The following is a 72,089-nucleotide window of genomic DNA, read 5'->3' on the forward strand; positions in this document are numbered from 1 at the left end:
ATGTCAACAGTTTCAGATTGCACACCGTAATTCCACCCCATATCGTCCCAAGGCGAATGGAGAAGTTGAAGCAGCCAATAAGAACATCAAGAAGATACTGAGGAAGATGGTAGAAGGATCTAGACAATGGCATGAGAAATTACCCTTTGCCTTGTTAGGTTATCGCACTACAGTCCGGACTTCCGTAGGTGCTACTCCTTATTTATTGGTATACGGAACTGAAGCAGTAATACCAGCAGAGGTCGAAATTTCGTCCCTCTGAATTATCGCTGAAGCCGGGATTGACGACAATGAATGGGTCAAAGCTCGACTGGAGCAATTGAACTTAATAGATGAAAAAAGATTGGCAGCAGTATGTCATGGCCAATTGTATCAAAAGAGGATAGCAAGAGCATACAATAAGAAGGTGCGCCCCAGAATATTCGAAGTAGGGCAGCAAGTATTGAAACGGATCCTCCCACATCAGATCGAAGCAAAAGGCAAGTTCGCCCCAAATTGGCAAGGGCCTTATGTTGTGACCAGAGTGTTATCCAACGCCGCTTTATGTCTAACAGATATCGAAGGAAGATGTGTCGACATGGCTATCAATTTTGATGCAGTCAAAAGATATTATGCGTAATTTCTTTGATTATGATAGTTATTGGTCCGTTTGTTTGTACTTGGCACTTATTGGATAATGAAATGACGGAGGCAATTCTTTCTTCTATCCAAACACTTTTAACCTTTGCTTCCCCCTTTGAGCCTTATTTATTCTTTCATACCCCTCTTTTGGAGTCACTAATGGAAAAAATATATGAAACAAAAAGAAGAAAAGAAAAATGAAAACAAGATAAAGGTCATAAGAAAAACAAAGGAATCGTGGGAACTACGTTTGACCTGATTCCTCAAAGAAGGATACGTAGGCGCCTCACGGCTCGGTCATAGTGTAACAAAAAATAAAAATCCCCCAAGCAAGAAAATTGGGGCAGAAGTTATGTTTTAAAGTTTCAAAAGAGGTTTGATTCCAAGAGTTGTAATGTTTCACCCATCAAAGTTATTTCTGAATTTTTGCTAGCCTTTTCTTTTAACCCTACACAAAAACCTACATGTGATGTCCAAAAAGACCTCCCGATCAGTATCCGAGAGGTGCCAAGTCAGGCAAATGAAAGCCGAGAATAATACACTGATCCCCAGCAAAGAAGAGGATCATAAACTGGAAATGAATTGATAGCCGAAAAGAATCTCCAGAAGAGAGAGTCATATCGGCAACACTCCAATCCCCCGCTGAAAAAATAAAATAAAATGAGAGAGTTTTATCGGTGAAAACCTTCACGGGCACCATAAGGTGACGAAAGATGAGAGAAATAAAACGAGAGAGTCTTATCGGTGAAAACCTTCACAGGCACCATAAGGTGACAGGAGCTGAGAGAAACAAGAGAGTCTTATTAGTGAAAACCCCTCGAAGGGCACTATGAGGCGACAAGCTGAGATCGGCAGAAAGAATCCGCATAAGGCAAAAATTGGGCGTCTGGTCATTCCCGGCAAATGAGGCCATCAGGAAGATTGATTGATACAAATAGACTGGGTCGATTAATCCGTAATGCATAACATGATCGTTGGGACCAGTCATACCGTCCAGATAAGTTCTTTCCTTTTCTTCTCCCCCAGCGTTTGTTCAGAAAGATTTTTCTCTCTTTCTATCTTTTTATTTCTTTGTCTAAAAAGATTTTTCCAGAAATTTGTTTTGAGAAGGATTCTTCAGAGTTTACTACCAATGGCCAAAATGGTACAAAGAAAAATACGAAGGGGACAGGCCAAAGTCAAGGCAATAAGACAAAAGGCGTTTGTTGCAAGACCAAATGACAAACCGGCCTAGAAAGTTAAGGAGAACATGGAGAAAAGCTGGAAAGCAACAGTTGAGGAACTTATGGATCAAGTTCCAAGAGGATCCCCAGCAGAATTTCAATAGATCACTAACCAAGTTCCAGGGTGGTCAGACATCACAGAAGGAGAGAAGGAGAAAGAGAGGACTGATCCGCAACAAGCTAACCCCAACAGTCCTATCCTCAATAATGTTATCCCCAGATGATAACATTTTATGCCCTGCAGTGCTGAGAGAAAATAAACTTTTAAGGGAGTAGTTTTGGAGTTGAAGAAGAATCCCCCAGCATGTTTTGAAACAAAAGAGCAGGGAAGGGATAAATGGAAAACCATCCCCAGCAGAAATATCATCCCCAGCAAGCAATTTTATCCCCAACCAGTTTTGGGAGAACAGAGCAAGGGAAAGGAAAAATCATCCCCCAGCAGGAGTGACACGATCACTCACCATGTTAAAACTAACAAAATTTTCTTTGATTTCTACAGGAAAATAAAGGTTGATGATGGCAGAAAAACACGCCACAAGGAAGGTCACCAAAACCGGGGCAGAAAATTTTCTGCCGTTGTCAAAATTTTCTCGGAGGAACGAGGAAACAAATTCAAATATTTTCATGCCTTAGTTAAATAGGCGCCCACCTGTATAATGAGAAGAATATTTTCATGTTTTTAGATAAATACGCGCCCACCTGTATAATGAGAGGAATATTTTCATGTCTTAGTTAAATAGGCGCCCACATGTATAATGAGAGGAATATTTTCATTTTTTTAGATAAATAGGCGCCCACCTGTACAATGAGAGGAATATTTTCATGTCTTAGTTAAATAGGCTCCCACCTGTATAATGAGAGGAATATTTTCATGTTTTTAGATAAATAGGCGCCCACCTGTACAATGAGAGGAATATTTTCATGTCTTAGTTAAATAGGCGCTCACCTGTATAATGAGAGGAATATTTTCATGTTTTTAGATAAATAGGCGCCCACCTGTATAATGAGAGGAATATTTTCATGTCTTAGTTAAATAGGCGCCCACCTGTATAATGAGAGGAATATTTTCATGTTTTTAGATAAATAGGCGCCCACCTGTATAATGAGAGGAATATTTTCATGTTTTTAGATAAATAGGCGCCCACCTGTACAATGAGAATAATATTTTCATGTCTTAGTTAAATAGGCGCCCACCTGTATAATGAGAGGAATATTTTCATGTTTTTAGTTAAATAGGCGCCCACCTGTATAATGAGAGGAATATTTTCATGTCTTAGTTAAATAGGCGCCCACCTGTATAATGAGAGGAATATTTTCATGTCTTAGTTAAATAGGCGTCCACCTGTATAATGAGAGGAATATTTTCATGTCTTAGTTAAATAGGCGCCCACCTGTATAATGAGAGGAATATTTTCATGTCTTAGTTAAATAGGCGCCCACCTGTATAATGAGAGGAATATTTTCATGTTTTTAGATAAATAGGCGCCCACCTGTATAATGAGAGGAATATTTTCATGTCTTAGGTAAATAGGCGCCCACTTGTATAATGAGAGGAATATTTTCATGTTTTTAGATAAATAGGCGCCCACCTGTACAATGAGAGGAATATTTTCATGTCTTAGTTAAATAGGCACCCACCTGTATAATGAGAAGAATATTTTCATGTCTTAGTTAAATAGGCGCCCACCTGTATAATGAGAGGAATATTTTCATGTCTTAGTTAAATAGGCGCCCACCTGTATAATGAGAGGAATATTTTCATGTCTTAGTTAAATAGGCGCCCACCTGTATAATGAGAGGAATATTTTCATGTCTTAGTTAAATAGGCGCCCACCTGTATAATGAGAGGAATATTTTCATGTCTTAGTTAAATAGGCGCCCACCTGTATAATGAGAGGAATATTTTCATGTCTTAGTTAAATAGGCGCCCACCTGTATAATGAGAGGAATATTTTCATGTCTTAGTTAAATAGGCGCCCACCTGTATAATGAGAGGAATATTTTCATGTCTTAGTTAAATAGGCGCCCACCTGTATAATGAGAGGAATATTTTCATGTTTTTAGATAAATAGGCGCCCACCTGTATAATGAGAGGAATATTTTTATGTCTTAGATGAATAGGCGCCCACCTGTATAACGAGAGGAATATTTTCATGTCTTAGATAAATAGGCGTCCACCTGTATAACAAGAGGAATATTTTTCAGTCTTTGCATTTTCAGTTCTTGAACCCAGCAACTCACCAGAAAACAGAAGGTTGCGACAAGAGATCCCAACGCAAATTCAAGCGCATGAGCCAAAAGGGAGATAAGACAATTCTCGAGAGGAGTGGCTTTTGAACATCAAATTATTCCCAGCATAACAAAAGCTTAATGAAGGAAGCCATATTCCCCAGCGGACAGAACCAGATAGTGAGAATTGGTATTCAGAGAAGAAAAAGGCCGGTATCATCCCCGTCAGTTCTCGAAAGAAAGAAGTGCTGGAATAGACGCAAGCCGACAAGAAAGCAAGGCGTCAAGAACAAATGGAAGATAGATGGGATCTTGTAATCAGTTGTCTAGCCTAGCTTCTTGATTTTTCTTTTAAGCATGGTGTAATAAGGAGATCGGTAAGCAGTAGTAACAGCATGCAGCAGCAGTAACAGCAAATTGTAGTCCCATGGTAGTCCCAGCTACCAAAACTTCCCGAACTACATTAACCTAATTCCCCTTTAGCCGGGGATACGTAGGAAACCTTTGAAGCAAAGGTTCGGTTAAATCTTTTTCTCGAAAAATGCTTCACACGGAGTACTCCAACAGGGCAAAAATCGCTCGTATCCGCTCACTTTATCTTTGCACGAAAGCTCTTTGTGCTTTCGGACAAAGAGGGGCAGCTGTGAGCACGTGATTTTTGCTTCACGGAAACTACTCCAAGAGAAATCGAAAAAGAAGTAAAACAAGTTACCTTCGGGTACAATTTTGAGAATTTGCGTGACATTTTGATAATTGTTCTGTCCGTAAATGCTCGCCTTGCTATAGTTAAAAATACAAAAATACATGTTGCCATGTTGTCTTCACGAGAGGCGCCATCACGGTCGGGTTCCGGTTTGGGTTCGTGACTCAATCAATAAACAACTAGTTATTCTTAAGGAGAGTGCTAACGTGGGATGCAAAATCTTAATTAGTTGACCATCCAATCAATAAACAACCAGTTGGTCTTAATTACTAAAATAGGAAGAATTGAGAACTAACTAAAAAAAATGGAGCTAGCATTAGCAATTTTAATCAATTCAAGAGGGGAAATTAGCCTCAGTGGAATGTCTATAAATTGTAGCTTGTACTGAAGCAAAATGATGCACACACAAAAACTCCTATTTTCCGATATAAAGCTCTAGCAGTTCTCTGATCGATCGATGGCTTTGCTCAAGTTTCTTTTTGTTTTGACTACTCTTCTCATGGCATTCACTGGTGAGTACCAATCTCTCCCTAGCTCTCTTTATATTGTAATATAGCATGTTAATTTGCATAAATCAATATCTATACAAATTGTTCGCATATATATATCTTAAAATTCATAAAATGTTACAGCTCAACTGTCATGGCTCTCAAAGACACAAGTGATTGCCACAAGAGATGTTAATCATGATTCAGAAGTGTTAGAAGGCATGCTAGTCCTACCTTCTGCTAAGCTGATGACTTGCGGGCGCAGTTGTACATACAGTGAGGAATGCAGTGACGGTTGGGCATGCAATCTTTGTATTTTTATAACACAAGAATGGAAAGCTTGCAGCGCATTTTGACAAGCTTATCTGAAGGTCGTTTACTGGTTTCCGAACAACTCTACCATGTGCAAGTTCTTATTATTTGTCTGAGTCTCTCTGTGTGCTTCAGTTCATTCCATGTTTTATCCAGCAATAAAAAAAATATCCATTGAGAAATCATAATGGATGTACAACTTCGTGCAATGCATGTAGTCATTGCTCAATTTACAAGTGTATCACATATGTTGTTTGTATCGAACTTTTCTTCTTTCTTTGTTGATTAACATTCGTCATTTTTAAATTTCACAAAACGAAAATTTCAATTATCTTATATTTTTGGAAGCGCTCCGAAAGAAAAGAACTTTTCTTGTTCTGCGTTAGATAAAGAGCTCCGAAAGAAAAGAACTATCACATTTGATAATGCAAAGATTGCTTCATACTTTTGGAAGTCCGAGTTCTCTCCTGAAGATGACACACGAATCCTCCATATTGTCTAGCAAAATCATATGGAATTTTACTATATAGCCTGTCTGGCATTAAGCATATTACATCTGAAATCTGATTCAACAGTTAATACATTAGGGTACCTGCTGGTTGCTCTAGAATCATTGTATAAGGGAATATATATGTTGGCATTATCTCGACGTAATTCAGATGAATTCCACGATATAATCTGTTATTATAAAGCTGAATGTTGTCAGTTGCTATAATTACTAAGAAATCATATAGAGATGGGACAAAGTTATTTAAGGATAAAATTAGAAGAGTTGTATCATGCGACAAGAGAGAAAACAAAAAAGAATTAATGAATAACTAGGAGAGACAAATTTTGAGTTGACCTGACAAAACTAATGCAGGAGGAGCCTTGGAGAGATTAAACTATAAGTATTTCCAATTATCAAAATAGCAACAATCACATTATACTGTCGTTCTTGACAAATAGATATGAATTTAAGAAAATTTCAAGCAATACAGCTTCGTGGGTTACCGTTTTCAAAAAAAAATAAAATAAAAAGGCTGAATTTCAAGTCGTTGCACGGGTACAATCACTACGACATCAATAACCCATCCGAAGTCCGTTCTCCTTCACCAATTGTACTAGTCCGTTCGCTCCTTATGGGCCTCAACTAAATGCGCGACAATATCTTCCAGTTCAAAGTTATATTGCATCCTTCTTCGTACCAAGAAACTCCTTTCTGTTGCACCTAATTTTCCGCAGTATAATAGCCTAAAATTCAAATTAAGCCCGTAGACTCAATCACCGTCTACCAAAATTCCCAAATCATTCCCAACTCTCCTCCAGGTGTGTAGTCATCCTGCCACTGAACCCATATGCTACTCTGCCACTCTCCCTGTCACGACCCAAAATCCCACCATAAGTGTCGTGATGGCACCTAGTCTCTAAGACTAAGTGAGCAGATTATAATAACAATCCAAGCAATTTCTTTTGTATATAATCGAAACCAACAACGGAAATAAAGATACAACCTCCCAAGATCTCTAGACTGGTAGTACTGAGTCACGAACTCTAACTGAATACATGAAATGATCTGAAGGAAATTAAATATACAATATTGCTCGAATAATAATTAACAGTACGACAAAAGGGAAAGACTCCAAGGGACTGCGACGACCACAGAGCTCTACCTTGAATCCTTGCGATCACACTCTAGCTCTGTCTAAGTCCTATATCTCCAATACCGGGCTTTGTACTTAAAAATGTACAGAAGTGTAGTATGAGTACATCACAACGGTACCCAGTAAGTATCAAGACTAACCTCGATGGAGTAGTGACGAGGTACAGTCAAGACACTCACTAGTCTAATAACATGTTCAATATAGCGTAATAAAATAATAGGAAACAAATTACAATAATGACAACAATAATCAACCAGTGATATAAACAGCAGGGCAACAAGAACATCATATATATTGCTCGGCAATAATGAAGACAAGTACGACCAATTAATCAAATTCTTCAAATATTAATCTTTCGCCTATAAATCTTCCCAATAGTAATCTTAAGGATATAATATTTTCCAATAAATATATTTCGAATATACTTCCTTCAAATAAATATCTTTCTAATATAATTTTTTCGAACAAATATCTTCCCAATATAATTCTTTCAACAAATATCTTCCAAATATAATTCTTCCAAATAAATATCTTTCGAATAAAAATTCTTCCAAATAATATTTTTCGAATATAATTCTTTCAAATAAAAGTCACCATGTGACACCTCATTTCAAATCATAAAATACGAGTCTTATCCCATTTTCATATCTCCACTGCACCTTGTGCCAATATTTCTATCACAACCGCACGGACAACTCACGTGCCAATATCGTCATCATTTACTCACAGCACCTCGTGCTCATATTTCATACCACAACTGCACGAAAAATTCACATGCCAATATCATTTTAATTATATAACCACGGCACCTCGTGCCCGTATTTCATATCACAACTGCACGGAAAATTCACGTGCCATATCATTTTAATTATATAACCACGACACCTCGTGCCCGTATTTCATATCATAACTGCACGGACAATTCATATGCCAATAATAATTTCATCATATTTCCCCGGCACCTCGTGCCTTTATCATAACCCATCTGACAGTATTCACAGGCTCATAATTTTAACATATATCTGACTATTATCAAATTTACTGAATTTATAAAATAAATTGCACAATATGTAAAAGAACTCAAAATAAATTCACAACACAACATAAATATTACCAGCACAATATCCCTTCATCATCACATTACAATTACCAACACAATACCCCATATCATCACATATCATCACATAGACACCCTTATCTCTCCTATAGCCACCCTTATCACTCCTATAATAGCCTCCCTTATCGCTCCGTATAATATCCTCCCTTATTGCTTCGTACAATAGCCTCCTTTATCGCTCCATATAATAGCCACCTTTATCACTCCTCCCAAATAATATCCCAACATACATAACCACAATGAAATGCCACCCTTATACCCACATAATATCAACAATGGAATGCTACCCTTATGTCCTCATAATAATAAATTAAATTACACAATAATTTACACGGAGTATTATCACAATTATTCATATCACAAATTGTCCATAGGGCACAATCAATTCCAAAGATACAACAAAATCAATTAATTTTACAACAAAAATCCCAAGGCACTACGCAACGTATATAAAACCTCAAAACAACAACAATGATGGAAAAATAATTCATCGTAGGACAACACCTTCTTTAATCAAAATTTTCAATAATTATATTAATGCATCTTCTTACCTTATTTAATTAATTATTTGCGGATGGAAAATCCATAATAAAATTATTTCTAGGAAATATTAAATAACCAAACACGTGGAATACACATAAAATCCATGTAGCAATCACACCAAATTACCATATAAATACAAACTCGACAAACAAAGAATGAGGCATGACAATCAAGGATTTTTTAAGTGTCAACTATCAGCATCTACGAGTTTTAACCGATATAATTTTCACATATAAACTAAGTACTGTCACGACCCGGATTTTCCACCCTCGAGAATCGTGATGGCGCCTACTAGTGAAAGCTAGGCAAGCCAACCAATTGAACCATCTACCTTATTTTCATTTTTAATCTGATAACGGTTAAGAGCCAACAATTAGATAACAATAGAATTGAATAAGCGGAAGGGTGCATTGTAAAGATTTAATAATACTGCTAATACCAATCCATAACAAATCTACCCAAGACTGGTGTTACAACTTCACAGAGTGTATAGGACTACTACAAATAAAGGTCTGAAAGAAATAAATACAATATTGTCTCTGGAAATACATGAAAGAAACAGGAATAGTGGATAGAAGGAGACGCCAAGGCCTGTGGATGCCTGCATGACTACCTCAGATCGCTTGGTGAACAAGAAACATCAATCTCACTGCGGTCCGAAGTCTACCGCACTGGGATCTGCACAAAAGAGTGCAGAGTGTAGTATCAACACAACCGACCCCATGTGCTAGTAAGTGCGTAGCCTAACCTCGGTGAAGTAGTGACTAGGCTAGGACCAGACTACCAAATAAATATATATTTCGAATATACTCTCTTAAATAAATAGCTTTCAACAAAAATTCTTTCAAATAATATTTTTGGAATATAATTCCTTCAAATAAATGTCACCATGTGACACCTCAGTTCATAATCATACAATACGGGTCTCGGCCCACTTTCATATTTCCATGGCACCTCGTGCCCATATTTCTTTCATAACTGCACGGACAACTCACATGCCAAAAATATCAATATATATATAAAAATCTGTACGATCAATTTATTTTAGAAATAGTTTGAGTGAAGAAAATGATATTGTACTTAAATAAAAGCATTAGATAAAATACTGATTCAGATGTAAATTAAAATAAAATGGTAATTTCTTTTATCAAAATAACTCAATCATCAAAAATCAGTAAAATAAAAAATATAAATCTTCAAAGTCTCGTACTAAAAAGTCAAGCCAACACAATGCAATAAGGAGCGCAAAACACATAATCATAAAGTCAACTAGTACATCACGGAAGAAGACAAGAATTTACATATTAATGAAATAAAATCAACAAAGACAAGAACATAAAGAAAGAAATATCAACAGGGCACTCCCGAGGTACCGCCTCGTAGTCCCAAATCATAAATAAACTCACAATATCTCATTTCCTTATATCACCGCGGGAGCCTTCACATATAATTTTAAAGAAAATATTTTTCCCCGAAATAGCATCACGCGTTTTAGCCACCCTTATCACACCACATGACTTCTAGTAGTTCCCCTACTAGCCACGCGTTTCAAACCGCCCTTATCTCACCACATGCGTTTCAACACCCTGGCCTTATATCACCGCATGCGTATCAATATCATAATATTTCACAAATAGCACCTCAAGTGCCCAAATATCACAGCATAGTACAACTTGCACCTCAAGTGCCCAATTATCAAAACAGATCACAAATTGCACATCAAGTGCTCAAATATTACAACATATCACAAATTTCACATCCGGTGCTTAAATCTTACAACTTATCACAAATTTCACGTCAAGTGCCCAAATATTACAACTTGCCACATAAATTAACAATACATTATTTTTCCACAATAAGAAGCCCACGACTCGGTCATAGTGCACCCAAAAATTCTAACAAAATATATGGGAGTGAAAACTCAACAAAATAATATTTCACAATTTAACATTTCGCCTCATTATGATTTACAGCATTTATAACTCATATCAATTTCCATAAAAATAGCAACTCAAACAAACACAGAGTTCACATAAAAGTCAAGTAGCAATCGCACCAAATTATCATATAAAAATAATCTAAACAAATAAGGAATGAGACATGACAAATAAGAGATTTAATAAGTCTCCTACAATGTTCAACAATTCTATTCTCAACTTGAGCCAATGCTCTACAATGTTCAACAATTCAATTCTCAACTTGAGCCAATGCTCTATAATGTTCAACAATTCTATTCTCAACTTCAGCCAATGCTCTACAATGTTCAACTAACAATAATACTTCCACAAGTCATATTCCTCAATAGAAATTATCGTATAGAGCATATACAATACGAAACAGAGTCACATTAATCAAAGTATAAGACTCACGGGCATGCTTGACACCAACGTATAGATACTCGTCACCATGCCTATACGTCGTACTCAACAAATAACACATAACAAATAGGACACAACTCCTAATCCCTCAAGCTAAGGTTAGACCAAACACTTACCTCGCTTTGCAACCAATTCAAAATTCCAACAAGCTTTTGCCTCGCGAATTCGTGCCCGAAATTCTCAAATCTAGTCATGAACAATTTGATTCAGTCAATAAAAATTATAGGAATTAATTCCATATGAAATTCTACATTTTCCATTTAAAATTTGAAATTGCACTAAAAATTCGCTCGTGGGGCCCACATCTCGGAACCTGACAAAAATTGCAGAATATAAAACCTCATCCAACCACGAGTCCAACCATACCAATTTTACCAAAATCCGACATCAACTCAAAACTCAAATCTTCAAATTAAACCAAGAGGATTTTCAAGATTTTTCCAACTAAAATCACCACTTAAATGCCAAAACTAGTAATAGATTTGGGTAATCTAACCAAAATTAAGTTAAGAACACTTACCCTATTGTTTTCTCTGAAAATCTCCCGAAAATCGCCTCTCCTCGAGCTCCAATTTGATAAAAATCCCATTTTCAGAACTTAAGAATCTCTCCAGAAAATGTGGGGGGCACTGTTCATGCGTTCGGGTACTGTTCATGCGGTACTGTTCACTACACTATTCACGAAGTACTGTTCATGGGTACTATATATGGGTACTATTCATGGGCAGTGTTCATGATGTTGTAAAAAAAAGCAACAGCTTCCCAAAGAGAATTTCAACAGCTTTTTCTACCCGTTGACCTTTCGAAATCCACCCGAGGCCCTCGGAACTTCAACAAAATACACCAACAAGTCCTAAAACATGATACAGACTTAGTCAAAACCTCAAATCACATCAAATAATGCTAAAACCGTGAATCACATCCCAATTCAAGCATAATGAAACTAAGAATGTCCAACTTCTATATTCGATACAAAAACCTATCAAATCAAGTCCGATTGACTTCAAATTTTGCAGACAAGTCATAAATGACATAACGAAGCTATGAAAATTTTCAGAACTAGATTCTGACCCCGATATCAAAATGTCAACTCTCCAGTCAAACCTAAGAAGTCTTTAGCCTTAGATTTCTAGATTCCGTTAAATGGCGATAATTTGATCTAGGGACCTCCAAATTCGCTTTCGGGCATATGGCCAAGTCCCAATTCACGATACGGAACTACCAGAATGGTCAAAACTTTTATACGGGTTCATTTGCTCAAAATGTTGACCGAAGTCAACTCAATTGAGTTTTAAAGCTCTAGTTCACAATTTAATCCATTTTTCACATAAAAACCTTCCGAAAAATTATATGGACTGCGCACGCAAGTCGAGGAATTATTGATACCGCTTTTCAAGATCTTAAAAGTACCGAGATGATTATTTAATTTAAAGATGACATTTTGGGTCATTACATTCTCCACCTTTAAAACAAACGTTCGTCCTCGAACGTACTAAGAATTATTCTCAAGTTACCAAATTGATGATTTTACTTTTACACAATTATTTGCGGTTGATCCCACATTATCGCATTCGACATAAGTTTGACAATACCATTTCAATTGAGATTATTTTCTTTATCCATATTTGTAACTTTGAAACAAATTTCTTACACTCCAATCATTTCCAGAAAGGTTCGATTTTCACGTCAACACACGATATTAGTCCCGACGGGCTATAGCAACTCGTGCCTATGCACCCATCAAATACGGGGTATTACATTCTCCTCGACTTCAGGTCATTCATCCTCAAATGAGAAGTAGAGTCTGTCCTCCAACACATAATGTAACTTATCTCTTTCTTTGCACATTTCAATATCCCAAATTTTTCTAACTCCCAAATTTTGCAGAAATTTCGGCAGAGTCTCCCCTGTAATTGGGCCTATCCATCTATCAGAGTAACACCAAAACAATTCCTAACAACATGTCCACAACCCAACAACGCACCACAAAGTATATATCAATAACACTAATCTCCGCATTACAAGCGCGCCATTATCACAATGATATCTTGACATAAAACGCATTATATGTATGACCATAACCACATCTATGGTCTTAATGGTTGTTCATAATAGATTACAACATCGCCAATTAACCTTATGTTAACAAAATTTCGTTTCAAACCTCCAGTTTACTAACAACAAGGCATGAAGATCTTATAATTACTTACCCGAAGTAATGAGTCACAATTTAACGTCACTCGGGCTCTCACCTTGTAGGCTAAAACTCAATAGTTACAATACAATTTTGGCAAATTATGCACAGAAATATTCATACAAGGATTTTCAAATAAGCCTAATAGGCATGATTCCCTACAAGTGCTATAACACAAATTTTAATTTCACAAAAGGAGAATTTAAACACATAAATTTTCACCACCAGGACCTCGTCCTTATATAACATGCACCTCAGCTTGAAGCCCAATTTAAATATTTTATATCATATAAAAATGTGAGGATCTCATCCTCAACTCTGAATCACAAGTATTTTGCACATTGTGCCAACTAAAATTTTCCATTTCCTTTCTTCCTTCTTTCAAATAATCTTGGTTAAACAAAATCACAACATACAATGATCCCTCATACCGGTAGGGCATATAATTTACAACTAAAATCAATTATTTAGAAATTACATCAAACTCATCGAATTGATTAACAAAAGTCACTTTTAGCCTCACAACTATTTTTAGTGACCAACACATAATAATAGACATGGCTATCTCCATATAATCTCCCAACAGAAGTATTCACATATGTAGATTTAAGAATTACGAAGCTCACTCATAAGTGGAGCTCAATAGGAGAACTTTCCTCAATACTGAAAACCGAATCAAGTTAAGGAAATTTTGACTTTATAATAATTCGAGACCGTACTTATAACGATACCGTATGGTGTAGCAACCTCAACCATACCATAGAAAATACATCAACGGACTGGGTCTCCACCTCTAGGAGTCTCACCTCCACCCCTAATATCATGACCCCTACCTATGGTTGGTCATGTAAGTGGAGTAGTAACTGCAATGGGGCACGTAGCCTGAGTGCTTTGACGAAATATGTCTCTCCCAAGTCTAGGATAATTTCTCACGATGTTCATAGTATCACCATTTTCATAACAACCCATCCGCAGTTCGACTGCTCATACTAAGTCTGTACCGGATAACTTAAATAACCATTGCAGGAAATTACATACCTCTGGTACATTAAAAGATGAATGCCCCATGCGAGTGTTGTTATTAACTTAAGCACTACGAGTATACTGAATATGTTTTCATGACCCCGCTGATACTGAAATGTAGAATTATTAAAGACGCAGGAATATCTCAAGTCTATTCATCATCCCATTCAAATCTCAGCTCTTGATCATATACAAGTTTTGGAAAACCTTTCAATACCACATAAATACATCACATGCCAAAATTGGTATAACACATGAACCCACAATTTGATCGTTGATAGTGGACTCCCCTCACTTGGAACGAAGCCATAGGTCACAACATACGATTATCCACAATATTTGACCTTCACAACTCAAATAAATAAACCAGACATCATGGTACGTTGAACACCATCATGATTCATTAGGTGATCTCTTGATACGTCTACATCTTCCGTCGGAGCCACAACTGGTCTAGTAAATACATTATCTTTCCACTACCTTTACTTGTCATCTGAAACACAGCAAGATCAACCCCATCGCTTTCGACTATTCTCATGTTCTGCAATACTTCATAGCAGCGGTCAAGATAATCTCGTGGGTCCTCAAAAGATGCACCGCTGAAAGTGGTAGCGAAGAGCTTGGTGAAACCTATCCAACCTCCGCAAAGACTCCGAAGACGTAGTTGATCTATCCGGTTTGTGATGTTGTTCAGCTGAAGAAGCGTTACATGAATTTACCATTCGTGAAAGGACAAGAGTAAAGTTTTCAATTTAGCAATGAGAGAACAAAATTGCACAACAGAGAAGAATGGGAGCAAAACTTTTCCTAACTCTATAGCCTCTAGGGGATAAATACAAATTTCTCTGTACCGATCCCTCAGACTCTACTAAGTTTGTCTGTGAATTGTGAGACCTATGTAACCTAGAGCTCTGATACCAACTTGTCACGACCCGAATTTTCCACTCCCGCGAGTCGTGATGGCGCCTACTAGTGAAAGCTAGGCAAGCCAACCAACTAAACTATCTACCTTATTTCCATTTTTAATCAAATAATGGGTAAGACCCAACAATTAGATAACAATAGAATTGAATAAGCGGAAGGCTGCATTGTAAAGATTAATAATACTGCTAATACCAATCCATAACAAATATACCCAAGACTAGTGTCACAACTTCACAGACTGTCTAGAAGTACTACAAATAAAGGTCTGAAAGAAATAAATATAACATTGTCTCTAGAATTACATGAAAGAAATAGGAATAGTAGATAGAAGGAGACGCCAAGGCCTGCGGACGCCTGCAGGACTACCTCAGATCGCCTGATGAACAAGAAACAACAATCTCACTGCGGTCCGAAGTCTACCGCACTGGGATCTGCACAAAAGAGTGCAGAGTGTAGTATCAGCACAACCGACCCCATATGCTAGTAAATGCCCATTCTAACCTCGGCGAAGTAGTGACGAGGCTAGGACCAGACTACCAAATAAATATATATTTCGAATATACTCTCTTAAATAAATAGCTTTCAACAAAAATTCTTTCAAATAATATTTTTGGAATATAATTCCTTCAAATAAATGTCACCATGTGATACCTCAGTTCATAATCATACAATACGGGTCTCGGCCCACTTTCATATTTTCACGGCATCTCGTGTCCATATTTCATTCATAACTGCACGAACAACTCACGTGCCAAAAATATCAATATATATATAAAAATCTGCACGATCAATTTATTTTTGAAATAGTTTGAGTGAAGAAAATGACATTGTACTTAAATAAAAGCATTAGATAAAATACTGATTCGGATGTAAAAATTATTAAATTAAAATATAATGGTAATTTCTTTTATCAAAACAACTAAATCATCAAAAATCAGTAAAACCAAAAATATAAATCTTCAATGTCTCCTACTAAAAAGTCAAGCCAACACAATGCAATAAGGAGCGCAAAACACATAATCATAAAGTCAACTAGTACATCACGGAAGAAGACAATAATTTTACATATTAATGAAATAAATCACTAAAGACAAGAACATAAGTAAAGAAATATCAACGGGGCACTCTCGAGGTACCGCCTCGTAGTCCCAAATCATAAATAAACTCACAATATCTCATTTCCTTATATCACCGCGGGAGCCTTCACATATAATATTAAAGAAATTTTTTTTCCCTGAAATAGCATCCCGCGTTTTAGCCACCCTTATCACACCACATGACTTCTAGTAGTTCCCCTACTAGCCACGCGTTTCAAGCCACCCTTATCTCACCGCATGCATTTCAACACCCAGGAGTTATATCACCGGATGCGTATCAGTATCACAATATTTCACAAATCGCATCTCAAGTGCCCAAATATCACAACATAATACAACTTGCACCTCAGGTGCCCAATTATCAAAACATATCACAAATTGCACATCAAGTGCTCAAATATTACAACATATCACAAATTTCACATCCAGTGCTTAAATATTACAACTTATCACAAATTTCACGTCAAGTGCCCAAATATTACAACTTGCCACGTAAATCAACAATACATTATTTTTCCACAATAAGAAGCCCACGGCTCTGTCATAATGCACACAAAAATTCTAAAAAAATATCTGGGAGTGAAAACTCAACAAAATAATATTTCACAATTTAACACTTCGCCTCATTATGATTTACATCATTTATAACTCAATATCAATTTCCATAAAAATAGCAACTCAAACAAACACAAAGTTCACAAAAAAGTCAAGTAGCAATCGCACCAAATTATCATATAAAAATAATCTAGACAAATAAGGAATGAGACATGACAAATAAGAGATTTAATAAGTCTCTACAATGTTCAACAATTCAATTCTCAACTTGAGCCAATGCTCTATAATGTTCAACAATTTTATTCTCAACTTGAGCCAATGCTCTGCAATGTTCAACAATTAAATTCTCAACTTGAGCCAATGCTCTATAATGTTCAACAATTCTATTCTCAACTTCATCCAATGCTCTACAATGTTCAACTAACAATAATACTTCCACAAGTCATATTCCTTAATAGAAATTATCATATAAAGCATATACAATACGCAACGAAGTCACATTAATCAAAGTATAAGACTCACGTGCATGCTTGACACCAATGTATAAATACTCGTCACCATGCCTATACGTCGTACTCAACAAATAACATATAACAAATAGGATACAACTCCTAAACCCTCAAGCTAAGGTTAGACCAAACACTTACCTCGCTTTGCAACCAATTCAAAATTCCAACAAGCCTTTGCCTCGCGAATTTGTGCCCGAAATTCTCAAACCTAGTCATGAACAATTAGATTCAGTCATTAAAAATTATAGGAATTAATTCCATATAAAATTCTACATTTTCCATTTATGAAACCAAAACTTCGCCCGTGGGGCCCACATCTCGGAACCCAACAAAAATTGCGGAATATGAAACCTCATTCAACCACGACTCTAACCATACCAATTTTACCAAAATCTGACGTCAACTCGACACTCAAATCTTCAAATTAAACCAAGAGTGTTTTCAAGATTTTCCCAACTAAAGTAACCAATTAAATGCCAAAACTAGTAATAGATTCGGGTAAACTAACCAAAATTAAGTTAAGAACACTTACCCTGTTGTTTTCTCTGAAAATATCCCGAAAGTCGCCTCTCCCCGAGCTCCAATTTGATAAAAATGGTAAATGGGACGAGTCCCACTTTTAGAACTTAAGAATCTGTCCAGAAAATGTCGGGGACACTGTAAAAAAAAAAAGACAGCAGCTTCCCAAAGAGAATTTCAGCAGCTTTTTCTACCCGTTGACCTTCCGAAATCCTCCCGAGGCCCTCGGGACTTCAACAAAATACACCAACAAGTCCTAAAACATGATACAGACTTAGTCGAAACCTCAAATCACATCAAATAATGCTAAAACCGTGAATCACATCCCAATTCAAGCCTAATGAAACTAAGAACGTCCAACTTCTATATTCGATGCAAAAACCTATCAAATAAAGTCTGATTGACTTCAAATTTTGCACACAAGTCATAAATGACATAATGAAGCTATGAAAATTTTCAGAACTAGATTTCGACCCCGATATCAAAATGTCAACTCTCCGGTCAAACCTAAGAAATCTTTAGCCTTAGATTTCTAGATTCTGTTAAATGACGATAATTTGATCTAGGGACCTCCAAATTCGCTTTCAGGCATATGGCCAAGTCCCAATTCACGATACGGAACTACCGGAATGGTCAAAACTTTTATTCGGGTTCATTTGCTCAAAATGTTGACCGAAGTCAACTCAATTGAGTTTTAAAGCTCTAGTTCACAATTTAATCCATTTTTCACATAAAAATCTTCTGGAAAAATTATACAGACTGCACACGCAAGTCGAGGAATTATTGATACCGCTTTTCAAGGTCTTAAAAATACCGAGATGATTATTTAATTTAAAAATGACAGTTTGGGTCATCACATGTACGTACTCGTCACCTCGCGTACATGATTTTCAATCATACAATTTCCACATAAGACTCAATGCCTAAGGGGAAATTCCCCCACCCAAGGTTAGGAGAGATACTTACCTTTTCGAAGTTAGGCCGATATTCCAAAATAGCCTTCTTGCTTGAATTGACCTCCGGACGGCTCAATTTTGAGTTGAAGTCGTGAAGAAAACCTTAAAATCACCCAAGAACTGAGCTCCAAAATTTCCAAAACGAAATGGCAAAATGACTGATTTTTGTGCTTAAATGTTTCTGCCCATCCGACACTAAAAGCCATTTTCGTCACTAAAAGTCCACCAGAAACAGCTTTACCAGCCTTTATTCAATTGGTCATAACTTTCTATACAAATATCCAAATGATGAATGGTTTAACTTTATGGAACTACAATGCAAGGGCTACAACTTTCATGTTTTGCAAATGTTCAGACTCCTTATAGATTTCGAGATATAAACTTCCAAAGTAGGCTCCTCCCATCAAAAAGTTTTAGAAAAATTACAAAACATCTTTACTAGCCTTTATTTAATCGATGATAAATTTCTATAAAAATTTCCAAATGATGAATAGTTTAGCTTTCTGGAAACTAGAATCAAAGAGCTACAACTTTCATGTTTTGTACATTTTCAGATTCCTTATATATTTTAATATATACGCTTCCAAAATAGGCTCCACGATTGCACAGTTGCTGTCCAAAGACAGCTTCTCCAGCAGAAAATTCCAGCAACCTCTTTTGTCTGAAATCCATTCCGTTAATCTTCCGAAATCCACCCGAGGCCCTCGGGACCTTAACCAATTATACCAATATGTCCCAATATACAATACGAACCTAATCGAGGCTTCAAACCACGTCAAAAAATACCGAAATTACGAATCGCACATCGAATTGAATTATGAGTTTTCAAATCTTCTAACTTCTATATTTTTGCGCCGAAACCAAATCAATCCGTAATAATTTTAAATTTTGCACACAAGTCATAAATGACATAATGGATCTGTTCCAATTTTTATAATCGGATTCCGACCCTGATATCAAAAAGTTAACTCTCGGTAAAACTTTCTAAAAATCTTCTATTTTCCAACTTTTCCCAAATGTGCTGAATTGTCCTACGAACTTCCAAATACAAATCCAAACATGCGCCTAAGTCCGAAATCACCATACGAAGCTATTGGCATTATCTAGATTCCATTCCGGGGTCATTTTGTGATGACCCATAAGTTCATCACCTATTTTAGAAATAATACTATGTCCTGAGGCCTTAAAAACCTCTTTGTCTCACCTCGACTTACGTATGTGGTCCGGACCTATATTCGGAAAGTCTTCTATGTGAAAATATGAGAAATAAAACTTTCTAGAGTTAAAATTTGATTTTGGTTGACTTTGGTCAACATTTTAAGCAAACGAACCCGGATCCGTGTTCCGACGATCCCGGGTGGTCCGCGGTAAAATATGGTACTTGGACATATGCCCGAAAATGAATTGCGAGGTCCCAAGCCTTAAAAATCAATTTTTAAAAGAAATTATTTTACTGAATTATCTAAGAAATGTAGAAAAGAATTAATGTTTGAAACCATTGGTGTCAGAACCGTATTTTGGTTTTGGAACCCGGTACAAACTTGTTATAGTATTTAAAAGATAACTATAAAATTTGGTAAAAAAACGGAGTTTATTTGACGTGAGTTGGACTTCCTGTTGGAGAGTTATAAACTTTGAGTGTTCTTGATGAAAATATTGAGTTTTGAGGTTTAATTCATGATTTTACATGTTATTTTGATGAAGTGATCGCACGAGTAGGTCCATATGATGTTTTTGAGCTAGTATGTACGTTTGGTTTGAAATCCCGAGGGCTCGGGTGAGTTTCAGGTAGGTTCCGGGATGTTTTAGGCTTAAAACATAGTTGTTGCAGGTCCAGAGATGTTGCAGATCTCTGAACCCGCCAGTGCTAACCGCATTGATTTTATGCTGACCACGGAGGGGCCTTTGCAGCCGCACTCCTTTTTGTGCGGTCCGCGGTGAGGAAGAATTTCACTAGTCAGACTTTGTAAGCCTATATCTTTTGCTCTACAAGGAATTTTGACATGATTCAAAAACGAAAGTTGTAGCTCCTCGTGTATAGTTTCCAGAAAGGTAAAGAAATCTCAATTTATACATATGTAGAGAAGGGTATGGCCAAACTACTAAAGCATGTCACTGCAGTCAACATTGTGAGCTCCGCGACCGCACTTCTTTTTGTGCGGTGCGCACAGGGGGTCTGAGAGGGGTATATTTAAATGGTATTTTCAGTTATTTTTCATTTTTTAAAAACCCAAAAACATAAGAGGTGATTTTTCAAACAATCTTTCTTCTCCAAAACATTAGTAAGTGATTTCTAACTCATTTTCTTTACTCCTTAACTTCTTTTTACTAGATTTCATCCTAGAATCAGGGGTTTTCATGTTGGAAGTGGGAATTTTGGATAAAACCAAAGAATATTGAAATTTGGGGATTTAGACCTCAAATTGAGGTCGGATTCCAAAACCGATTATATATTCAGGCTCAGGGGTGAATGGGTAATCGGGTTTTGGTCCGAACTTCGGGTTTGCACCAAGCGTGCCCGGGGTCGATTTTTGACTTTTTGGGAAAAACTTTAGAAAACTTATTTCCATGCATTAGAAATGTTTCATTTAGCACTTATTAATATTATTAAGTAACTTGTGGCTAGATACGAGCGAGTTGGTGGTGGAATCAAGAGGTAAATCGATAGTTGAGGCTTGAATTGTGTTCGTGGCATCGAGGTAAGTGTTTGGTCTTATTTGCTATGTGCTAATTGTGGTGTATGACGTATAGGCATGGTGACGTGTATCTATACATTGGTGTCAAGCATGCCTGTGATTCTTGTATTATAATTGTTATGACTCCGTTGTAGTTTATTGTGCTTCATATGAGGATTATCATTATTGTTCCCTTGCCGGGACGTTGTTGTCATATTATTGTTCCCTTGCCGGGATGTTGTTATCATATTATTGTTCCCTTTGCCGGGATGTTGTTGTTATAGTATTGTTCCCTTGCTGGGATGTTGTTGTTAAATTATTGTGCCTTTGCCGGTTTTCTGTTATGATTGGTATTGATAAATGAAAAGGGAGCCGGTTGCACGCCTGCAACGGTAACATATGAAAAGGGAGCGGGATGCACGCCTACAACAGAAATATATGAAATATGAGCGGGTTGCACGCATGCAATGGAATTATATGAAATGGGAGCGAGTTGTATGCTTGCAACGGTAACATATGAAATGGGAGCGGGTTGCACGCCTACAACGATACTATATGAAATGGGAGCGGGTTGCATGCCTGCAACGGTACTATATGAAATGGGATCGGGTTGCACGCCTGCAACAGTATTACATGTGTACTTGTTCTTGTTATTTCCTTATCTTTGCTGGTAATTGATTTATGGCATTCCTTACATTTCTCTACTGTTGTTATGTTGTTATCTGTTACTCCCCGCAGCATGGTTCCCCCACCCAACTTTAGTCGTAATTATCTACTTCTTCAGTTGTATATGATTTAACTACACAGGTTTATTTGGTAGTCCGGTCCTAGCCTCGTCACTACTTCGCCGAGGTTAGGATAGGCACTTACCAACACATTGGGTCGGTTGTGCTAATACTACACTCTGCACTCTTTTGTGCAAATCCCAGTGCTGTAGACTTCGGACCGCAGTGAGATTGTTGTTTCTTGTTCATCAACTGACCTGAGGTAGTCCTACAGGCGTCCGCAGGCCTTGGCGTCTCATTCTATCTACTATTCCTGTTTCTTTCATGTATTTACACAGACAGTGTTGTACTTATTTCTTTCAGCCCTTTATTTGTAGTACTCCTAGATAGTCTCTGAAGTTATGACACCAGTCCTGGGTAGATTAGTTATGGAATGGTATTTGCAGTATTATTAAACTTGAAATTTAATCTTCTGCTTAGTAAATTTTGTTGATTGATAACTATTGGTTCTTAATTTTTAATGGATTTAGAATGGAAACAAGGTAAATAATTCAATTAGTTGGCTTGCCTAACTTTCACTAGTAGGCGCCATCCCGACTCCTGAGGGTGGGAAGTCCAGGTCGTGACACATTTTCTCAAAGCCCTAGGTTACATAGGTCTCACAATTCATAGATAAGCTTAGTAGAGTCTGAGGGATGGGTACAAAGACGTTTGTATTTATCCCTTAGAGGCTACAGAGTTAGGAAAATTTTCACATCTATTCTTTCTTGTCGTGCGATTTTGTTCTCTCAATGCTAAATTGAAACCTCTATTCTTGTCCTTTTGTGAATGGTGAGATCACGTACCACTTCTTCACCCGAACGCAGCACAGACCGGTGATAGATCAGCTACGTCTTCGGAGGCTTTACGGATGTTGGATAGGTTTTACCAAGCTCTTCACTACCACTTTCAGCGGTGCATCTTCTAAGGATCCCCAGGATTATTTAGACAAATGTCATGAGGTTCTCAGGAATATGGGGATAGTGGAGACCAATGGGGTCGACTTTGCTACTTTTCTCTTATCTGGATCCACCAAGACTTGGTGGAGAGATTATTGCTTGGCTAGACCAGCCAGATCGCCACCTTTGACTTAGGAGCAGTTTACTCTGCTATTTCTAGACAAGTTTCTCCCTATCACTCAGTTAGAGATCTATCAAAGGCAGTTCGAGCGTCTCTAGTAGGGTTCTATGACTGTCACTCAGTATGAGACCAGATTTATCAACTTGGCCCATCATGCTCTTATCATACTCCCTACCGAGAGAGAAAGAGGGTGGGGAGGTTTATTGAGGGACTCATCCAGCATATTCGACTTCAGATGGCTAACGAGATAGGGTGTGAGATTTCTTTTCAGGAGACGACCAATGTGGCCAACAGAGTTGAGATGGTTCTATCACAAGGGGTGGTTAGGGCTCTGACAAGATGCCTCGTTATTCAGGCAGATTCAGTGGCGCCTCGTCTGGAGGCAGAGATTCTTTTTGTATAGGCCATCTTCCTAGGCCTTTTCAGTCAGCACTTCAGGCTTCCCACAGTGCCCTGGGTGGTAGTGGTTCACCCATGCAGTGTTCCGATCAATAGTCCTACATTGCATCACCAACTCTTATCAGTGCACCTTCACTTAAGAGTTTTCAGGGTCGTCAGCCCCAGCAGCCGAAGGCTTGTTTAACTTGTGGCGATATGAGGCACATTACTAGATATTGTCCTCGAGCATCGAGCATCTCTTAGCATCCGGGTTCCCGTGTCATGATTCAGGCACCAAGTGTTCCACAGCCCGCTCAGCCAGCCAGAGGTGGAGGTAGAGGAGCTAGAGGTGGAGGTAGAGGTGTTAGAGGGGGAGCTCAGGCTGCTAGAGCCGGAGGCTAGCCAGCAGCAGGCCGTCCCTGAGATATAGTTCAGGGTGGTGGGGCCTAGCCCCGATGTTATGCTCTTCCAGCCAGGCCCGAGGTTGAGGATTCTGATGCAGTTATAAGAGGTACGGTTCTGGTTTGTAGTAGGGATGTTTTAGTGCTATTTGATCTAGGGTCTACATACTCTTATGTGTCATCTTATTTTGCGCCGTATATGGTCAAGCCTAGTGATTCTTTGAGAGCTTTTGTTTATGTGTCTACACCGGTGGGCGATTCTTTGGTGGTGGTTCGTGTCCATCATTCATGCATAGTTGTGATTGGGGGTCTTGAGGCTCATGTAGATTTGTTACTATTGGATATGGTTGATTTTTATGTCATATTGAGGATGGACTGGCTATCACCTTACCACTCTATGTTGGACTGTCATGCCAAGTCTGTGACCTTAGCGTTGTCGGGTTTACCTCGTTTGGAGTGGAGAGGGACTCCTGGTCATTCTACCCGTAGGGATATCTCATATATGAAGGCTCGGTGTATGGTCGAGAAGGGGTGTTTGGCTTATTTAGCATATGTTCGTGACTCTATCGTTGGGGTCCCATCTATTGATTCGGTGTCAGTAGTTCGTGAGTTCCCTGAGGTATTTCCTTCAGACCTGCTGGGTATGCCACCCTACAGGGATATTGACTTTTGCATTGATTTGGCTCTAGGTACTCAGCCTATTTCTATCCCGCCGTATTGTATGGCCCCGCTTGAGTTGAAAGAGTTGAAGGAGTAGTTGCAAGACTTTCTTGAAAAAGGCTTCATTAGACCTAGTGTCTCGCCTTGGGGTGCGCCGGTGTTGCTTGTTAAGAAGAAGGATGTGTCGATGAGAATGTGTATAGATTACCAATAGTTGAACAAGGTTACAACCAATAATAAGTATCCATTGCCGAGGATTGATGATTTTTTTGATCAGCTTCAGGGTGCCAAGGTATTTTCGAAGATTGACTTGAGATCTAGCTATCATCAGTTGAGGATTGGGGCATCCGATGTACCCAAGACAGCTTTTCGCCACTCGGTACGGGCAATATGAGTTCTTGGTGATGTCATCCGGGTTGACAAATGCTCCAGCAGCTTTCATGGATTTGATGAACCGAGTGTTCAGGCCTTTCTTGGATTCGTTCGTGATAGTCTTCATTTATCATATTTTGATCTATTGCCGCAGTTGGGAGGAGCACGAGCAGCATCTTAGATTGGTTTTTCAGACTTTGAGGGATAGTCAATTGTATGTCAAGTTTTTGAAGTGCGAGTTCTGGTTGAGTTCAGTTGCATTCCTAGGTCATGTTGTATCAGCAGAGGGTATTCAGGTTGATCCGAAGAAGATAGAGCTAGTCAAGAACTAGCCTAGACCAGCATCAACTACAGAGATCTGGAGTTTCTTGGGATTGGCAGGCTATTATAATCGGTTTGTGGAGGGGTTTTCATATACTGCAGCCCCGATGACTAGGTTGACTCAGAAGGGTGCCCAGTTCAGGTGGTTGGATAAGTGTGAGGCGAGCTTTCAGAAGCTCAAGATAGCCTTGACTACGGCACCAGTGTTTGTTCTACCCACAGGTTCAAGGCCTTATACAGTTTATTGTAATGCATCTCGTATTGGACTTAGTAAGATGTTGATGCAGGATGGCAAGGTTATTGCATATGCTTCGCGCCAGTTGAAGATTCGTGAGAAGAACTATCCGGTTCATGATTTGGAGCTAGCAGCCATTGTTCACGCGTTGAAGATTTTAAGGCATTATCTATATAGTGTGTCATGTGAGGTGTTCACAGATCACAAGAGTCTTCAGTACTTGTTCAACCAGAAGGAGCTAAATTTGAGGCAGAGAAGGTGGTTAGAGCTATTAAAGGACTATGATATCACCATCTTATATCATTCGGGAAAGGCCAATGTGGTGGCCGATGCTTTGAGTAGGAAGTCAGCCAGTATGGGCAGTATTGCTTATATTCCGGTCAGTGAGAGACCGCTTGCTTTGGATGTTCAGGATTTGGCCAATCAGTTCATGAGGTTGCATGTTTCTAAGCCCAACCGTGTGTTAGCTGGCACAGTCGCTCGTTCTTCATTATTGGAGCGTATCCGAGATCGGCAGTTCGATGATCCTCATTTGTATGTCCTTAGGGACCCAATGCAACATGGAGGTGCCAAGCAGATTACATTAGGAGATGATGGAGTTTTGAGGTTGCAGGGTCGAGTTTGCGTGCCTAATATGGATGGGCTTTGAGAGTTGATTTTAGAGTAGTCCCATAGTTCCCGGTACTCTATTCATCCGGGCGCCGCTAAGATGTATCAGGATATGTGGCAGCATTATTGGTGGAGGACGATGAAGAAGGATATCGTTGCATATATGGGTTGGTGTTTGAATTGTCAGCAGGTTAAGTAAAAGCATTAGAGGCCTGGTGGTTTGTTTTAGAGGATTGAGCTTACCAAGTGGAAATGGGAGTGGATCACTATGGATTTTGTTGTTGGACTCCTACACACCTGGAGGAAGTTCGATGCAGTGTGGGTTATTGTTGATAGGCTGATCAAGTCAGCGCATTTCATTCCTGTGGCAGTCTCCTATTCTTCCGAGAGGTTAGCTGAGATCTATATCCGGGAGATTGTTTGTCTTCATAGTGTGCCCGTGTCTATCATTTCGGACCGAGGTACGCAATTTACCTCACGTTTCTGGAGGGCAGTTCAGCGAGAGTTGGGCACATAGGTTGAGTTGAGCACAACATTTCATCCTCAGACGGACGGGCAATCCAAGTGTACTATTCAAATTTTGGAGGATATGCTCCGACCGTGTGTCATTGACTTTGGAGGCTCGTGGGATCAGTTTTTGCCTTTAGTAGAGTTTGCCTACAACAACAGCTACCAGTCGAGTATGCAGATGGCTCCTTATGAGGTTTGTACGGTAGGCAGTGTCGGTCGCCGGTTGGATGGTTTGAGCCGGAAGAGGCTCGGTTATTGGGTACGGATTAGTACAGGATGCCTTGGACAAGGTTAGGATTATTCAGGATAGGCTTTGTACAGCTCAGTCCAGGCAAAAGAGTTATGCCGACCGTAAGATTCGTGATTTGACTTTCATGGTCGGTGAACAGGTATTGCTTCGATTTCACCTATGAAGGGCGTGATGAGATTTTTGGAGAAGGGCAAGCTTAGCCCAAGGTTCATTATCCCGTTTGAGATTCTTGATCGAGTGGGGGAGGTGGCTTACAGATTTGCATTGCCACCGAGCTTATCAGTCGTGCATCTAGTGTTCCATGTGTCCATGCTTCGGAAGTATCACGACGATCCATCCCACGTGTTAGACTTCAGCACAGTCCACTTGGACAAGGACTTGTTATATGAGGAGGAGCCGATAGCTATTCTATACCGGCAAGTTCGTCAGTTGAGGTCGAAGAGTTTCCCTTTTGTTCGTGTTCAATGGAGAGGTCAGCCTGCTGAGGCATCAACCTGGGAATCCGAGTCCGATATGCGGAGCTGTTATCCCCACTTTTTTCCTGACTCAGATACTTCCTTCTTATGTCCGTTCGAGGACGAACGGTTGTTTTAGAGGTGGAGAATGTGATGACCCAAAAGGTCATCACCTGTTTTAGAAATAAACTCCGTGTCCCGAGGCATTAAAAACCTCTTTCTATCTCACCTCGACTTGCATACATGGTCTGGACCTATATCCGGAAAGCCTTCTATGTGAAAATATGAGAAATAGAAATTTGTAGAGTTAAAATTTGATTATGGTTGACTTTGGTGAACATTTTTAGCGAATGGACCCGGATCCTTGTTATGATAATCCCGAGAGGTCCGCAGTAAAATATGGGACTTGGGCATATGTCCGGAAATGAATTTCGAGGTTTCAAGCCTTAGAAATCAATTTTTGAAAGAAATTGTTTTACAGAATTATCTAAGAAATGAAGAAAAGAATTAATTTTTTAAACCATTGGTATCGGATCCGTATTTTGGTTCTAGAGCCCAGTACAAACTTGTTATAGTATTTAAAAGATAACTGTGAAATTTGGTGGAAAACGAAGTTTATTTGATGTGAGTTGGACTTCCGGATGGAGAGTTATTAACTTTGAGTGTTCTTGATGAAAATATTGAGTTTTGAGGTTTAATTCATGATTTTACATGTTATTTTGATGATGTGATCGCAAGAGTAGGTCCATATGATATTTTTGAGCTAGTATGAACGTTTGGTTTGAAGTCCCGAGGGCTCGGGAGAGTTTCGGGTAGGTTCCGGGATGTTTTAGGCTTAAAACATAGTTGTTGCAGGTCCAAAGAAGTTGCAGATCTCTGAACCCGCCAATGCTGACCGTATTGATTTTGTGCTGACCGCGGAGGGGCCTTTGCGGCCGCACTCCTTTTTTGTGCGGTCCGCAGTGAGGACGAATTTCACTGGTCTTAATTCGAAAGCCTATATCTTTTGATATACAAGGAATTTTGTGATGATTCAAAAACGAAAGTTGTAGCCCTTCGTGTCTAGTTTCCAAAAAGGTATGGCCTAAATACTAAAACATGTCACTGCAGTCAACATTGTGAGCTCCGCGGCCGCACTCCTTTTTGTTCTGTCCGCACAGGGGTTTGAGAGGGGTATATTTAAACGGAATTTTCAGTTATTTTTTATTTTTCAAAACCCCAAAAACATAAGAGGCGATTTTTCAAACCACCATTCTTCTTCAAAACATTAATAAGTGATTTCTAACTCATTTTCTTTACTCCTTAACTTCTTTTTATAAGATTTCATCCTAGAATCAAGGGTTTTCATGGTAGAATTGGGAATTTTGGGTAAAACCTAAGAATATTGAAATTTGGGGATTTAGACCTCAAATTGAGGTCGGATTCCAAAATCAATTATATATCCAGGCTCGGGGGTGAATGGGTAATTGAATTTTGGCCCGAATTTCGGGTTTGGACCAAGTGTGCCAGGGGTCGATTTTTGACTTTTTGGGAAAAACTTTAGAAAAATTATTTCCATGCATTGGAAATGTTTCATTTAGCACTTATTAATATTATTAAGTAACTTGTGGCTTGATACAAGCGAGTTCGTGGTGGAATCAAGAGGTAAAGCGATAGTTGAGGCTTGAATTGTGTTCGTGGAATCGAGGTAAGTGTTTGGTCTAACCTTAGCTTGAGGGATGAGGAGTTGTGTCTTATTTGCTAAGTGCTAATTGTGGAGTACGACATATAAGCATAGTGACAAGTATCTATACGTTGGTGTCAAGCATGGCCGTAAGTCTTGTATTGTAATTGTTGTGACTCCGTTGTAGTTTATTGTGCTTCATATGAGGATTATCATTATTGTTCCCTTGCCGGGATGTTGTTGTCATATTATTGTTCCCTTGTCGGGATGTTGTTGTTATAGTATTGTTCCCTTGCCTGGATGTTGTTGTTAAATTATTGTGCCTTTGCCGGGATTCTATTATGATTGGTATTGATAAATGAAAAGGGAGCGGGTTGCAGGCCTGCAACGGTAACATATGAAAAGGGAGTGGGTCACACACCTGCAACGGAAATATATGAAATAGGAGCGGGTTGCACGCCTGCAACGGAATTATATGAAATGGGAACGGGTTGCACGCCTGCAACGGTAACATATTAAATGGGAGCGGGTTGCACGCCTACAATGAAATTATATGAAATGGGAGCGGGCTGCACGCCTGCAACGGTAACATATGAAATGGGAGCGGGTTGTACACCTGCAACGGTTCTATATGAAATGGGATCGGGTTGCACGCCTGCAACGGTATTGCATGTGTACTTGTTCTTCTTATTTCCTTATCTTTGCTGGTACTTGATTTATGGCATTCCTTATATTTCTCTACTGTTGTTCTGTTGTTATCTATTACTCCCCACAACATGTTTCCCCCACCCAACTTTAGTCGTAATTATCTGTATCTATTTCCGATGTATATGATTTAACTGCACATGTTTATTTGGTAGTCTAGTCCTAGCCTCGTCACTACTTCACCGAGCTTAGGCTAGGCACTTACCAGCACATGGGGTTGGTTGTGCTGATACTATACTTTGCACTCTTTTGTGCAGATCCCAGTGCTATAGACTTCGAATCGCAGTGAGATTGTTGTTTCTTTTTCATCAGGCGACCCGAAGTAGTCCTGCAGGCATCCGCAAGCCTTGACGTCTCCGTCTATCTACTATTCATGTTTCTTTCATGTATTTCCAGAGATAATATTGTACTTATTTTCTTTAGATCTTTATTTGTATTACTCCTAGACTGTCTATGAAGTTGTGATACCAGTCTTGGGTAGATTTATTATGGAATGGTATTTGCAGTATTATTAGACTTGAAATTTAATCTTCCGCTTAGTAAATTTTGTTGATTGATAACTGTTGGTTCTTAATTGTTAATGGATTTAGAATGGAAACAAGGTAAATAATTCAATTTGTTGGCTTGCCTAGCTTTCACTAGTAGGTGTCATCATGACTCCTAAGGATGGGAAGTCCGGGTCATGACACGTTTGCCCAAAAGTCAAATCTCCGGTCAAAATTAAGAAATCTTTAGCCTTAGATTTCTAGATTCAGTTAAATGGTGATAATTTGAGCTAGAGACATCCGAATTTGATTCAGGGCATACGCCCAAGTCCCAAATCACGATACGGACCTAACGAAACTGTCAAAACACTAATCCGAGTCTGTTTGCTCAAAATATTGACTGAAGTCAACTCAGTTGAGTTTTAAAGCTCTAATTCACATTTTAATCTATTTTTCATATAAAAACTTTACAGAAAATTATACGGACTGCGCACACAAAGCACTTGCTCTAACAAAGGATCTGGAGAGACGCGGAATTGGTTTGGGAAGAACCCAAACTCTCTTCTTCATTTTCCGCGCTCGCTTTACATCTGCCGCAGTAGGTTTGAACCCAAATCCAAAGGTCTCTAAATTCTTGGTCAAGGAGAGAGGTTGAACAATCCCCTGAAGCTCAGCCCCCAGGCCTTTTCCTTGCACAAACCCATTACCCAGCATCTCCGAAACCATCTGACGGTTGTGGAAGCTACCCTGGGGTGTGGAATGCTTTCACCCTCGGGAATCTTGTTTGCTGACACTGCATCGAAAATCTGGTAAACCCAGGGACCTTTGTCATCATTGGTTTCTATGAAGGGCACAATGGCGCCTCCCATGGTGCACGCAGTGTCTTCCCCATGCAGCACGACATCTTGTTTGTCCCATTCGAACTTGACCATTTGATCCAAGGTGGATGGCACCGCTTTGCCCGCGTGGATCCGCGATCGTCCTAACAACAGGTTATAAGATACCGCGGCATCCAATACCTGGAACTCCATAGTAAACTTAACTGGGCCGATGGTTAACTCAAGTATAATATCCCCCACGGTGTCCGTTCCACTTCCGTCAAATCCTCGGACGCAAATGTTGTTCTTGTGGATTCTACCATGGTCAATCTTCAACTGGTTCAGGGTGGATAATGGACAAATATTGGCACTTGAGCCGTTATCCACCAACGCCCGAGTAACTGCCGAATCTTCACATTTGACCGTCAAGTAGAGAGCTTTATTATGTTCCTTGCCTTCCACTGACAGATCGTCATTAGAGAACGTTACCCTGTTTACCTCAAAAATTTTGTTGGCAATCGTTTCAAGATGGTTTACTGAAATTTCATTGGGCACATGAGCTTCATTCACTATCTTCATCAGGGACCGGCGATGTTCATCCGAATGGATCAGTAGTGATAACAACGAGATCTAGGCCGGTGTTTTCTTTAATTGTTTGACAACGGAATAATCCTGCACTTTCATCTTTTTCAAGAATTCCTCCGCCTCTTCTTCTGACACGGGTTTCTTTGTTACTGCTGGGTTGGACCTTCTCAACTTCCACTGGAGCAAAACACCGTCCCGATCGAGTCAGTCCCTGCGCCTCACAACTATCCTCCTCCACTTGCTTTCCCTTGTACATTACCACTGCCTTTTCATACTTCCAAGGCACGGCCTTGCTATCAATCACTGGCAATTGGACTACCAGCTTTATGATGGCCGGTTCCCTGCAGACCCCTTTCACAACAACTACGGGTGTGGATGACGTTCCCGATACTACCAATTTGGTTGGCTCTAGTTTCCTTGTTGCGGTGGATGGACTCTTCCCTAATATCACCACTGGCTTGACATTTTCCCCCTTCAACTGTACCCCTGCTTCCCCACCGGTCGGCTTTTCTCTCAGAGTGGCACGGATCATCATCACTGTCTGTGAGGGTTTCTTGGGTTCCCCTCCTTTGTGCACCAGCTCGATCATGTGAGCTTAGTGGTGCACTGGCTATGGGTTCTGGTTGATGTTGGGTGCCTCCGGCGTCTGGACCTCGATCTTGTTGGCATCAATAAGATCTTGTATTGCATGCCTCAACCTCCAACATTTTTCGATATCATGCCCTAGCATTCCTGAGTAGTATTCACAGCTTATCGATCGGTCCAAATTTTGGGGTGGGGGGTTTGGCCCCCTAGGCTCGATAGGACTCACCAAACCTAGCTGCCTCAATTTGTGGAACAAGGCGGTATAGGTGTCTCCCAACTCAGTAAAAGCTCTCTGTCTCTGTAGCCTGTCATTTCTAGAAGCTTGATTTCCTCCAAAGCCTGCCCTTGGAGGGTTCCTGTAGGCCCTCGGTGGAAGATAGGCGTTTTGGGGTGGATGGTATGTGTTCGGTGGAGGTGCATATGCGTTTTGGGGAGTCGGCACGCGCCATTGCGGGCGAACCAGAGGCTGAGTGTATGTTTGGGCTTAGTGCACAGAGAAGTGTGGCTCTTGAGGTGGATAATAGTGTTGTGGCGGGCTGTATAGATAATTTGGACTGTGGAGTCTGGTTGGTTGTAGTGTGGTTTGTCGGACTTGGACCAACTGCCTGCCTCAACCATGGCAACTTCTTCTTTCTTTTTCCTTCCCAGCGCACCTCCTGTGCCACTCTGAATAGCCTGGGTCGTTGCCTTGAGCGCTGAGTAATTTAGGATTTTATCGGACCTCAGTCCCTCCTCTATCTTAACTCCTATCTTTACTACTCCATTGAAGGATTTTCCAACCGTCGTCACCAAGTGATCAAAGTAAGTTGGATCCAGCGTTTGCAGGAAGTAGTCCACCACTTCCCCCTCTCTCATGGGAGGATCAACCCTGGCTGCCTGTTCTCTCCAGCGGAAACCAAACTCACAAAAGCTTTCCCCAGGCTTCTTTCCGGTCCTTAGTAATGTGAGACGGTCAGGGACTATCTCGAGATTGTATTGAAAGTGACCCGCGAAAGCCTGTGCTAGATCATCCCAAGTGTACCATCTGCTGGGATCTTGCCTGGTATACCATTCCAATGCCGATCCACTTAAGCTTTGACCAAAGTAAGCTATCAGTAGCTCATCTTTGTCGCATGCTCCTCTCATTTTGCTACAAAAGCCCCGCAAATGTGCCATAGGATCACCGTGCCCTTCGTATAAGTCAAACTTGGGCATTTTGAACCCTGCCGGGAGTTGGACGTCCGGGAAAGGGCATAGATCCTTGTAGGCCATGCTGACCTGGTTGCCTAATCCATGCATTCTCCTGAAGGATTTCTCCAGGCTTTTGAACTTCCTCATTACCTCATCCTGTTCTGGAACCTTAACCGGCTTTTCAATCTTCGCCGGGACCTCCAAGTGTGGATTATAGGTATGGGGTTCTGGTGCATTGAATGTGGGTTCATGGGGATAGTACTGCACATCGTGAGCCTGAAACAATGGCTCACTAGTTGATCTTTGCAGCGTGGCTGGTGTGGGTCCCATAAAAGTGGGAACATTTGGTGGTGGGAAAGGTTGATGGGGTGGTGGAGCTTGGGAATCATAGGGGCTTCTCCCCTGATAATAGGGGTGATTCGGGAGGCTTGTTGAAGGTCCAGAGTGAGGGTATTCCGGCATATGCCCTAGTGGTTCAGGGTTTTTTTGTACTTTAGCCAAGGCTAACTGCATCGCATTCATCTCCAATCCCATCCTCTCTATCTTCTCCATTGTCTCTTTCAGCAACTGGCTTACTGGCCTTACTTCCTCAGCACTATTTTCTGAAGTAGTCATGATTATTGGTACAGGTCCTTTGGATCTGGTTTGATAAGGATGTGATGCCAGAACGCTTTAACAACTAACTGTCTGGTATTTACGGAAAACAACAAACTTGTTAGCGTTAGAGTTTAACAGATTTGGTAATCGCATGTTGGGGATGCAATGTTCCTAAGCAGTTAACCGTTTCTAACATGTTTTTTGCTTCAACCGCATGCGTCATCCCGGCTTGCTTCATTTGTGCCTTTAAAGTGTTTTGGGAACCCTCCATTTTTCTCTCTATTATTCTTTTCTTCTTTCTTTTCCTCTCTTTTTTCTCTTTTTCTTTCTTCCCTTTTTTTCTTTTCTTTTCTTTCATTTTTTAGTGGTGGTCGAATCTTATGTGGATTGCCTACGTATCACGTCCCCGCGTGAATCAGACCAGGCATAGTTCTGCCACAAAGTAAAGACACAAAATTCTTTTGGAATCATTCAATTCATCACCAAAATTTGCTATTACAAACTACTTATTTTAAACAAAAAACAGCAATAGTACAGATTCCAAAAATTCTTAATCTGATTCGATGAAAAAAAAAGAGAAAAAAAAAAACATATGGGAAGATAACGGACCCATAAAGTCAACAAACAAGACTCGAACTAGGGATACATTAAGGATTTCAATTTAGGTGCTCGCGAGGCATTGTTCGGCCTTTCCGCGGGCTTTGGTGTGAGACCCCTTTGTAAGCTTTTCAACTCATTCATGATCCGATGAACGTAGCCCATGACGGAGGCGAGTAGGGTATTACGAGGAATTTGCTCACATGCCAAGCATCTCATGTAAATGTAGTGCCCAATCTCGTTAATCCTACCTCGGATGTTGTCCCTTTCCTTGAATAAATGCTCTATCTGCCGGTTTTTTAGTCCCAGTGCTTGAGCATTGTTGGAGAGTCGATCCTGGAACCTCCCCATTTGTTTTTCTATTTTGTCCATCACATCATAACAACGCCTTCTGTCAGCTTGGGCATCTCGGACTTGTTTAAAGACCCGCTCTTGAAGAGTGGAGTTTGTTTCTCTCAATAGTCCAATGCTTATTTCATAATCCCTTATGACTTGTTGTAGATGCTTTCTCCGTGCCATTGTACCTTTTGCCCATCTGGCCCGCATTCTCGCTATGCAAGCTTCAGATCTCTCCAAGTCCTCTCGGCTTTTGCTGACCTGACTCCTCAGCTCTGCTATCAACCTTTCGTTGGACCGATTTTTCTGTTGGTCACCGGCATTCTTTCTGTCTTGGCGAATCTTGGCTCTCAGGGCCTTGTTTTCTTGAGTTAACTTGTTTTTTCCCCTGTATCAGCATCAATTTGCAAGCTGCTTTGGTATTTAAGCCCCTCAATTCGCAGTTTTAGTTTGCCAATCTCGACCCGATATTCTTTCTCTTTGGCTAGCCAACCCCATTGTGCTTGCGATGATTCTACAAAGTCTTGGACGTGAGCTCTCTTAGTTGGTCTCTGATGCTTAAGCTCTCTTCTGTACCATGTGAGGTATCTTGGCGACACTTCGCCTTTGGCCCGGTCCTGTACACAAGTATCTACCTTCAAGGTTTGACATTCATTCCAGATTCTCCGAACGACTGCCTCAGGGAACTGCCCACCAGGCCTGATTTCGACCACCTGGCTACTGAGATCCTCTTCCCTTAGGACTATTTGGCATCACCCTAACTGCCTCAATACTCTGTATGGCGCATAGGGCTGGATACTTTGGAGACCCATCAACAACAAATGAGATTCGGCGGCTGACATGTGTATGATCTCATCTATGGGTAGCCACCCAAATGCCCATTCTATCTGGTTTGCTAAGACGGAACGCAGTAGAGTGACCCATTCAGCGATCCCTTCTGGCAGGCTGAACCCGTCGACCCTTGTGGAAAACTCTTCTATACAAGTCTTTTGTGATGACCCATATTTCAGAAACTGAGGGCGATGACATAGGTGTTCTATCATTCACATTTGCAGTAGTATATTGCAACCCACAAAGAAACCTCCTCCGGTTTTGCAAACAGTGAGAGCGCGGAAGATGTCTGCTATTATCATCGGTACCAGAGTGTTGTTGTCTTGTTTGAGCAAAGTGCTTGCGACCCCAGCGATTTGTATGTTAATTTTCCCGTCCTTTCTAGGGAATACCAGAAAACCCAGAAAGGCTACCATAAAAGCAATACACCTATGTCTTTCCCATTTCAGCCGGCTTTCCCCGCTGCAGATCTTACTCTCGGGATTGTTGAACCCTCCAATATGACCATACCTGTCATACAGGAATGCCAAACTACAAAACCCTTCTGATAACTCTGGGTTGTGTACAGTTCTGCGGATCTTCATGGTATCTAGGAACCTGTGTATGGTCACGGTCCTTGGTGCAATAAGATACTGCTCTCATAGGGATTTTAGGACATCCGATGTACCCTGCCAATTCCTCTAGCGTCGGTGTGAGCTCAAAGTTCGAGAAATAAAATACATTGTGTGTTGGGTCCCAAAATGAAATTAAAGCCCTTATAATGTCCCCTCGCGGATCAATGTCCAGTAATCCAACCAAGTTTCCTAAGTATATCTTGATTGTATCTCGCCCTGATTCTTCCAAGTCGTTCCACCACATGCGTAAGCCCAAAGGGATTCTGTTTATAATGGCCCCAGATGAACTCTTACTCGTGCTCATTCTACACATTTATTAAGGTGGTTTCAAAAAAAACAAAATCTTTATTTTCGCTCAAAACTAATTTTCCCATTTTCCTTAATTTTGAGAAAAGAAAGACTGATTTTCCAAACACGACCTTTCAGCTCCTCAGGGATGAAGATTTTAAGGCTGTGGGGATTTAACCGGCCAAAAGGTAAGAAGAATGGCCAAAGGCAGCTGTTTGTGCAAAGACAACCTTCCGGCGTCCCTTTTGGGAACATTCGGCTATTTTCGCAAAATGGCATCGCCTGACTCTTTTATGAAAGTAGCAATATTTTGTCATTTTCCTGATCGTTTTTGCAAAAACGGGAAGTTGGACCCGATAAGGGTTGCCTACGTATCTCACATCCGGTGAGAATCAAACCGACGTAGTTCGGGTAAGAAAAATGAATTAAATCACGAATCCAATTTTCTTTCTTCAAAAATCAAAATTTTGGCAGAGCTCTCACATTATTTGGACATTGGTTTATCTTAAATGAGCAACTCTCAATTTTTCTCAAAGTTCCTGTTTCCAACCACCGGTCAACATGCAAGTTCGAAGCAAATGAAATGTGTCAACAAACAAGATGCAGCAGGATGGTCTTTTTTGTTTCAGGTTGCTTTTCCTAGACGGGTCCAACCCCTGTGTTGAGCCCCCTAAGTCAAATGCAACGTGATGCAAATAAACATTTCCTACTAGGTATCCGGCATGAAGTCATGTTTTACTAAGTTTCAAAACTGGGTTTGTTCTAGACATGGCTTACCCGAGCGGACAACTCGAGTCGAGGAGGGGTCTACGTACCGGGGACCCGCGGGATCGTCCGACTTTGTAACTTATCCGAGCCTCTTTCTACTTGGGTATGACACTAACAGAATAGGGAGTCTCAAACCAGTGAGCAGCATCCCCGAAGGTAAGAAGAGAAGTGTTCGGCACAGTTTATATATACAGTCAAATAATATCAAAGCGGTAACACACCTCATTTGCATATGAAGCACATATCTCATGACAATATCAGATAATAAACAAAGCCAAATAAAAAAATTATTCTAAGCTCGAATTTCTAACCTTGAACCAGTGGTTCAGGAAAATGTTATCCCCAGCAGAGTCGCCAGAGCTGTCACACCTCCTTTTTCCGCCCCGCGAGGGGTGAAGAAGTTCTTCCAATTAAAGGACGATCGAAATGGGATTTGTTTATTTATATCAGAGTCGCCACTTGGGAGATTTAGGGTGTCCCAAGTCACCAATTTAATCCCGAATCGAGGAAAAGAATGACTCTGTTTAACAGTCCACGAACCAGAAATCCGGATAAGGAATTCTGTTAACCTGGGAGAAGGTATTAGGCATTCCTGAGTTCCGTGGTTCTAGCACGGTCGCTCAATTGTCATATTCGGCTTGTTTATTTGATTTTATACAATTATGAGCTCATGTGCAAGTTTTAACTTTTAACCGCTTTTGTCATCATCATTATATCTTTTTTTTTATCAAGAATTGCAACATCATGGAAATACATCTCCAACCACGTCACATCAATGCACCCGTGGTTGTTGGCACATTTCAACTCTGTTGAGATTTGGATTTGGGTCACTAAATGTGCACCCGAGTTTTAAGAAAATTAAATTATTAAAGGCGCGCCTAAAGCGACTAGCTTATCATTTACTTTGGGTAGGGCCGGGAAATTTTGCTAAACGGTCCATCCTGAAGTCTAAGCAATTTCAAAGCAAATATTTAACAAGGGCCCCGCAATTTTATATTTTTATTCGGCGAGGCTCATCTCATTCTTATTTTTTTTTAAAAAAAGGAATTTGCAACGTCATGGACGTGCATCTCGGACCACGTCACAATCAATTTACCCGTGATTAGAGACACATTTCGACTTCGTTGAGATTTGGATTTGGGTCACATAAATGTGCACCCGAGTTTAAGAAGGTAAGATTTATTAAAATGCGCGCCTAAAGCGATTAGAGTATTATTATTTTGGGTAAAGCCGTGGAGTTTGCTAAGCGGCCTATCCCGAGTTCTAAGTAATCAACACATACGTTTTTGTAAGGGCCCCGTAATCTGTGCGTTTTATTTGGCGAGTCTCGTCTCATTTTTATTTAAAAGGTCGTCCTATAGTGGCTATGTTTTCTATTGAGTTTGTCTCTAATAATGAAAGAAGAAGAACGTGCCAACTTTATTTACATGCTTACAAGTTAGTTATAGTCGGGTTCCGAATATGATTTGCAAAATCCGAAACATGAACGCGTATATGGGCAGTCGTTTAGATATTGCGGGCCCAAGCCCAGCGCACACTGTATGGACTGGACCTGGGACATTCTTTTTCCGATAAGGGCCTGTTAGTTCATTCGACTCAGGCCCAACATTTATAAGGCTGAAATGGAAACTGGTGTTATTTTATTCTAACGGTATTGTTGCAAGCTATAGCGAGGCAGCCTACTAAATGGAGTGAGATTAACTAGCAGTGGACAGTTTAACACTTAACATGCGTTAGAAGATATGCTAATCACAAACACAGCTAAAATTCCAGATATTGCTTACTACGCTATCACTTCTTTTCTATCTACCAGCATACATACATAAGGTGATACTAAGTTGCCATACGTGATGTCTAGTTATACATGATGACTACCCTCATTATCCTAATAGAAGATATGAACTATTATACATACAACTTTAATGTTCAATATACAGACTGAAACAGATTCGAAAAAAAACTTCAGCTCCTCATTTTTTGCATTCATGTTTCAAATTTCAGCCTACATTGACCAGTGTATCAGTTGTGTACCTGGTATAGGAAAGCAAAAGAAGAAGAGGAATGGTCAGTGCAGTAGTAGCATACACAGCAACAGCAGCAACAAGAAAAACAGCAATCCGCAGCAACACAACCCAGCAGTCAGATTTTTTAACACCAAGACAAAGAACCCAGTTTGCAGCCCAGCAGCACCCCAAAACAAATACAAGCAAAGCAGAGAAGGAAACAGATGCAGAAAAAGCAGTAGCCTCTGATTGTTATGTTCAAAATCCAGCACACTCTTAACTCTATATCACTCTGAAAACAGACTGTCCTCTAAAGGTTGAAAGACCAGCCTTGTTTTTGCTTTTCTTTTCTCTATCCAAACTTAAAACTGTCCAGCACCCCCCCCCCTAGCCAAAAAATAGCTCTATTTATAACCTAATATCTTCTGACTTATGAAGGTTCAAAAAGAACAATAGCTAAGAGCCCTTTTTTAGAATTCTGAAATCTTAGTGTTCACTCCTCTCAAAATTAGTTCAAAAATCAGTCCCTCAAAGTCCGTCCCTATTGCTCTCAATGAGTCTGCTTTTTATAGCCAAAAGGGCAAGCATCAGCTGCCTTTTCTATTCTGCCCATACCCCTTAAACTAATCAAAATGCCCATCCTCCTGACAGCCCTCTCATGTGTTTTGTACCCAGAAGGTATGGGGAGACTACAATATTCAATTACCCCATGTTATCAAGTTTTGTTCCCCACTATTGTATTAGTTTAATCATATTTCAGTACCCTACTGTCAGCCCTTTTAAACTAACCAATTTGTGAATTTTTCAATCCCCAAACTACCCCTTTTAACCCCTGTGTATTACTGTTTTACCCTAAGCTTCAACAGACTGAAATTTGAACTTATGGAAGTTCAAACTCAACAACTTCCCTAAACTGAGTTCTAGCTATTTCTCTAATAGCACTGCAGCTACAAACCATTCACAGATAATTTCAAACAATCAGCTAAACTACAATGGTTCGATCAATCATGTGAAGCTATACAAATCAGAACATTTGAACATCCAGCCCTGTAAAACTAATCGACGACGTTTATCTAATCGACTATACTAATTATAACATAGAACAATCAGTCGAAAAACAAATAACACGAACAGGGCCCCAAATGGCTTCAGACAACTTTGCACAAAATAGAGGAACAACATGAATGAAACACTTGACGACACAGATCAAATCGAGTATGTATCTCACCATACGTATTTAACAATAAACAGAAGAATAGTCGACCAAATAAAAAGGTCTTACGAAGATGGAGAAAATTAAAAGAAAATATCAGAAACATCAACAAACTAACTAATCATGTTAACAAACACAAATGTCATTCAAACAAAAACAGAAAAGAAAAAGAAAACTTACTTTGGAAGCTCAACAACAAATGACCCAGGTCTGACTGGATTTGACCATTTGAGGTCGAACGGACTTTAATCGAGGTGTTCTCAACCGAGAACACTTCGATTAAGGTCTATTAGACCCCAACCCTCCGTTTAAACTGCCCGTATTCCCAAAGTTCTTATGTTCTAGGGTTTACACGGTCTGATTTGGGGCTTGAGGGTTTGTGGGTAGATTTGGACCAAACCAAACTTGGTTTGGTCACGAGTAAGGCCAGGGTAGTGACCAGTGTGAATCTGGGGTAGGTTGGTGCAGATCGAGGTTTTGCTCGAACCTTCAAACGAAGATTCGAGACGATGGGGAATTGTCACACCTCCTTTTTGCGCGCCCGCCCCGAAGGGTTAAAATGCGCGGGTGGAGTTTTTTCCAATTTAAGTGACAATGTTCGAAATGAGATTATTTATTTAATTCAGAGTCGCCACTTGGGAAAGGTTTGGCTTTTGGTGTCCCAAGTGACCGGTTTATCTTGAATCCCAAATCGAGGAAATTTTCGACTTTTCCAAATGAAGTCTGCGAACCAGAAATTCTAAGTAAGGAATTCTGTTGACCCGAGGGAAGGTGTTAGGCACCCTCGAATCCCGTGGTTCTAGCACGGTCGCTTAAATTGTTATAATGGCTAAATATCTGATTTAAATACATGTTGTGACTTATGTGCTTTTATTAAGTTTTAACCGCTTTTATTATTATCATTTATTTTACAGAATTGCAACGTCGTGAAAATGCATCTCGAACCACGTCACAATCAATGCACCCGTGATTGTCGACACATTTGGACTTCGTTGAGATTTGGATTTGGGTCACATCAATGTGCACCCGAATTTAAGAATGTGATTTAATTAAGCCGCGCCAACAGAGTCTAACGCGTTATTATCTTTGTAGAAGGCCATGAAATTTATTAAATGGCCTATCTTGAATTCTAAATAATTATCATTAGTTGTTGAGGGCCCCGCAATTGGTTTTTTTTTATTTGGCGAGGCTCGTCTTATTATTTTTAGAAGGGTATCCTACAGTGACTACATTTCTATTATTTTTATTTCCAGAGATAGAAGAAAGAAAAGTGTGTGTGCTAATTGAAGTATATCCTTCAGCCTAAACCAAACTCCTGTCAATTTTGATTGATTACTTTTAAAGTAAAAAAGACGTCATGCCTTTTACGAAAATGATTTGGTCGAATAAAAGATTACATATGAGATAGATGAAATGCAATACTTAATCCGAACATTTCTTAATTTGAACTTAACTGAACTTATTTGAACTAGGTTAAAGGATAACTGGCGAAGTAAAATGCTTTAATTTGACAAGGAATCATATACGAGTTAGCGAAATACAACGTTTAGTCTGAGCATTTCTTGTATTGAACTTAACCAAACTTATATGGACTAGTCTTACTAAAAAAAAACTAAATGAAACAGAAAACAGTATTGTGTAAAGTCGAAATATGCATACTTATACTAACAGACAATTGTCGAGCTCAAATACAAAGGGGTGAAACTCAGTCGGCTATCAGTATACTCTTTTGAACTATTGAAACATAAGCTAAATCAATTTCCACAAGGCCTGTTAATGTACTATGAATATTACAGCAAATGCTTGAACTTCTTCAACCTTTTTCATTTCATGCTTTCAAACTGTTTCAATTACATCAATATGGGACTTGAAATGTGTACCTGAAAATGCTGAAAGTGCAAAGGAGAAGAAGAAGAAGATGGGAATCAGCAGCAGCAAAAAGGCAGAATTAACAGTAGCAGCAGGACAAAAATGCAGCAGCAATAGTGAGCAAGATAGCAGCAGCAATCAGAACAGCACAACAGAAAGGATTCTGTTGCGAGATGGAACTAGAGTTGAAGGAGAAACAACCCGATGAAACAGCACACAGTGTGATACTCCAGACAGTCCAATTCCGGAATATACCAAATGCAGCAGAACACTAACAATAATCTCGATTGAAATTTAGAAGAAAGAACACTGCCTAACGTATTGACAATAAATGAACTTCAGACAAACAAGACCAAGTTTCTGATTTCTTAATCTGTTTTCTCTCTTTCTTGCTCTCTTTCTATTCCTGTCAACTCTATCTTTTCTTTCTATCTTCACAGTGTGTGTGTATTTCTTTTCTACCAGCTCTTAAGGTCTAGAGTGTGTATTTTCTTTCCCCTCTCTTCTTTTCTCTCCCCCAGTCTATCAGATGTTTTTTTCTATCTCCTGTCTCCTAATTCTGTCCCTCTTTTATAAGCCTAAACCTCAGCCCTTTATCAGCCTGTTGGATTAATCAAATACCCCTCCCATGTGCTGCCCCTTTTCAGTTCCACTTAGCTAATTAAGTATTAACCCCACCAATATTCCCTGGCAGGCTTTCCTTTCCTATTTTATTAACTAAAAGCAAGCATGGGCAGTAGAATATATCTGACAGCATATGCTGTCAAACCATTTCTAAATCAAAAGCCCTTTGTACAGGGACCAGGCTGTGCACAATGCACATGCTGTGCACAAGTGCACATGCCATCAATTCAGATTTTAGTTACAGACCAAGCCTTAGGTTTCTGAAATCATATTAACGACTATAATTAACAGGACTTGGTTCTTAATTGATTCAGGCAAATGTTCAACAGAAGCAACTCGATTTGTTATTGTTTGGACAGTTGAAACTAATTGACGACACATGTCGACTCGACTATATTAGCATTAACACATACAATCGTAGCCAAAAATCAGACATTCAAAAGCATGGGACACATGACTCGACTTATACTGATTAAGCAGGATTATACTTTGAGGAATCAGTAAGTCAGTACAAATTTGGGATACAACCAATACACATGTCTTATCAGAATAGGAGGGGTTCAAACAAAACACAGTGGTTCAGGCAAAGTGGTCAATCAGAAGGTGGTAAAATTTAAAGACACAAATTGAAACAAAACATGACCAGATATTTAAAACAAAACACACGGACTAAAACAAATAAAGGAAAAAAAACAAACTCACCTTAAAGCTTGCAAAGTTAAAAATTTGAACTCGGATTTGGACAGACCTCTCTTAAGGCTGAACGGACTTTAATCGAAGTGTTTCTCAGATGAGAAACACTTCGATTAAGGTCCATTAGACCTTAATCTCTTTGGCTCGGACTGGCATGGGCCAGTGATGAAGGACACAAAACTTTCAAACTTAGATCTGGGATTCAGGCTTCCCTGATCAGATTCGGACCAAACCAAGTATGGTTTGGTCACGAGGGGTCTGGGGAGTGTCTGGTATGAAGCTGGGGTTGGTTGGTGTAGATCGAGTTTTGTCTCGAATCTTCAAATGAAGATTCGAGGACCTGGGGGTGATTCGAAGTGTGTGGTTGGTAGATTTAGGTTTAGGATGGCATGGGGGTTCTATGGTGTTCAGGAGAAGGTTACCGGCATCCATGCCGCCGGCTTTAATGGCGAAAGTATACAGGGGCGGCTAGGGTTTGGAGGACTGAGGTCTGTGGAGGGGACGACTAAGGCCTGGGGGTTAGGATAGGGGGGCAGGGTAGTGTTAGGAGTTTATATAGTTAGTGAGCAAATGGATCCTGGCCGTTGGATGAGATGAGATGAAGGGCCAGGATCCTTTGGCTAACCAGGGACGACGTCGTTTCAAGGATAAAGGTTTGGGGTCGGTCCGGGTGAGACGGGTCGGGTTTGTTGGTGGGTTACGGGGAATGTGATCTTGGCCGTTGATCAATCTGAGATCAACGGCCCAGATCAAACTGTATCCATACGACGTCGTTTGGACTCTCTCTGGGCATCATCTGGACTGGACCGGGCAGGCCTAGGTTTTGGGCTGAGTTTGTTGGGCCAATTTAACAAATTGGCCCAAGTCCGGAAGGGGTCTTTTCCTTTCTTTTTTTTTTCTTTTATTATAAAAAATACAAAATTAAGTAAAATCAAATTAAAATAAACACCTAACATAATTATTTGCACACACATTAAAATGACTCAAAATAGGTAAAAATTAAACAGAACAAAATCAAAGGCAAAGATGCCCGTTCATGCTTTCTATTTAACAATCATGTTACAGTTCAGATCATGCATGACACGTACATTTTTTGTATTTTGTTTTAATAAAGTAAAAAATGGGCTAAAGTCATAAACAATTAACGAAGTGCCATGTAAAAATCTCAAAATTGTACAACGGGAACAATTGTTGTTATTTTTTATTTCTTTTGGAGCGATTGTCTCGCGAAACAAAAATCACGTGCTCACAGCTGCCCCTCTTTGTTCGGAAACACGAAGAGTTTTCGTGCAAAGACAAAGTGCGCGTGCGTGAGCAATTTTTGCCTATGGACTACTCCGTACGAAGCATGTTTTTAAAAGATCTGACCGAATCTTGCTTCAAAGATTTCCTACATATCCTGGGCTAAACAGGAATCAGGTCAATGTAGTTCGGGAAGTTTTGGTAGCTGGGACTACCATGGGATTGCAATGCTTGCTGCTACTGCTGCTGCTGTTGTCACTGCTACGTCACTGACCGCCTTATTACAACCAAACGAAAATTAGAAACTGAACTAACTACTTATATGTATGTCAACTGCTAGTTACAAGATTCCTATCTATGATTCTTTTACGACTTGATCTTGGGTCTTAGCTGATTCTGCTTGTAGACTTTGATCTGAATCTTGATGCTTGCGAGTTGCGGCGACTTGTTTAATCTCCGGGATACCGAATAAAATGTGACTGGCAGAGTTCAGGACCTTAGTCAAATGTAGGAGTCGATCTGCTTTCCCTTTACTCTGATATCTCGGGATATCTTCTTTTGTCTTTTTCTTCTTTGATTCCGAACTGGGATTTATCTCGTGGGTCATTTCGATCCATGTGGCTCGAGGTCAGACCTGCGGGAGAAAACAAACAAACGAACGAAATTTTCTGCCCCAGTTTCACTAGGAAAATTTCGTTAATTATTCACCAGGAAGTTCATAAAATTGATGAAAGAGGATATGCATGCTCAGTTCAGGGTTGGAGCCCTAACACCGGCTAGCTGGGGAGAGGTTCGGTTTGGGGTTTAAAACCCTAATGCCGAACAAAGGAAGAATTCAGTTTAGGGTTTAAAACCCTAATGTCGATTGCATGGAAAAACTCAGTTTAGGGTTTAAAAACCTTAATGCTGACTAAAAGGAAAATTCAGTTTAGGGTTTAAAACCCTAATGCTGACTAAAAGGAAAATTCAGTTTGGGGTTTAAAATCCTAACGCTGACTGCATGGAAAAGCTCAGTTTAGAGTTTAAAACTCTAATGCTGGCTGAAAGGAAAATTCAGTTTAGGGTTTAAAACCCTAATGCTGATTGCATGAAAAAGCTCAGTTTAGAGTTTAAAACTCTAATGCTGGCTGAAAAGAAAATTCAGTTTAGGGTTTAAAACCCTAATGCTGATTGCATGGAAAAGCTCAGTTTAGAGTTTAAAACTCTAATGCTGGCTGAAAGGAAAATTCAGTTTAGGGTTTTAAAACCCTAATGCTGATTGCATGGAAAAGCTCAGTTTAGAGTTTAAAACTCTAATGCTGGCTGAAAGGAAAATTCAGTTTAGGGTTTAAAACCCTAATGCTGATTGCATGGAAAAGCTCAGTTTAGAGTTTAAAACTCTAATGCTGGCTGAAAGGAAAATTCAGTTTAGGGTTTAAAACCCTAATGCTGATTGCATGGAAAAGCTCAGTTTAGAGTTTAAAACTCTAATGCTGGCTGAAAGGAAAATTCAGTTTAGGGTTTAAAACCCTAATGCTGATTGCATGGAAAAGCTCAGTTTAGAGTTTAAAACTCTAATGCTGGCTGAAAGGAAAATTCAGTTTAGGGTTTAAAACCCTAATGCTGATTGCATGGAAAAAGCTCAGTTTAGAGTTTAAAACTCTAATGCTGGCTGAAAAGAAAATTCAGTTTAGGGTTTAAAACCCTAATGCTGATTGCATGGAAAAGCTCAGTTTAGAGTTTAAAACTCTAATGCTGGCTGAAAGGAAAATTCAGTTTAGGGTTTAAAACCCTAATGTTGATTGCATGGAAAAGCTCAGTTTAGAGTTTAAAACTCTAATGCTGGCTGAAAGGAAAATTCAGTTTAGGGTTTAAAACCCTAATGCTGATTGCATGGAAAAGCTCAGTTTAGAGTTTAAAACTCTAATGCTGGCTGAAAGGAAAATTCAGTTTAGGGTTTAAAACCCTAATGCTGATTGCATGAAAAAGCTCAGTTTAGAGTTTAAAACTCTAATGCTGGCTGAAAGGAAAAGTTCAGTTTAGGGTTTAAAACCCTAATGCTGACTAAAAGGAAAATTCAGTTTAGGGTTTAAAACCCTAATGCTGATTGGCTGGGGATAAAGCTCGAGAATACTACACGATCTATTTTTGAGTTTTCTTGTTTTAATAGAAGATAAAAGGGAGTTTTGCGGGAACTTACCTTTTGAGTGAATTCCTTATTGCCAAAATGTTTCTTGTACCCGTGTACCTTCTTCTTTGGGCGACACCTGCTTCTTGCACGGTTGTCTTGGATTAACACCTGTTTCAACTTCTCAGACAAAGAACAATTGTTAGTTCGAAAATGACGGTCAGTTTGGTGACCTTGATCGTTCCCAATTGCTTCGTTGCGTCTTTACTTCTGTTGCGAAGTCCCGCCATTGATTCGAATTGAATGGCGAAACCTTTAGACTGCTCAGGCTTGTATTTCCGGATTCTGTGATGATTTGCCTCGTAAGGCCTCTTTTTTCTTTTTGTCCCGTTTTGATTGAAGGTTCTCAACGGGGATTTTATTGGAGGTGTTCTGTGGGAACTTGTACAAGAGGAAGCTATGTGGGGGGACTATTTACAAAGTGGATTCTTTGTGCGGATTCTGTACAATGGGGTATGCTGGGTTTTTGTTTCAAAGCGGGTTTCCCAGGGTTTGTTGGGGTAAGCTTGTTGGGGAATATTTACAAAAGAACTCGCTGGGGATGTGCTGATGAAATTCCAACGGGGATTTTTTTTTTTTTTTTACTGGGGATACTTTGTGGGAGATTGTACCAAAAGAGAGACTCTGTGGGGTTTTGTACAGGGGGAGACTCTGTGGGGATTTGTCCGAAGGTGGACTTGCTGGGGAAGATTTCAAGATTTCGCTCTTTTCCTTTACTCCGGAACACCATCAAACGTCATGATTCATCGTGCTTGGGTAATCATATCAACGGGATGAGGCGCTTTCCTTCATGAGATGGGATTCCGTGCAAACAAACCTGCCACCTGTCCTTTCCGGTGTGTCCTGAACTCGGGGTTAAAATGCAAAAAGGGATTCGAAAAGAAACAAAGAAAGGGGAAAACAAATCAGAAAAGGAATACCCTTTTCGGGATGAGAAAAACTTATCTGAGGAAGATAACACTGGCTTTAAATGACATGACATGCTTTTTGGACTGGACGTCTGACCTTCTAAGAGCTTGCGTTTTCCTGGACCAGAACAGATCTGTGATTCCAAAACCGGTGGAACTTTGCCGAGACCTTCTTGGGGTGGCGTCATTCCTTTTCGGCCAACAGCGCCCTTTGCGGGTTTTCGCTGGCTGACCTCTCTCATTTCTCTTCCTGTCATCGCTTGATAGCACTCTTTGCGAGTTTTTACTAAACAAGCTCTCTCATTTTGGTTTCTCTTCTCCCGTCGCCTCGTGGTGCCCGAAGGTTTTCACCGCCGAGACTCTCTCATTTTATCTCTCTCAATTTCAGAGTGTGATGGTCTTCGTTTGTGACGCTTATTGATTCCCCACCATATTTGGTAATTGATTTGAAGGCTTGTGCTTGGTAAAGAGAGGTAGTGATACTAACTTCTCAACTGCTCGACGTGCCCCGGTTTTCAATTTCAGGGTGGATGGGATTTTATTGTTGGTGTGACTGAACCTCAGGGAGAGGCTGCCTACGTATCCTTTCGGAATCAAGTCAAACGTAGTTCAAGCCTCAATCAAATTTTGTTTTGTTTTCTCTTTTTTTTTCTTTTTTTTTTGTTTTGTAAGTGGCTCAAAAGCTGGTGGAGAGGATTGGGTAGTGTTTGGGAAATAGTGGGGAACAAACGCCTTCGCCATTTTCAACGTGTCAGGACTACTGGAGTATGATTTAGACGTAATACCTCTTAACTGCATCTGCATTTACCGCCGTGTCAGGGTCATTTCCTTCGATATCGCCTAAATACAGTTCTCCTCTCGGCAATATCTTCCTTACGATGTATGGGCCTTTCCAATTTGGAGCAAACTTTCCTTTTGCTTCTTCATGATGCGGCAGAATACGCCTTAGTACCAGCTGACCTACTTCGAAATTCCGGGGTCGGACTTTCTTGTTGTAAGCACGGGCCATCCTTCGTTGGTATAACTGTCCGTGACAAACTGCAGCCATCCGCTTTTCATCAATCAACGTCAATTGCTCTAACCGAGTCTTAACCCACTCGCTGTCCTCGATTTCTGCTTCGACAATGATTCGAAGCGAAGGAATTTCTACCTCTGCCGGTATTACAGCCTCGGTCCCATAAACCAAAAGATAAGGAGTCGCTCCCACCGATGTGCGTACCGTAGTGCGGTACCCCAATAATGCAAAAGGTAACTGCTCATGCCACTGTCGGGAACTTTGTATTGTTTTCCTCAAAATCTTCTTGATGTTTTTATTTGCAGCTTCCACAGCACCATTGGCTTTTGGCCGATAAGGAGTGGAATTCCTGTGTGTTATCTTGAATTGCTCGCACACATCTCCCATCAAGTGACTGTTCAAGTTTGCTGCATTATCTGTAATGATAGTCGCAGGAATACCGAAGCGACAGATAAGATTTGAGTGTACAAAATCCACCACAGCTTTCTTGGTGACCGACTTGAGAGTGACAGCTTCTACCCATTTTGTGAAATAATCGATGGCAACTAGTATAAACCTGTGTCCATTCGAAGCCTTTGGTTCAATTGGTCCAATGACGTCCATGCCCCATGCGACAAATGGCCAAGGTGCGGACATGGGATGCAACTCCGTGGGAGGTGCATGAATCAAATCACCGTGCACCTGACACTGATGACACTTCCGGACAAAGCTAAAGCAATCTTTTTCCATGGTCATCCAGTAATAACCTGCTCGAAGGATTTTCTTCGCTAAGACATACCCGTTCATGTGAGGTCCGCACACACCTGCGTGTACTTCGTGCATGATCTTTCTCGATTCCTCGATATCGACACATCTTAGGAGATTGAGGTCCGGGGTCCTCTTATATAACAATTCACCGCTTAGAAAGAAACCACTTGCATGTCGCCTAATGGTCCTCTTCTGATCTCCAGTAGCATTCTCTGGGTATTCTTGCGTCTTCAGGAACCTCTTGATGTCATGGTACCAAGGCTGCGTATTTGATCCCGCCTCGATTACACTGCAGTAACCGTGTCTTTCCTTGATTTGGATTTCCAAAGGATCGACGTGGGCGTTGCCCGGGTAGGGTAGCATAGAAGCCAGAGTAGCAAGTGCATCTGCCAGTTCATTGTGACACCTCGGAATATACCTGAACTCTATTGAGGTAAAGCGCTTGCTGAGGTCCTCCACATGTTGTCGGTATGGGATAAGTTTGACATCCCGAGTTTCCCACTCGCCTTGAACTTGCCGGATGATCAAGTCAGAATCTCCCATAATCAGTAAGTCTTTGACATCCTGATCGATTGCCATATGCATGCCCATAATGCAGGCTTCATATTCAGCTGTATTATTTGTGCAGAAGAAACGAAGTCTAGCTGTGGCGGGATAATGCTGACCGGTAGGTGAGATCAAAATTGCCCCAATCCCTATACCCTTGGCGTTCACGGCTCCGTCAAAGAACATCTTCCAAACATGAGCTTCCTCCGAGATCACTTCTACGGTGTTTACCTCTTCATCTGGAAAGTAGGTATCCAATGGCTGGTATTCCTCATCGACCGGGTTTTCGGCCAAATGATCTGCTAACGCCTGGGCTTTCATTGCCGTGCGAGTGACATAAACTATGTCGAATTCCGTAAGCAAGATTTGCCATTTAGCCAGTCTCCCAGTAGGCATTGGCTTCTGAAATATATACTTCAAAGGATCCAACCTGCTTATGAGGAATGTAGTGTGGGCTTGGAGATAATGTCTCAGTTTTTGTGCAACCCATGTGAGAGCGCAGCATGTCCTTTCCAGCAGAGTGTATTTGGCCTCGTAACCGGTGAATTTCTTGCTTAAGTAGTAGATTGCTTGCTCCTTCTTTCCGGTTACATCGTGTTGTCCGAGGACGCAACCGAAAGAGTTCTCCAAGACTGTCAGATACAAGAAAAGTGGCCTCCCTGGTTCTGGAGGGACCAAGACTGGGGGATTCGAAAGGTATTCTTTGACTTTATCAAAGGCTTCTTGACACTCTGTTGTCCACTTAATCGCCGCATCTTTCCTTAACAGCTTGAATATGGGTTCACACGTGCTTGTCAGCTGGGCAATAAACCGACTGATGTAGTTCAACCTGCCCAACAGACTCATCACGTCTTTCTTTGTTCTTGGAGGAGGCAAATCTCTGATGGATTTTATCTTAGTTGGATCTAGCTCGATACCTCTCCTGCTTACGATGAAACCCAAAAGTTTGCCCGACGGAACTCCGAAAGCGCATTTGGCTGGATTTAGCTTCAAGTCATACTTCCTTAGCCTCTCGAAGAATTTCCTCAAGTCTTGGATGTGATTATCCTGCGTCCTGGACTTGACTATCACATCGTCCACGTACACCTCTATTTCCTGGTGCATCATGTCATGGAAAATGGCAGTCATGGCCCTCATGTAAGTAGCCCCAGCATTCTTCAGACCAAATGGCATGACCCGGTAACAGTAGGTGCCCCAAGGCGTGGTGAAAGCGGTTTTCTCGGCGTCCTCTTCATCCATCAGTACCTGATGATACCCAGCATAACAATCTACAAAAGACTGTATCTCGTGTTTGGCACAATTATCAACGAGGATGTGGATGTTGGGCAGCGGGAAATTATCTTTGGGACTTGCTCTGTTCAGATCTCGGTAATCTACACATACCCGAGTTTTCCCGTCCTTTTTCGGTACTGGAACCACATTCGCCAACCATGTTGTATATTGGACTACCCGGATCACTCCTGTTTTCAGTTGCTTGGTGATCTCCTCTTTAATTTTGTCACTGACCTCGGTTTTGAACTTTCGTTGCTTTTGTTGAACCGGAGGACAATCAGGATGAATCGGCAATTTGTGAACCACTAGATCGACACCTAGTCCCGGCATGTCATCATATGACCAAGCAAACACGTCTTTAAATTCAAGAAGAAGTTGAATTATCGCCTCTCGCGTTTTCTTGTCCGTGTGAATGCTTATCTTGGTCTCCCGGATTTCTTCCGGGGTTCCTAAATTTACCGGTTCAGTGTCATTCAGATTCGGCTTAGGTTTATTCTCGAAATATTCCAACTCTCGATTTATCTCCCTAAAAGCCTCTTCCGCATCATATTCTGGTTCTGGGTTCATTAATTCGCGGTTAAATAACTCATTGTGATCTGGGCGTGAAGTCCGCAAGCATGTCATATTTAAAGCCGCATTATTAGGACTGAAAAGGAAGATAAGAGGAAAAAGTAATAAAAATCAGAACAAAAGAAAGAATAGGAAAGCAATGATTGATTTTTTTTTTTGTATTTTTTGTATATTTTCTTTGGAAAGTTGGAAGACAACAATGTTTACAACTAGGAATTCAAAACAACAATTGAAAAGAAGAAAACGTTCAAGTTATGTCCCGGAGATAACTTGTGATACAGGAAAGGTGGCAGGACAGGTCTACCCGGACTTCCGTCTAGTCGGGAATGGCGTGATCTCCCAGTTTTGGAGTTTGGCGTTTGGCCCCATGTACATCATCTCAGCAGTGCTCGTGCCTTCGCCTGGTTGAACCATGTGGACCTCGTAGAGCATTTCCCTCATTGCCCCACATATTTCCTCGATTTCCTCAGCTGTGAAGACCTCATCATCTTCTTCTTCAGTGTACCTTGGCCTGACGAAAGTCGCATATAAATCCGGCAATGGTTGAGGCAACTTCCAGCCCTCATTTCTCCTTTTCTTTGCCCATTTTTCGTCTGCTGGAGTAGGTTTGAAACCTAGTCCAAAAGGTTTCTTGATGACTGGCAAAGTAACGGGTTCTGTTATTCCCTGAAGGGTTCGTCCAAGTCCCTTCCCTGGCCTAAATCCGTGCCGGATCATCTCTTTGGCCACCATGACCGAAGCATTAGACAAGAAAGGCTGGGGGCAAGGTACTCCCTCTTCGTGCTGCTCTGCCAGTACCACCTCGAAAGCTTGATAGACCGTATGTTCGCTCCCATCTCTTGGTTCAAGATACGGGATGGATGGGTCCCGATAAATGGCGTGTTCGTTTTCCCCATGGACCACGATCTCTTGGTTTTCGTACTCGAACTTCACCATCTGGTGAAGAGTGGAAGGCACGGCTCCTGCTGCATGGATCCAAGGTCTACCAAGGAGAAAATTGTAGGATGTGTCCATGTCGATCACCTGGAAGGTTACTCGAAATTCGACTGGTCCTATGACCAACAACAGGTCTATTTCTCCCATGGTATCTCTCTTGATGCCATCGAAAGCTCTTACGCAGACATTGTTGGGTCGGATTCTTCCGGTCTCAATTTCCATTCTTTGCAGCGTGGAGAGCGGGCAAATGTCAACACCTGATCCTCCATCCAACATTACCCGCTTGACATAATAGTCTTCGCATTTAACTGTTAGATGCAGAGCCTTGTTGTGTTCCACTCCTTCCAGGGGTAGATCATTCTTGCTGAAAGAGATTTGGTTGACGGCGAAGAATCTTTCTGTCATCCGCTCTAGTTGCTCCACCGAGGTTTCAACCGGTACATATGCTTCATTCAGGGTTTTCAGCAGGATCTTTTGATGCTCGGCTGACCTCATTAATAATGACAACATGGATACTTGCTCAGGGTGCTTGCGCAACTGATCTATCACTTCGTAATCCGGCATCTTCATTTGTTGGAAAAATACTTCCGCCTCTTCAACACTCACGGGCTTCTTTGGAGGGAAGCGCCTTTGTGTGGCGTTGTTCAGTTCTTGGGTATTTGAGTACCCTCCAATGAAAGTATTTTTTGGAAGTTCTCCCATGACCTCTTTACCTTTGTACATTACCAAAGTCTTTCGATAATTCCACGGCACTGTGGACGGGTTGGTCATTGGCTTTTGTGGCACGCGTCCGATAACCACTGGCTCATTCAGCCGATGTGGTTGAATCGTCCCCCGGACCACATAGGCCCCTTTTGGCACGTACATAGGTTTTGTCTTTTTGATCCCGAAGTTCTGCGCCTTCTCAGCTCGACCTCGTGGTATGTAAAGAACTTCATTTTTTACAGGTACCACTTTCTTCTCTACCTTCTTTTCAGGTTTGTTCTTTATAGCCTTGACCACTTCCCCCATTTCTGGTTTCTGGTCCATTTTGGGCCTCTTCCCCGTGACGACAATGGCGATTATAGCTTTCAAAGCAGGATCGAACTCTTTGTCTTCACAAATCATTCCGATCAGCGGCCCATTATTGTGAGCAGGTAATGGATTGTTAGTTACGTTCGGGACTTCCTCGTCCCTTAGCACTATTTTCCCTTGCTCGATCAAATTTTCGACCACTCTTTTCAATGACCAGCAGTCGTTTGTATCATGCCCCTCGGCCCCTGAATGATAGGCGCATCTGACTCCGGCTTTGTAAGAAGGAGATGTCGGGTTTTGCCTCGTTTGGGGAATTGGTTGCAAGAAACCCAACTGGACTAGCTTAGGGAACAATGTAGAGTATTGTTCACCGATGGGCGTGAAAGTCCGCCGTCGAGGTGGCTCCTGGGGGCGGTAGTTATTCTGCGGGGGTTGTGGGTTATAGTGGTTGCGGTAAGGAGGCTGATTTCTGGGAGGTGGAGCTGGGCCTCGGTTGGCTTGTTGTGGTGGATGGTTATAAGGTTGGGCATTCATGACCATATAAGGTTGATGAGCATATGCCACATTTGAGTGGGGGTAGTAGTGTTGTGGGGCCCTTTCCGGAAAATGGGACCTGGGATGACGATACTCCCTTGCTTCAGAGGCTGCCATAGCCGTTTCTTCCTTCTTCTTCCCCCTTGTCGTTCCTCCAGACCCGCTTTGGACGGCCTGGGAGGTTGCCCTTATAGCTACTTGACTCAGAATCCGACCTGTTTTCAGCCCATTCTCTACCATCTCTCCTATCTTGATCGCTTCCGCGAATGGCTTACCCATGGCCGACATCATGTTTTGGAAATAGTCAGACTCTTGAGCCTGGAGAAAGGTAGTGACCATTTCCACTTCATCCATGGGGGGCTTCACCCTCGACGCCTGTTCACGCCACTTAATGGCATACTCTCTAAAGCTTTCCGAAGGCTTCTTCTTCAAATTCGACAGAGAGTTTCGGTCTGGCGCAATGTCGATGTTGTACTGGAATTGTTTTACAAAATCTCTAGCGAGATCATCCCATATATGCCATCAGGACATTTCCTGATCCATATACCATTCCGAAGCTATCCCTACTAGGCTTTCCCCAAAATATGCCATCAGCAGTTCTTCTTTTCCGCCGGCTCCCCGCAATTGGTTGCAGTATTTCTTAAGATGTGCAATGGGGTCACCGTGCCCATCGTATTTCTCGAATTTGGGGGTCTTGAAACCCGTTGGTAGGTGCACATGAGGGAACATGCATAGGTCGGCATAAGAGACGCTCTTTTGTCCACTCAATCCTTGCATATTCTTCAAACTTTGTTCGAGGCTCTTCATCCTTTTGGCAATCTCATTTTGCTCTTCAAATCTAGGGTTCTGATCCTGCCCGGGTGCAAGCTCGCACTGAGGCGGTAAAGGATTAATATTGGTAGCGAACCTAGTTGGTTCCATTGAGAACGATGGGGCTTGGAATGTAAAAGATGATGAGTCAAAGCTTGGTTTGTATGTGGTAGGTTGTGCCGTAACCGGGCAAGGCGATGCAGTAAAGATGTTCATGCTTGCATCAGTGGCCGACATTCGGGGATGAGGCTCAGAAGGTGATCCAGCAGAGAAGGCGGAGGTGGCTGGGTACCCAAATGGAGTAGCAGGATAATTTATGGGGACATTGGACGTTCCACTTGACCTGGAGAATAATTCAGGGAATCCGGGGACGACACTTGGCGGCTCTTTCCCGTTGTTCCAGTCGTCTAGCATTTCCAACATGCGGAGCCGTAGGATTCTATTTTCCTCCGCAGTTGAGGATTCAGGTGTGAGGACGGCTGAGATTGAGCTCTCCTCAGAGACGGGGACTGTTTGGAATGGAATTTCCGAAGACATTTCCACACTTCCTTTTGACCTGGTGAAGTAAGTGTGAGTACTGCTTCTGGTCCTAACAACAGGTAGTTGAACACCTCTCCTTGACCTCGTGAAGTATGAGTGCGAGGCCAGACTTTCACCAAACCAACCGTCTTTTCAAAAACCCTGGAAAATGCTCAATGACAAACGCACGGTTAATTCTGCAGCAAATAATAGATAGTTAATCTCACGTTGGGCATGATGCACCTATACAGTTAAGTGGATTACTATATGTTTGCTACGAGAGCATGCGTCATTCCAGCATTTTTTCTCTTATTAGTTTTTCCCCCTTTTTTTTCTTTTCTTTTCTTTTCTCTTTTGTTTTCCTTTTATTATTATTATTTTTTTTTTATTTTCGTAGTAAAAGAAATGCGACCGTATCCGATGAGGATTGCCTACGTATCACGATGCCTACGTGAATCAGATCATTACGTAGTTCGAAAAACACAAATGGGCGTAAAAGAAACAATCTCTTTATTGTTGAAACGTTCTATTACAAGCTACATTTTGCAAAAGAAAGAGCAAACTTTGAAAATAAACCTAGACTCAAAAATAGACTGAAAATCACCCTGATGGAAAAACAGGCAGAAGATACAGATTTGACCTATGAATGCATTATGGTTTTAAAAATTGGTTTCCGCGGGGCATCGTTCGGCCTCGCCGCGGTCCTAGGCGTGAGATCCCTATCAAGTTGCTCCAGCTCGTGCATAGTCTGCTTGACATAACCCATTACTGCCGAGAGGACGGTAGCGCTGGACATATTCTCACATCGTAGACATCGTCTGGTGATGGCATGGGCAATGGCCTTGATCCTATCTCTGGTTTGCTTCTTCTCTATGAGTAGGTGCCTTATCTGATCACTGCACGTCTTGAATACCTGTGAGTCCTGTATGTGCTGATCCCTCAACTGTCGCACTTCTTCCTTCATTTGGGCCAACAAGTCGTAACAGTATCTACTCTCCATTTGGAAATCCCTGGCCTGTTTAACTGCTTTAAACTCAAGTGTAGCCATCTCCCTCTTTATTTTGGAAACAACCTTCTCGTGGTCACGTTTCAATTGGTTCAAACATCGGCGATGCTTATCTACTCTTGTTTCCCACTGTGCCTTGAACTCTGCTATGATGTTTTCAGATTTCTCCAAGCCATCTCGCCATTCCCTGATTTCACCTTTTAGCCCTTTTATCAGCTGCTCGTCCGATCGACGCCTTGGTTGTTTATCTGCATCCAACCTTATCTGTTTGATCTGGGCTCTGAGCATTTCATTTTCTTAAGTTAACCTGTTCCGCTCTCCCAGATCGGTAGCAATTTGCACGCTGTGCTCGTATTTCATGCCTTCTACTTGTTGCTTTAATCTGCTGATTTCGGCACAATAACCTCTTTCCTTTGCTAACCAATCCCAATGCCTTTGCGATGACTCGGTGAAATCCCGGATGTGGGGTCTCTTAGCTGGCCTTTCATGCTCGAGTTCCCTTCTATACCATGCAAGGTAACCTGGCGCCGTTTCTCCCTTGGCTCGATCCCGCACGCAAGTATCTGATTTCAAATATTGACCCTCATTCCAGATTTGGCGAATCTTCGCTTCTGGGAATTGTCCGTTAGGACTTATCTCAACTGTTTGAGTGCTTAGGTCTTCCTCATGAGGTATTGTCTGGCATCTTCCGAACTGTCTTAAAACTCGGCAGGGTGCGTAAGGTTGAATGCTCTTAAGCCCCATCAGTAAGAAATGAGTTTTAGCTGCAGACATATATAAGATCTCATCAACAGGCAACCATCCCAACGTCCATTGTATTTGGCTGGCAGTAAGAGTTTGCAAGAACGAGGTCCATGCCAGAACTCCTTTGGGCCAAATGACCTCTTTAGTTCTCGTGTAAGATTCTTCTATGCGGGTCTTTTCCGGGGAACCATGGCTCAAAATCTCGGAATGATGGCAGAGGTGCTCGGTCATCCATATCTGTAAGAGCAAATTATAACCTTCGAAGAAACTTCCCCCAGCTTTACAAGCTGTGAGAGCTCGACAGATGTCGGATACCACCATAGGCGCGAGAGTACTGTCACTTTGCGTGAGTAAAGTGCTGACGACCCCAGATATCTTCAAATCAATGTTTCCATCTTTCCTCGGAAATACCAGAAGACCCAGGAACATTATCATGAACGCTACCCGTCTGTGCTCGTCCCACTTCTGACGAACTCCTTTGCTGCACAGTTTGTTGATTGGATTATTGAATCCCCCTCGTGACCGTACCTATCATATATGAAGCATGGAGTACAGAATCCGGCTGCTAGATCCGGGTTGTGGACTGTTCTAGGTATTTTTAATGAATCCAGGAACCGATGTACCGTGACGACTCTTGGGGCGACCAAGTATTTTTCCCTCAAGGGAAACTCAGTATTCCCGATGTATCCGGCCATTTCTTCCAAAGTCGGGGTGAGTTCAAAATCAGAGAAATGGAAAACATTGTGCGCCGGGTCCCAATAGGTAATCAAAGCTCTTATGATATCTCCCCGGGGCTGGACTTCCAACAGACCCACAAGACCTTTCAGATATTTCTTAACCTCATTTTGTCCTTCAACACCTAGATCATTCCACCATAGCCGTAACTTGACAGGGATTTTGGTCATTATTGAAAAATGTTCATTTTGCATCGTGCTCATCCTGCACATTTATTAAGGTGATTTTAACAAAACGACTTGACTCAAAATATTTTAAACAGAGGGGATCAAGTTTTGAACACGGCCTTTAAACACTTCGGGGATGAAGAGTTTATGGCTGTGCGGGTCAACTGGACAAAAATGCTAAACAAGACCCAAAGGTGGCTATTTATGCAAAGTCAGCCTTCCGGCGTCCCTTTCGGGAACATTCGGCTATTTATGATAAAACAACGTCACCTGACTTATTTACGACTCTTTTAAAAATTTGACACATCTTTTATTTATTTATTTACTGATTTTTGGCTATTTAGAAAAATGGGGTTGAACCCGACGAGGGTTGCCTACGTATCTCACATCCGGTGAGAATCAAACCGGCGTAGTTCGGGAATATTGTAAAATAGGAAAAATCGAATAAACCTAGAAATCAGGAATACGTATTTTTTTTTTATATTTTTTTTTGTTTTTGAAAAGAGATAAAGATTAAAGGAACTATTTTTTTTTATATATATTTTTTATTTTATATATATATATTTTTTTTTATATATTTTTTTTTAGAAAAAATTTGGACTATTAGTCTGAATTCGTAAAAGGGGTACTACAAAAGAAACAATACATTTTTAAATTATGAATTTTCGATTTTTTTTTTTTACTTTTAAAATAAATACCTTTTCTTCTTTTTTTTTGATTTTGGAAAGTGATAAAAGAAAAAAAAAATTATATATATATTTTTTTTACAAGTCTCAATAAACAAAACAGTTTTTTTTTTAGAAAAATTCCGGCGAGGTTTTGACACTACTTGGACATTGGTTTTATTTTCCAAAAATAAGTAATTATCTCCCCTACGCTGCTATTTTCCCTTTTTTTTTAAGAACCGGTCGACATGCGGAACCGAAGCAAATAAATGCACAACACAGATAGGAATGCAGCATGATGGTCTTTTCCATTTCAGGTTGCCTGTCCTAGACGGACCCAACCCCTGTGTTGAGTCCCCTAAGTCAAATGCAATATGATGCAAATAAGCGTTCCTACTAGGGATCCGGCATGAAGTTTCGTTATACTAGGTTTAAACCTTGGTATTTGCTCTAGACTGTGTACCCGAGCGGACAACTCGAGTCGAGGAGGGGGCTACGTACCGGGGACCCGCGAGATCGTCCGGCTTTGTAACTTGTCCGACCTCTTTCTTATTTCAGGTATTGACACTAACAGAATAGGGAGTCTCGACCAGCGAGCTTCTCCCCGGAGGTAAGAAAAGAAAGGTTTCGGCACAGTTTATATACAGTTCAGATAATATCAAAAGCGGTAAAAGACAACATTTAGCACTTTTATGCAAAACATGTAATAAAGATCAGATAATAAGCCAGATATAACAATTATTCTAAGCTCGAATTCTTGGACCCTGAACTAGTGGTTCTGGGTCAACTTCCCCAGCGGAGTCGCCAGAGCTGTCACACCTCCTTTTTGCGCGCCCGCCCCGAAGGGTTAAATGCGCGAGGGAGTTTTTCCAATTTAAGTGACAATATTCGAAATGGGATTATTTATTTAATTCAGAGTCGCCACTTGGGAAAGGTTTGGCTTTTGGTGTCCCAAGTCACCGGTTTATCTTGAATCCCAAATCGAGGAAATTTTCGACTTTTCCAAATGAAGTCTGCGAACCAGAAATTCTAAGTAAGGAATTCTGTTGACCCGAGGGAAGGTGTTAGGCACCCTCGAATCCCGTGGTTCTAGCACGGTCGCTTAAATTATTATAATGGCTAAATATCTGATTTAAATACATGTTGTGACTTATGTGCTTTTATTAAGTTTTAACCGCTTTTATTATTATCATTTATTTTACAGAATTGCAACGTCGTGAAAATGCATCTCGAACCACGTCACAATCAATGCACCCGTGATTGTCGACACATTTGGACTTCGTTGAGATTTGGATTTGGGTCACATCAATGTGCACCCGAATTTAAGAATGTGATTTAATTAAGCCGCGCCAACAGAGTCTAACGCGTTATTATCTTTGTAGAAGGCCATGAAATTTATTAAATGGCCTATCTTGAATTCTAAATAATTATCATTAGTTGTTGAGGGCCCCGCAATTGGTTTTTTTTTATTTGGCGAGGCTCGTCTTATTATTTTTAGAAGGGTATCCTACAGTGACTACATTTCTATTATTTTTATTTCCAGAGATAGAAGAAAGAAAAGTGTGTGTGCTAATTGAAGTATATCCTTCAGCTTAAACCAAACTCCTGTCAATTTTGATTGATTACTTTTAAAGTAAAAAAGACGTCATGCCTTTTACGAAAATGATTTGGTCGAATAAAAGATTACATATGAGATAGATGAAATGCAATACTTAATCCGAACATTTCTTAATTTGAACTTAACTGAACTTATTTGAACTAGGTTAAAGGATAACTGGCGAAGTAAAATGCTTTAATTTGACAAGGAATCATATACGAGTTAGCGAAATACAACGTTTAATCTGAGCATTTCTTGTATTGAACTTAACCAAACTTATATGGACTAGTCTTACTAAAAAAAACTAAATGAAACAGAAAACAGTATTGTGTAAAGTCGAAATATGCATACTTATACTAACAGACAATTGTCGAGCTCAAATACAAAGGGGTGAAACTCAGTCGGCTATCAGTATACTCTTTTGAACTATTGAAACATAAGCTAAATCAATTTCCACAAGGCCTGTTAATGTACTATGAATATTACAGCAAATGCTTGAACTTCTTCAACCTTTTTCATTTCATGCTTTCAAACTGTTTCAATTACATCAATATGGGACTTGAAATGTGTACCTGAAAATGCTGAAAGTGCAAAGGAGAAGAAGAAGAAGATGGGAATCAGCAGCAGCAAAAAGGCAGAATTAACAGTAGCAGCAGGACAAAAATGCAGCAGCAATAGTGAGCAAGATAGCAGCAGCAATCAGAACAGCACAACAGAAAGGATTCTATTGCGAGATGGAACTAGAGTTGAAGGAGAAACAACCCGATGAAACAGCACACAGTGTGATACTCCAGACAGTCCAATTCCGGAATATACCAAATGCAGCAGAACACTAACAATAATCTCGATTGAAATTTAGAAGAAAGAACACTGCCTAACGTATTGACAATAAATGAACTTCAGACAAACAAGACCAAGTTTCTGATTTCTTAATCTGTTTTCTCTCTTTCTTGCTCTCTTTCTATTCCTGTCAACTCTCTCTTTTCTTTCTATCTTCACAGTGTGTGTGTGTTTCTTTTCTATCAGCTCTTAAGGTCTAGAGTGTGTATTTTCTTTCCCCTCTCTTGTCTTCTCTCCCCCAGTCTATCAGATGTTTTTTTCTATCTCCTGTCTCCTAATTTTGTCCCTCTTTTATAATCCTAAACCTCAGCCCTTTATCAGCCTATTGGATTAATCAAATACCCCTCCCATGTGCTGCCCCTTTTCAGTTCCACTTAGCTAATTAAGTATTAACCCCATCAATATTCCCTGGCAGGCTTTCCTTTCCTATTTTATTAACTAAAAGCAAGCATGGGCAGTAGAATATATCTGACAGCATATGCTGTCAAACCATTTCTAAATCAAAAGCCCTTTGTACAGGGACCAGGCTGTGCACAATGCACATGCTGTGCACAAGTGCACATGCCATCAATTCAGATTTTAGTTACAGACCAAGCCTTAGGTTTCTGAAATCATATTAACGACTATAATTAACAGGACTTGGTTCTTAATTGATTCAGGCAAATGTTCAACAGAAGCAACTCGATTTGTTATTGTTTGGACAGTTGAAACTAATTGACGACACATGTCGACTCGACTATATTAGCATTAACACATACAATCGTAGCCAAAAATCAGACATTCAAAAGCATGGGACACATGACTCGACTTATACTGATTAAGCAGGATTATACTTTGAGGAATCAGTAAGTCAGTACAAATTTGGGATACAACCAATACACATGTCTTATCAGAATAGGAGGGGTTCAAACAAAACACAGTGGTTCAGGCAAAGTGGTCAATCAGAAGGTGGTAAAATTTAAAGACACAAATTGAAACAAAACATGACCAGATATTTAAAACAAAACACACGGACTAAAACAAATAAAGGAAAGCAAACAAACTCACCTTAAAGCTTGCAAAGTTAAAAATTTGAACTCGGATTTGGACAGACCTCTCTTAAGGCTGAACGGACTTTAATCGAAGTGTTTCTCAGATGAGAAACACTTCGATTAAGGTCCATTAGACCTTAATCTCTTTGGCTCGGACTGGCATGGGCCAGTGATGAAGGACACAAAACTTTCAAACTTAGATCTGGGATTCAGGCTTCCCTGATCAGATTCGGACCAAACCAAGTATGGTTTGGTCACGAAGGGGTCTGGGGAGTGTCTGGTATGAAGCTGGGGTTGGTTGGTGTAGATCGAGTTTTGACTCGAATCTTCAAATGAAGATTCGAGGACCTGGGGGTGATTCGAAGTGTGTGGTTGGTAGATTTAGGTTTAGGATGGCATGGGGGTTCTATGGTGTTCAGGAGAAGGTCACCGGCATCCATGCCGCCGGCTTTAATGGCGAAAGTATACAGGGGCGGCTAGGGTTTGGAGGACTGAGGTCTGTGGAGGGGACGACTAAGGCCTGGGGGTTAGGATAGGGGGCAGGGTAGTGTTAGGAGTTTATATAGTTAGTGAGCAAATGGATCCTGGCCGTTGGATGAGATGAGATGAAGGGCCAGGATCCTTTGGCTAACCAGGGACGACGTCGTTTCAAGGATAAAGGTTTGGGGTCGGTCCGGGTGAGACGGGTCGGGTTTGTTCGTGGGTATAGGAAATGTGATCTTGGCCGTTGATCAATCTGAGATCAACGGCCCAGATCAAACTGTATCCATACGACGTCGTTTGGACTCTCTCTGGGCATCATCTGGACTGGACCGGGCAGGCCTAGGTTTTGGGCTGAGTTTGTTGGGCCAATTTAACAAATTGGCCCAAGTCCGGAAGGGGTCTTTTCCTTTCTTTTTTTTCTTTTATTATAAAAAATACAAAACTAAGTAAAATCAAATTAAAATAAACACCTAACACAATTATTTGCACACACATTAAAATGACTCAAAACAGGTAAAAATTAAACAGAACAAAATCAAAGGCAAAGATGCCCGTTCATGCTTTCTATTTAACAATCATGTTACAGTTCAGATCATGCATGACACGTACATTTTTTGTATTTTGTTTTAATAAAGTAAAATATGGGCTAAAGTCATAAACAATTAACGAAGTGCCATGTAAAAATCTCAAAATTGTACAACGGGATCAATTTTTGTTATTTTTTATTTCTTTTGGAGCGATTGTCTCGCGAAACAAAAATCACGTGCTCACAGGAATGATTCGAGGCAAGCTGCTGACAGATTCGTGTTCAGGGTGGTTGGGTGCATCAGGGGTGTTAGTTTGGTGGTCACCGGCGCCGTGGTTGTCGGGTTTATGGTGAGAGTGCATGGTGGCAGATAGGGTTTGGAACGGGAGGTTTGGGTTCGTCTCTGGGACGATGGTGCACAGTAGGCGAAGGGGGGGGGGTTTGGTTTGGGGCGTGGGTAAAGGGGTGAAGCCTTATATACGGAGGGGGAAAATGGATCCTGGCCGTTGGATCAAGTGAAATTGATGGCCAGGATCCCTTCACTTAAAGGGAACGGTGCCATTTTGATTGAGTGGGGATTGGGTCGGGCTCAGACGGGAATGGGTCGGGTCATGAGGGAAGTCGGGGACCGTTGGATCAATGTAGATGAATGACTCAGATCCACTCCCCTAAAACGGCGTCATTTTGACTTAGCAGGGGCTGCACTGGACTGTCTGATTGAAACAAATCAACGGCTCAGATTGAGGCGCTGAAACGGCATCGTTTTGATGCATCTGAGGGGTTAGGCAATTGGACTGGACCAATGCAATGGATTGGGACTGATTTTCAATTGAATTTTTGGCCTAAATCCGGTATTTTCTTTCCTTATAATTAAACAAAAATTCCTAATTAAATAAAACCAAAATTAAACTACACAAATGTTAATTAACACCTAACAACAATTATCACACGAATTAAAACATTTAATAAAATCATCATGACAAAAAATAGAATAAAAATGCATATTTTGTGATTTTTAAAACCGAATTATGGTTAATTAATTCCTAAATATACCATTTATTCCTAAATGCATGCAACATGTATTTTTGTATTTTTAACTATAGCAAGGCGAGCATTTACGGACAGAACAATTATCAAAATGTCACGTAAATTCTCAAAATTGTACCCGAAGGTAACTTGTTTTACTTCTTTTTCGATTTCTCTTGGAGTAGTTTCCGTGAAGCAAAAATCACGTGCTCACAACGACCATCTACTAAGGTCTAAAATACAACTAATTTCTAGAAAATGTGCTAAATACAGTCTAAGGACATCAAGAGGGAGAAAAGTAGTGATGTGGACATCGGGCAGCTACCTCGCTAAACTCCAATGACTCTGCCTCTGCTCAACCAATACCCGCTACCGGGTGCAGAAATACCTGAATTTGCACACAAGGTGCAGAGAGTAAAGTGAGTACTCCAACACAATGTGTAATAATCATAAATAAAGACTGAGCGATAAGAAATCACGAAAAGTGTATCAACATGTTGTATAGAAGCAGTACAAAATCAGTAAGAAAGCAATGAAGCTGTGAAAACTCTTTAAGCATCTTAGCTCAGTTTAAACTTCTTTAAAAATGACTTTTTATCAGTTAAGCAATTGAATGCGAAGCAATTAGAACAGGTAAGCACAGAAAATCCTCCCCTTGGGCACAAATACACAATTAAACAGGTAAACACAGAAAATCTGCCCCTCGGGCACAAATACACAATTAAACAGGTAAATGGCAGGCAAATAAGAAAGAACACACATAAAGGTTCGCCCCTCCGGCACAATGTCAACAAACCCGCCCCTCGGGCAATGTCTCAGAACAATACCAGCCCCTCGGGCTATATCTCACATCACAATGGGTACCCGCGCTCACTGGGGTGTGCAGACTCCTAGAGGGGCCTCTTTCGGCTCAATCGCAATATCAAGCCATCTCGTGGCATCATATCTAGGCTCTCGGCCTCATATCAACAAGCCAACTTGTGGCGTACATATCTCAGGTCCTCGGCCTCATAATCAAAATCAGTATATCACCTCTACGGCGTGCAGCCCAACCCAAAAGTATCCTCACAACAAAGGCCTTCGGCCTTACTTAGTCAAAAATCACATAAGCCACTCAGGCAACTATAAAACATGATGCTCACCCCAAAATATTATTTAGAATATCATTCCAAGTGTTAAAGCAGACATGGCTGAGTTTTTGAAAACAGTAGAATATAGCATGACTGAGTACAAGTTTAAAGTCAAAACAGTGAGGAAATATCAATTAAAATCCCCGAAGGGTTCAAATAGTTGGCACGAGGCCCAAATATGACATTCAGCCCAAAACATGATGATAGCAAATAGTTTTCGATCAAATACGCAGTAGAATAGTCATTCGGGATGGACTAAATCGCAATCCCCAAAGCACGACCCCGCGCTCGTTATCTAGCGTGTGTGTCACCTCAATATAGCACAACGATGTGCAATCCGTGGTTTCATACCCTCAGGACAACATTTACAATTATTACTTACCTCGATACGGTCCAAACTCTAGCCCGCGATGCCTTTGCCCGCACGAATAGACCTCCAGATGCTCCAAATCCAACTGATTCACTTCGATTTTTCCTTGAATTCAATGCCCTAGCTCGCTTCCCGTCTTCAAAAATGGAGAACTTAGCAAAAAATTCGTGAAGGAACATTATATACTTTTTGACCCAGGTATTTTCGCACCTGCGGTCTTATTACCATTTCTGTGGTTCCGCTTTTGCGATTATTCCACCACATGTGCGCTCTTAATTAAAATGACAATCTTCGCATCTGCGGTTAAACACTCGCACATGCACTACTGCAGGTGCACCCATGACACCGCTTCCGCGGTTCCTGAAGGACTTCACATTGGCCGCATCTACGGCTGCCTTACGCTTATGCGATAGTCGCACCTACGGCCTCCCAATCGCAGATGCGGTTATGACAGAACCATAAGCTTCAGCTGCAACCTCAATTCAAACTTCTTCTGTCACCCATCCGGAATCACCCTGAGGCCCCTGGGACCTCAACCACATCTGCCAACATAACCCATAACCTCATTCAAACTTGTTCCAACCTTCGGAACACTCAAAACAACATCAAAATACCAAATTTACATCGGATTCAAGCCTAAGAATCCCAAAATTTTCTAAATTACGTTCTTGATAAAAAAAACTCAACCAAACCACGCCCGAATGACCTGAAATTTTGCACACACATCCCAAATGATACCACGGAATTACTGCAACTTCCGAAATTTCATTCCGACCCCTATATCAAAATCTCACCTATCAACAGGAAAACGCCAAAATCTCAATTTCGCCAATTCAAGCCTAAACCTTCCACGGACCTCCAAAATGCATTCCGATCACACTCCTAAGTCCCAAATCACCTAACAGAGCTAACCAAATCATAAAAATCCCGATTCGAAATCATATACCAACAAGTCAAATCTTGGTCAAACTTTTCAAATTTTAAGCTTCGAACTGAGAACTGTTCTTCCAAATTCATTTCGATTACCCTGAAAACCAAAACCAACGATTTACATAAGTAATAATCCATCACACAGGGCAAGTCATGCCCGAGAACAGACGAACAAAGAGCAAAAGTTCAAAACGACCGGGTGGTTCGTTACAGATTGGATGGTCAACTATTAAGGTTTTGCATCCCACGTTAGTACTCTCCTTAAGAACAACTAGTTGTTTATTGATTGGATGGTCAACTAATTAAGGTTTTGCATCCCACGTTAATACTCTCCTTAAGAACAACAAATTGTTTATTGCAAAAATAAGAAAAATGGCACTAACGGGAACACACACTTCTGTAACACACATTCCACTGATTTTATTCGATGCGATCCACAAACAATCTCCATTTTAATAACCGATATCAGCTCCATAACGAGGCCACTAAGTTGGGAGCATGATCATTAAACTTTATTTGCTTGCTGCCTCGTATTTTGTTTTCTTTCTTGATGCAAAAGTGTTGCGATCCGGAATTCACACCCTCGGGATCGTGATGGCGCCTAACATTTTGCCTAACATTTTATTTGCTAAGCAAGCTAACGTTAGAATAGTTTCTAGCCATTTTTAACGGTTCAGATTTAATTAATAACCAAGAGACTGAAATAAAGTGAGAAAATCCCAAAACTGGTGTTGCGAATACACGATCGTCTAAGATACTACAAATAATGGTTTGAAATAAACATAACAGCCTGAATCAAATAAACAGCTAAAGGAAGTAGAAGAGGACTTCAGAGTTGCGGACGTCGTACAACTATACCTCAAGTTTCCGCTAGATAGCTAGAACCGAACAAGTCTACGGAACGCTGTTGGGACCAACTCAGATATATGCACAAGAAGTGCAGATTGTAGTATGAGTATAACCGACCCCATGTACTCTGTAAGTGTGGAACCTAACCTCGACGAAGTAGTGATGAGGCTAAGGCGGGTCACTTACATTAACGTGTACGCAATAATAATAATAATAATAATAATAATAATAATAATAATAATAATAATAATAATAATAATAATAATAATAATAATAATAATAGAAAAGACAAGAATAGTCGTAAAACAGGTAATTCATATCAACGAACTCAAAATTAACTAGCAAAGAGAAAATCACTGCTCTCTATGAAATTAATAGCCTGTTTGGCCAAGTTTCTCCCTGGCCAAAAGTGCTTTTTTTTCTTCAAAAAAGTTCTTTTTGGCTCAATTTGAGGTGTTTGGCCAAGTTTTTTTTCGGAAAAAAAAAACTTTTAGCTAGAAGCAGAAACAGTTTTGAAGAAGCAGAAAAAAAGTAACTTCTCCCCAGAAGCAGAAGCAGTTTTGACTTTTCTTCCTACCAAAAATATCCTTTGCAAAATATTACTATATATACCAAAATAACCTTACTTATTTTACACTATTAAGTAATATAAAATGACTTTTGAGATGAACTTTCATATTTATTGAATGATTTTTTGATATACTTAAATTATCTTGAAAGAATAAAGTACTTTTCAACTTTATTTTTATATATTTTTTAAATAAAATAAAAAAAATTAATTATTATCTTTAATAATAAATATTTGTAATTATTTATCTGCTTATATAATATTAACTATTAAGCAAATCTCGCCATGTCCTTATTTGTAATTTGACACTTAAAATACTTTTTGAAAAGTTTGGTCAAACATAAATTATTGTTCAAAAGTGTTTTCCAAATTGATTAGCCAAACACAAGCTACTTTTCTCCAAAAGTACTTTTTTGAAAAGCACTTTTGAAAAAAGCATTTCTCAAAATAAGTTAATTTTTTCAGCTTGGCAAATCAGGCCATAAGTCTTTGAACATAGACTCTTTAATTAATTTTTTGTTAGGAAAAGGAGAACTACTCCCTTCGGTCCACTTCAATTATTTTTTATTGTTTTCATACATATTAAGAAAATAATATTTTAACATTAATTAACAATAAAATTGACCATATTACTTTAATTTGTTCATTTGAAATATACCCCCTCAGGTCCATTTTAAGTGATTTTTTTTTTGGGGAAACAGGAAATGTTATATAACATTAAGTGTGATTACAAAAGGGAGGGTCCTATTTTCCCACATATAAAGGAATCTATCTTTTAGCATTCATTAACAATATAATAGACAATATTAACCTTGATTTGTTCATTAAAAGTACAATAAATACTCCTAGGCTCTTTACTCTAAGGGCAAATTTTTTTAAAAAAAGTTAATTCTTTTTTGATATTTGAAAATATTTTGGACTACAAAAAAAATACCAAAAAATCAATTAAAGTGGACCGGAGGGAGTAACAAATATTCTCAGGTTCATTATTCCAAGGGCAACTTTTGAAAAAAAAAAGTTAATTCTTTCTTGATATCTTAAAAAGTCAAATATTGTGGACCATAAAAAGGGCAAAAAAATCAATTATAGTATAACGAAGGGAGTAATAATAAGTAAATGACATTTATTTCAAATCTTTTACTTCTGTCCGTTTGGAATTTAATGTTTCTACCTATCGCTCGTATAAATCTCTACTTTTTTATTGAATATCACAAAAATCCTTTGCCAATTTAAAATTTGTTATAAATAAAATTGTATTTAAGGTGAATGCAATATAGAGAGATTTTAGGGTTTATTATCTTGTGGCTAAGTCATTTTTTCTGTAACGACCCGACCGTCGTTTTGAGCTCTAGCGCGTCGTTCAGCAGTTTGGGACCGTGAGCAGCCTCACTTAAGGTATTATGACTTGTACACATGATCGGAATTGAATTCCGGGAAGTTCGGAGTTGATTTGGAAAGAGAATTCTCATTTCGAAAGCTTTGAGTTGGAAGAATTGACAAAGATTTAGATTTTTGAGTAAACGACTTCGGAATCGAGATTTGAAGGTTCTAACAAGTTCGTATGATAATTTGGACTTGGGCGTATGTCAAGATTGGGTTTTAGATGACCCGGAAGCATTTTGGCGCCTATGGTGGAAGAATTTCTTAAGTTTGGGTTGAAGTGCATTTCAGCGTTATCGATGTCCATTTGGGATTCCGAGTCTGAGAATAGCTCTGTATGGTGATTATGGTGTGGGTAGCACGATCGAAAGTGAATTTGGAGGTCCGTAGGTGATTTCGGAGTCATTTGGTTAAACTTTAAAAAGTTGAAGATTTTTGAGAAGTTTGACCGACAGTGGACTTTTTGATATCAGGGTCGGATTCTAATTCTGGAAGTTGGAGTAGGTCTGTAATATCAAATACGACTTGTGTGCAAATTATGAGGTCAATCGGATGTGATTTGATAGGTTTCGGCATCAAATGAAGAAGATTGAAGTTCTAAAGTTCATCATGTTTCAATTGGAGTGTGATTCGTGATTTTAGCATTGTTTGATGTAATTTGAGGCCTCGAGCAAGTCCGTAATATGTTTTGGAACGTGTTGGTATGATTGGACGGGGTCCCAGGTGCCTCGGGTAGATTCTGGGTGGTTAACGGATTAAAAATAGAATTTGAAGGCAAGGCTGAAGCAGCTGGGCTTCTAGTGTAACCGCACCTACATAAAGAATGTCGTAGGTGCAGGCCCGTAAGAGCGGTAAGGGACTTGTAGAAGCGGAATTTTGCTAGGGAGGCGTGGATCGCAGATGCGATCGATATCCGTAGAAATGGGACTTCACCTGCGTGTGTGGAGCTACAGAAGCAGAGTGAGGGCCTGGTGAGAGACCGCAGAAGCAGTAGTGGGGGCCGCACCTTCGGAACCGCAAAAGCGGTCACGTGACCGCAGGTGGAAAAAACGGGTTAGGCAGTGTGTTTTTTTAAAGCGAGGGTTTGCTCATTCTCACCATATTCCTCTATGGGAGCCGATGTTGGAGCAACTTGGGAGTGCCATTTTCATTACCAAGTATAAGATAAGTGGTTTATAGTAGTTTTGAGTTAAAATACATGATTATATATGGATTTGAACATGGAAATTTGTATAGATTGTGGGGTTTTTGGTAGAAGACCTAGAATTTGGTATTTTGGATTTTGACCTCGAATTTGGGCATGGAATTGGAAACAAAATATATATTTGAGTTCGTAAAGTTATGGGTAATCTTTATCTTCAAAAAAATTCGGAATCCGAGCATGTGGGCCCGAGGGCGATTTTGTCAACTTCTCGAGCGGAGCTGGTAATTGATATAAATTGAATCGTTATGAGTATTTGAGCATATATTAATGGGTTTGCATAATTATTGGCTAGTTTTGGAGCGTTAGGCATCGGTTTGAGTCGTCGGAAGGGCTTGAAAGCCGGTTTTGGAACTTCGGATTGAGGTAAGTC

This window comes from Nicotiana sylvestris, chromosome 8, assembly GCF_000393655.2.
Source record: "Nicotiana sylvestris chromosome 8, ASM39365v2, whole genome shotgun sequence".
Taxonomy (NCBI): Eukaryota; Viridiplantae; Streptophyta; class Magnoliopsida; order Solanales; family Solanaceae; genus Nicotiana; species Nicotiana sylvestris.